This window comes from Cibotium barometz, chromosome 59 (genome assembly GCF_041138505.1).
Source record: "Cibotium barometz isolate CiBa-2024 chromosome 59, ASM4113850v1, whole genome shotgun sequence".
Lineage (NCBI taxonomy): Eukaryota > Viridiplantae > Streptophyta > Polypodiopsida > Cyatheales > Cibotiaceae > Cibotium > Cibotium barometz.
The window spans coordinates 8,202,427-8,274,515 of NC_141104.1; the positions used below are offsets into that span (position 1 = coordinate 8,202,427).

General features: G+C 43.0%; 1 protein-coding gene across 4 annotated transcripts; it reads left to right on the forward strand.

Moving 5' to 3' along the window:
• The first annotated feature begins 2,080 nt into the window (after positions 1–2,080).
• LOC147605448 (DNA-3-methyladenine glycosylase (MAG)) lies at positions 2,081–29,856 on the forward strand. 4 transcript variants are annotated; one of them, XM_086793159.1, is made up of 8 exons: positions 2,081–2,459; positions 2,674–2,867; positions 3,040–3,111; positions 3,245–3,368; positions 3,444–3,514; positions 8,705–8,762; positions 29,092–29,287; positions 29,378–29,856. In XM_086793159.1, exons 1-7 carry the CDS (start codon positions 2,114–2,116, stop codon positions 29,265–29,267), a joined length of 1,041 nt encoding a protein of 346 aa, XP_086649285.1. In that variant the 5' UTR covers positions 2,081–2,113; the 3' UTR covers positions 29,268–29,287; positions 29,378–29,856. The 4 variants fall into 4 exon arrangements, with proteins under 4 accessions (XP_086649285.1, XP_086649286.1, XP_086649288.1 ...); XM_086793160.1 differs by lacking the exon at positions 29,092–29,287; XM_086793162.1 differs by lacking the exons at positions 8,705–8,762; positions 29,378–29,856 and having other exon boundaries at positions 29,092–29,230.
• The last annotated feature ends 42,233 nt before the right edge of the window (positions 29,857–72,089 follow it).

Below are 72,089 nucleotides of genomic sequence, written 5' to 3' on the forward strand. Positions count from 1 at the left end.
ATGTAATAGATACATAGATACTCTTCTTTCACAGATTTGCATTGAGCCTCATCATCACTGACAGCCGTTCAGGTACATTATCTAAGAGTACATTTCTTCTTTCACAGATTTGCATTGAGCCTCATCATCACTGACAGCCATTCAGGTACATTATCTAAGAGTACATTTCTAGATGGAGGGACCATGGTAAGCGCAAGCTTGGTACATCTTTGGATGGAGTGACCATGGTAAGCGCAAGCTTGGCCCATGGTACGACCCATCACTTGGAGAACCCTCCTTATAACCCTGTAGGTACCTCCAAAGAGCTTTAATGCATGTCTCCCCTACTTCGACTCAATTCATCACCAATCCACCCTTGCCTTGGTGGCTGACGTTTTTGCAATGAAGATGCCTTATCTCTCTACTAGCATTATGCTAAACTCCTTAAAAGTACGAGGTGGGTTGTGCACCTACATGCTCAACGAGGTCACTAAATTATCATAATTTGGGTGTAAAACTATAATACATCTACGTGGTGTAAGTTCTCTCATTGGTCTTTGTGATCCCCACCAATCACCATATGATATTGTATATTCTTCATTTTATGAATTGTTAGATTGCTTCTCCTTTAGAATGCTTTTCTATTGCAAGATGATTCTCAAGGTTTAATATCCTTATCTGATTCCTCCTCTCGTATTGGTTCATAAGAACTTGCCATGCTTCATAAGCTATAGTAAAAGTATGCTGAATTAGGGTCATCATCACTGATTATATTGAATCAGCGAGACGATGACCTTGATTCATCATACTAAATTATGGTCATCACTAAAGCATTGATGCTGGTGATGATGGCACATAATTCCTTTGCCTCCATGCAAAAGCGAGAGAAGGATCTAGCATTATGGTTTACTAGGTCCGGAGTAGAACCCCGCTTTTGATGCTGGTGATGATGGTACATAATTCCTTCTCTCGCTTTTGCCTCTATGCAAAAGCGAGAGAAGGATCTAGCATTATGGTTTGCCTCCATGCAAAAGTGAGAGAAGGATCTAGCATTATGGTTTGCCTCCATGCAAAAGGGAGAGATCTAGCATTATGGTTTGCTAGGTCCGGAGTAGAACCTGACCTGTAGAGTGACAACACAAGGGTGGAGCATTGAGTAAATGCTTTTCCATAGGTGGGTAGGCTATTACAATTACTAAGAGTGGTGTTAAAAGATAAGGCTATAAGCTTGTGTGCGACGTCTATAGAGGGGCTATTAATACCATTTGGTCACTAAGGCCACCGTCTAGTGTTTAACTTAAACCTAACATGTCAAGTTGCTTAACCATAGCTTCTCCTCATAATGGGGTCCTTATAAAACACGAGCTAACTAAACTCAATACAAAATAGAGTAAGGGTGGGCATTCATAGCTAACATGGCGTGGTGTGTTTGGGCCCTTGAACCAAGGTCACACACCCATGCAGAGGTGCCAACAAGGGTTGAGCCCTATTCATAGAGCTTGATTTTGGGTGTGTTGTGGCCATGGTCATCATACATGAATCTTACGTTGAATTCACAAACACACATGGATAAGCAAAATTCTTTCATTTGGCATGATTTGATAAGGGGAAAAACGAGTTGTTTGGCACTTTTTCATTTCACAATGGTCTGCACACACACAATTTTGGACCCACCATAAAGACGAGTCACGGTCAACTTTCCAAAAAAACTTGACGGACATCCCACATACATGGCAAAAAAAGACAAATTAATTGAGCTCATCAAGATTTGAACGAAGGACAACCTAGGATTACCTTTTGATGATGAGTAATCAAATTTGACACAGGAAGGAGATGCGACTTGCAAGTTTTTCACTGTTGATATGTAATTTTTGACAGTCGACAATCATTTCTACAAGTATCTTACATCCAAAATACCCTTCTACAAGTATTTTTACATCCAAAATACCCAAAAACGTACATGACGCCTGTGAATGTCAAAAATCAAGCTTGAATCAACCCACTAACCGCATGGCCAACATCAACTTGATAGCATAACCTTGTCCGAGGGATGGTGGGCTCCATTTGTGAATCCGGCCTAAATCCATTTTGAAACTCCCTTACAATAAATACATTTGCATTGACTTTTGATGCGATGGATTGGGAAGCGTCTTTCTCTCTTTCGGAGACCACCAGGCAGCGAGCGCTGCGGAGCTCCAGGCTCCGCAATCGCCCACCTCCCCTCCGACGCCCCACGGCTTCTCTCAACACAAGAGCGAAAACCCCAAGTGCCACGATCAATGTATCTTCTATGGAAAGTAGTATTTCCTCACAGCCCTCCATCTCTCAGAGAAGAAAACTAAGCAGGAGGAACCCAAAACCTTCAAAACCTCATGATGATAATGATAGTAATAATGCGGAACGCTTAACAGCCTCTTCCTCGCCAAAGCAGAAGCTGCTCAAGAGAAGCCCTCATCCCACAAATTCTCATCCTAGGGACGGTAATGATGCCAATTATGATGTATGTGTGTCAACCTCCATCATAAGCTGCGAACATGACAGAGCCCTCATATTCAAGTGTCAAATTGTATGATTGATGGTTGATGATGATGATGGTGATGATGAATGTCGATGTCAATGAGGGGGATGATGGTTGGGATGTTGATGGTGGTGTTGATGATAATTCTGATGATGTTGTGATTTTTTTTATGACAGACATCCTAGTCCCTTGTCAAAGATCCCAACAGAGGATCGAGGTTCAAATGGAGACCATTGATGCAATGCTAGATCATGGGAAGCTACCTGCCCTTCTAGGTGCAGAATTCTTCCAATGCGAGGCATTGGAGCTTGCTCCCAAACTCCTTGGGAAGTTTCTTCGAAGGGATGATGTGGTGTTGCAGATAACCGAGGTGAGAAAACATCTTTTCTTTATACTTGGTCCTACTACTTGTCATAAGGAAGCAGACTTTCATGTATATATTAAAATGCCCATGGATTAGGTAGCCATTAAGGCGATGCTTTCTGATATATTTTTGAGGATGTAAGTATTTTCCAGCACCTTAGACAAGTTTGTGATTCTAGGTGGAGGCTTACCGACCCAATGACTCCGCATGCCATGGACGGTTTGGTGTTACTCCACGCACTGCTCCTGTGGTCCGTCGCAATCCTTAAACATTTTTCACAGCATATGGCCATGCCTAGTATGTGTAGCTTCTTAGTATGGACTGGAACTATGTGTAACATTGGCTTACCAAATATGATATTAACTAGTGCATTGCTGTAGCAGTTTGGGCCGGGTGGTCATGCATATGTTTATCTCTGCTACGGTTTGCACGTCATGCTGAATATTGTAGCAGATGTCAAGGGAGTTGGAGCAGCTGTATTGATCCGGTCGTGTGCGCCTATAGCAGGTTGCTTTTGACTTTAATAAGTTTTCATCCTTGCATTTTGTGGATATTTTTGCTTCTGATGTGATACTTGTGTAGGAATGCAAACCATCCAGTCTCGAAGAGGCATCATGTCAAATAAGCCAGTTCTTCTTACAGGACCGGGAAAGGTACGTAGCTAGTTATGTAGTCAGTATTTTGGACCTAAAGCAGTTTTCAAACAAGATGTATGTAGGCACTATGATAGTCCGTTTTAGAGACTTCACCTTCTTGGGTACTCGTGTATATTCGTCATAATTTCGTTTCTTTACAAGTAAAGCTGAGCAAAGGTAGAAAAGATAAGAAGTTGTTGGAACTCTTCACTCACACTCAACACAAGCTGGAGGCTGGAGCAATCGTGCTGGCTGGGCAGCTCTGAAATTCATCTCACCTCTTTCAGCCTGGGTGTGACCGAGTGCCATGTATTCTATTCATGGCTTCTTTCTCAGCCATTCTTGTTGTTGCCTTTGGAAGTTCAATGTAGCAGTAGGCCTCGCCACTTCCCTTAGCTTTTGTTGTGAGATTGTGGTAGTGCTCTCATGCTCCATGTCTATTCATAAACTCTTTGGGGTTAGAGGGTAAGTGAGACACAAGTACCTTGGCTTCTTATCAATTCTGGCTCTCCCAACTCAATATAAAGGCCTTGTTGGTCAGAGAGATTTGAAGACAAGCTGCATGTTAAAAAGTTCAGTACAACAAAATTGTGAGAAAAGTTCCATGTTTCGATACAGTCTTTTAGGTAGATGTAATGGATGGCAAAGATTTAAGGTTTTGTTCTAGGAAAATAAATGGCCCTTGCTAGCCTCGCCTTAGGTCTACTAATGAATGACAAAGATTTGAGGCTTTTTTAAGGAAAATAAATGGCCCTTGCTAGTCTCACCTTAAGTTGGTGTAAAATAAATGGCCTTTTTAGCCAAAGGTTGGCTCTTGCTAGCCTAGCCTAATGGATGCCAAAGATTTCGTTTAACAAAGTGAATATCCTCCATATGTCTTTTTTGGTCAGTTTTGCGTGTCTCGTGACTTGTGCGAATGCCGGTTTATTGTTTGTAAGCTTGGGAATGGCTGTTTCCCATGACGATAGCTCGACAATGATAGAAAAACATGGTTAGTTGCTTTAGTCAGCATACTGTGTCTTGAAAGTTGTAAGGGATTCACGTGATGGAAACCGAGTTTCTCGCGTGACAGAATCCTCCCAAGATCTCCTAAACACGAGACACACAAGTTAGTAATCCAAATTTAGGTTTGTAGGCTTAGGCTTACCACCCAACCGTAGATCCCTCTACATCAAGGTGTTGGGCTGAGTACTAGCATAGATCTGAATTCAGGTTTGCAGGCTTAGGCTCACCACCCAACCATAGATCCCTGTGCATCAGGGTGTTGGGCTGAGCACTAGCATCTAACGACAGCGTATCAAGATCTATATTTTCACTTTCATTTTGTACATGGAGAGTATTGTTGTATCTCATTTTCTTGTACATAAGTATACAATAGTCTACGTTGTTATGTGTTGTGGATGTGTGTCTATTCCGTTGTTCTTTATCGTCTTACCACATTTGGTATCAGAGCCTAGGGAACTTGCAAATTTTTTCTTCTCTAGCACTTGTGTGGTTGAGTGCGTGGATAGGGTAGAGTCCCTAATATCGATAGGGTTGTGGTGGGGTTGGTGTTCCTGGTGTGGAGGGGCTGTTGATGTGTACAGAGGATTTGCATGGTGTTTCATCACTCTTGGCCCTCCATGCGAGAGAGTGGCGCATTGATCTTCTCCTTCCCCTTGAGTGTAACACCGGGGATGGAATGGGATACAGAGTCGGTGTCTTCCGCCATCCAGGGGAAGGCAGTCGAGCTCTCTCATCATTTACATGATGTGTGCATCACCGATGTGCTTACCCATCTTTGGCCCTTGGCTCGGATGGAGTTGGGAGGCTCGAGCCACAGAGATTAGGATGGGGAGGTGGTGTCCTCAAGCTTAGAGGTGCTGCTTTTTGTGTTCCTTTATATCTCAGTAGCAGTACCCCTTCCCCCCTCCTACAGATACCTGCATTGCGATAGGTGGAGCCCAGATTATGCTTACTTTGGGGCTTGGATAGAGTGGCGTCACATGCAGGGCAGGATCCACGCCCACTTGGTGCGTCTTTGCCCCAAGACCGACTATTACTACTCCTTGTTGAAACCCACGCTCAAGACTCTTTGAGTGGAGGGTAGTTCTGATAGTTCCACTTCCCATAGAGATTAGATATGCGCCTTGTCTCATGGAACATTCAGGGTTTTGGGGGGCCACTGTGCTTTCAGAGGTGTTGCGTCCTTAGAGGAGAGCTTCATAGAGCAGCAATTGGGGGACCCATTGATATCCTCTTCCTCTAGGAGCACCATCTTTTAGAGGCGCGTACCTGCCGTTGTGGGAAGAGCCTACTGGCGGGTAGGAGTCTCACTTTCAGGTCCCTCTATTTTGGCCCCTCCGGGACGCAAGGAGGAGTTTGTATTTCTGTGAGTGAGCAGTTATTGCTGGCAGTAGTAGGCTCATGCACCATTGACATTGGTTGGGCTCAGTGGGGACCATCAGGAGAGGACTGTGTGGGCTTTTTAAATGTATATGCGCCAAACATTGTAGCAGGCAGAGCCACCTTCTAGAGTACAGTTTGTCAATCCCTTCCTCAGGCCAACGTTTGGTGTATGGGTGGGGACTTTACATGATAGAGTCAGCAGAGTATAGACTTGGAGGAGGCATGGCTATAGTTTTTGGCACAGAGTACTCTGCTTGGGAGGAGCTGAATCTTGGCTCTTAGGGGGCAGGACCCTTGGCATTTACCAGAGTTTGGATGCAGCCCTGGGAGTCTGTGCTTCTCAAAGTTTGACAGGAGGAGCACCGGCCCCAACCTATCCAGACTTGATAGGTTCTATGTGGATGAGTGGGCTTGTGGTCGTGGGGGCATGATTGGTATTTTGGCAAGCACTACTTTCTCCGATCACACACCGGTTATTCTTTCTCTGGAGGATACCTGGAGGGGGGCTCACCCTCACATATCCTTGGGAACTTTGAGCACGGGCCCTACTAGGTGCCTTGGAGATTGGCTTACATTCAGACAACTGCCCCCCGTGGCCCAGGAGAGGGGCATGACTGGGATCCGGGGCAGGGACAGACTCAGCCTTGACATCGACTCTGCCATTCCTCCGGAGTGGCTAACCTTGATCCCTTACCCTATTCCCCTGCAGTGGCTGGGAGTGTTCACTAGGCATGCTATTCTCTCGAGTCTTGGCAGCTCATGGTGCGGATAAGAGCTCCACCTTGCTCACCTTTTCAATTGGATCTCCATAGTTTTTAGAGAGCTTCGCAAGCATAAGTTCTTTATAAACGGTAAAAAGAGTGAATTCTTTCTTTTGTATTGGGGCACATTGTTGTTGGAAGGTTGGCGATTTCGAGCGTGTAATCTATGGCTAGAAGTTGCCTTGGATTATCCCATAAGTGGAAGCATGGGAAGTTGAAGAGCCATATATAGGCTAGAGTGGCACCTTGTCATAGTCATCTCCTCCGGCCGGTGTTTTGGGAGGCAGCTTACCGGGAGATGGGAGCCCGGTGGAGGGATGCTCCAGTGCCCGTTGGGGGTGTTCGTGGAGCTCGATGGTGATGGTGGAGCTCGATGGTGATGCGTCTCCTACGTGCATTAGTCTTCCGCTGCGCATTCTGACAATTGTATCCAAAGGATGGCGTGAGGATGGATACTACATAAGTGGGTGGAAACCCCATGTGTGGGTGGCCCAAGTACTTGGCCACCTACCCCTTGCATGGTTGTTTGATCTTCTCTCTCTTAGGAAAACGATTGATCGCCATCTCTCCTGCATGCTCATCGTTTTTGCTCACTATAGGTGCTGTCCTCATCCAATCTTGATTCCGAGCACATCTTGGTGATCTGCAGGCAGAGGGGACCATCTCTAGTACACAGCATGTGAGTAATCAGCCGGTGCGGACTCTACTGTATGACCAACCACGTCAGCAGGCCGTACAGTGTACAGACCTGTACGGGCAGTCTTCTGTGAATGCTGTTCGCCTGTTGGTCATCCTGTTTTGCTGCTGGCTGCCTGTCATCCAGGTGCTGAATATTGTTTTGGTGCTGTCCAGGCTGCCTATGTGCCTGTTTTGAGCCTGTGGGGAGTGCCTGTGACCAGCTGATTGCTCTTGTCGTGCTCGGACATCATTGACGACATTCCCATTGCTTGAAATCGTGCCCGGGAGTGTCCCTGGTGCAAGTTCTCCATTTTTCAGCCTTCCCGCACTGTGAGAGAGAAAGCTAGGCACTAGAACAGACACACTAGTGTCGTGTGGACCCAGAACACCAAGGGTGCATTTGCATCTCTCGAGTGATCGACGAATTCTTCTCCGACAACTTTTGTATTCAGTTCTTTGTCTATGGCAAATCTGGCTTTCATAGCTTGTGGACTTGGTATTGAGGGGGTGCGGGGGGGGAGGGCGGGTCGGCCCGGTTTCCGGCCGCAGTTGTGCAAATTTTCAGTTTTCAGCTTTGTTATGTTTTGTGTTGTTTCCATTTAAGTGTTTTAAGTGATTTACGAGACGGTACTTCCCAACACGTGCTCACACCCAATGGGGTGAATTATATGTAAGAACTTCAAGCTCTTTTGGCGTTTTGCTTCCTTCAAAGAGGAGGCACAAGCTGCAAAAACAGGTGTTTCAACCAATGTTGCTGAGACAACCACATGGGCTACATGTTATGCTTCTTTCAGGAAGCAATTCACATGGTTTTCATCGAACACTGTCACATGCATGACTTGTGGGACCTTCGACACCACGTGTGATCTAGGGTGCTATAGCACCCATTGTTGCAACTTTGGGATCTTCTTAAGGATCATGGGATTCATTGATAGTATCTGGAAAAATATGCATGAGCTCCAAGTCACATTGACTTGGAAAAAAACGACGACACAAAAGGATCCTCCTCGGCATCGAGGGGAGACTCTTCTTCCTCAACTTCTAGTCCTTTTTTAATTTGAGTCAAGGGTTCTCTACCATCTTTGTTGTTATAATTTTGAGTACCATTGCCTTGGTCAATTTTAGGGCTAGTCTCTAAAGATGCAAACACAAGTCGAAAGTAATCTCTATCCGAAGATTTTTAAAAAAAAAACTCCACATGTACTTTACATTTTGAAGCTTATGTAAAGCTGGTATTAGCCTTTAGTCATTGCGGATTCATTATTTTGTATATTAGTAGATATTTTTGTTCTATGAAATATCTACAAGTTGGAAATTATGTTACACTTTTCATTCATAAGAAGACACTAGGAAACCTTAATTAGAGCTATGATGGTGGCAGGTTGGCCAAGCACTTGGTTTGACGACAGAGTGGTCCAACCATCCTCTTTATATGGCAGGTTTGTGCTCATTTCACTTGGTTTGCTTGAGGACTTTAACAATTGCTTCAAATGTCCCTTCCATGTACCATTGTCTTGTGCTTTTAAAAATGTGCATGCAAAATTACAATGATATCATACAAAAAGTCTAGTAAAGCTTTATGTGAGGCACGTGTGTACTTCCAATAGGATTGCACTAGTCCAAACATCCTTGAAAATGTATCTGTGTAGTCCTTATCAAGATTACAATAGTGCAAGAGAGAGGCAGATAGGTGTTACATCTTGAATTGGGCTGTTAACCTCAGGTTAGATGACATAGGGTTAAGGGGATGGACTAACCCAAGATCAACTAAGGCTCAGGGTTGAAGGTTAAAAGCTAATCCAAGATTAGGGTTAGGGCTTAGCGGGGCTTAGGGTCTGATAAATCCTTGAGTGAGAAGCTAGGGCTAGGAAGGATGACTTGCAGTTGTAGAGGTTCTTTTAACAGGGTTAGATTCAAGGCTTTTACAGAGGCTTTTATGTTGCTTGAGTTACACTAAGGTTATGGGATTTTCATCTTTGGCTCTTTAGACTCCTCCTAAGGTGGATATGTTACTTGACTGTTTTCATCTCTGCCTATGTTCACGGATTCATATTGGTTTGTTCATACTAAATAGAAGTCTGTTTTTTGCATAGCAAGAAAGAGATTGTTTCCAATGGAGGTGATTACCAGGCTTCTCTCTAAACTGAAAATAATACGAGATAGTCTTGGAGCAAGGGCTTAGGCCACATTGCTTTGTTGAGACTGTTGTCTTGCCATCTTCTTTGTACCGCTTTGTTGCGATTAGTGTCTTATCTTCTTTGTACTGTGATTGGACCTGTGGGAAACAATTTGATCTTCAATAAGGATTTCACCAAGAGCTTCGAGTTCCAGCTGTTCTTCATCTTGATTTGTAGCTATGCTTTCTAAGCAAGGAAACACAAAATCTATTGATATAATGTCACATGGCTCATCATCATCAGCGCAACATTCTTGAAGAGATTCATTCATGCATGTAGAGTCAGTAGAAACCTTAGGGTTTGCATTAGAAAGCACTCTGCATATTGCATATCATTCATACATTGCATAGAGACCATTGCAGAAGCCTTGAAATACCATCTAGTATTTTTAGGATATTTATTAGCATTTATTTGGCATTTTTCCCATAATTTCCAGAATTTAATACCATTTATCCATGATAAACAAGGCGTGTAGCATTTAGTGTCCAGTTGGCCAGCCCTTCAGCCAACCGACCATATAAATAGTCTTGCTTTGCACCATTCATTCCGTCATCTCATAAATAAGCCATCAAGCAATTGTTAGAAGTCATCTCCTGTCTATTTTTATACACCAGGGCCCTTGTTGTGGGTGTGCCCGCCCTTATGAGGTGTTTTCTCATGTTTCCCCACTCTCCGTATTTTTCCCCATTTTTTCCCTATTTTTTTGTGGCATGGGAGGTAGTCTAGTAGTGGCAGGAGGACCCTGAACCTGGCCGACTGCATCTGTGGAGATTCTGGAAGTGGCCGACTGCACTGCATGAGTCGTGGGACTTTTCTGATGCTGGCCGACCCACTTTGCTGCTGGCCGATTGTGATTATTCAGCAGCCCCCATACCATTTTTGTATCATACTCCGGGATCTTCTTGTGTATATAGAGCAGAGTTACACGCCTATATCTCTCTCTCTCTTGTGCTGTATTTTTTTCTGCATGCGTTTTTGCTCTTGTGTTCCCAGATCTGGTCATCATCTCCGCTGCGTATTCTGACATGGTATCAGAGCCTAGGCTCTAGATAGTTCTTGGGATTTGTGTGAGCAAGAGGGGGACTGTTGTGTTGTTGATTGGTGGACCGTACGGGACTGTTCGGGAAGAGGAGAAGCAAGAGGACGGCGGGCTGATTTGCTGGATAGCCACTTGTAGGTGTTAGTTCTTCTTTGTTCCCACCCACCCACCCTTTTCAGAGTACATCCCTGCAATGGCAGATCTGTTTGAGATGGCCGAGAGGCATGTGAAGATCCCGACACTCCCCACGTTCCCGGTGGACCGTCAGTTGGACGGAAGCAACTACGGCATATGGAAGGTTATGATGGAATCCGTTCTGGAGTCTTACAACCTCGCTGATTTCGTCGTTGTTGGGGTTTCACGGCCGGAAGTAGAGGAAGGGGAGTTACCGTCGATCCGAAAGGACCGGGAGGCTCAGACACAGATGTGGGATCGTGTCAACGCCAGGGTCCGTTCGTTTATCTTTCTCAACTGCACACCGCAGGTAATGAATCATGTAAAGCATATGACGCTGGCCAGAGGTATATGGCAGCATTTGGCCTCTCTTTACCAGAGGATATCGCCCATGAAGAGGATCTCCTTGGAAGTGCAGATGCGGGTTATGAACCCTGCAAAGGCGTCGACGATGCGGGAGCATATTAACAAGCTGCAGGCTCTTCAGCAGGAAGTTCTTTAGGCTGGGAAGGAGATATCGTCAGAGGACATGGCCATAACGTTGCTGTCACATTTGCCCTCTTTGTACTCAGCATTTTACTCGTCTTTGATTACCAGTGGCAGGCTCAGCACCATCACATGGGAGGAGCTTATGCCCATGGTTTTGGACTAGGAGGAACGATTCACGAACCCTCCTCGGAGGCCTTAACTGGCCAACGGTCGAAAGGCCATAACACGGGCAAAGGGAAGGCTTCGTCGGAGAAGTCTTCTGAGAAGAAGTCCGTTAGTGATCGCGAGAAACTAAAGGCAGAGAGGACCCGTAATGATTGTGGCGAGAAAGGCCACTATTGGAGGCAGTGTCCCAAGCGGAAGATCGAGAAGGATGAAGATTCCTCAGTAGCAATCATGAAGACTCCGGCTTTTGTGCACCTGGAGGTGGTGGACATCGATGTTTCATTTTCTTCAGGCAGGGAGGAGATTAGAGGACTCTCCGCAACGGATACTCGGGAGTGGATTCTCGATAGTGGTGCTTCCAGGCACATGACTCCTTCCCGTTCCGGTTTACAGGATCTCTGCAGGTGTTCTGGTCACATTCTTACTGGGGATACATCCACTATCCGAGTTCACAGTGAGGGCAGGATGGAGATAGTTCCCGATGGCAGAGGGGGGAAGCATTCCTCCCAGGTGTTGTATGTTCCGGCACTTGGTTTTCATCTGTTGTCAGTGCATCAGGTTTGCAAGACTGGCGTACGGGTGGAGTTTGATAAGCATTTTGTTGCTCTCCGGGACAAAGCAACAGGCCAAGTGGTTTGGGAAGGCGGAGTGGAGAATGGAGTTTACAAGCTTTCAGCACTCTCTCTCCCAGGTCCTCAGGTTTGTGATGAGTGGCAGTCTGGTAATGGCCACTTAAGTGTGGATACGCTGCAGGTACAGGCTTTCCGGGACCAGATGGTGGATAGCTTGCCAGTAGATGGCTGAAGCTCCCGCCCCTCCCTGCTCGCGCTACCTGCACACCTGCGCCCCCCCGCCTACCTGCCTGCTCGCCCCCTCGCGCCCCCCCTTGCCCCCCCCGCATGCCCTCGCTACTGCGCCCCCCCTCCCTCGCTGTACTGCTCGCCGCCCCACCTCGCCTTCGCGCCCCCCCTTCTTTTCGCGCCCACCTCCCCTCTGCAGCGCCCCGACCCCCCCCCCTCCGCCAGCTCTTTCTCCCCCCCACCCCTCTTGCGCGCAGCTCCCCCCCCCCCCCCCCCTAGGGCTACTCCTTCGCCGCTTCGTCCCCCCTCCCTTTTCTTGCTAATTTCCGCCCCCAGGGGGGTTTTTCCTTTTTCTCCGGCCTTCGTCTTCCGCCTCTCTGTGTGCAGCTCGGTTCTTGCAGGATCTCCGCTTTCGCCTCGCCTTCGCCATAGCTTCAGACTCTGATGGAGGCTCCTCCCGCCCCGCCTCAGAGGGACTCCCCCGCAGCCCCCTCGCCCGCCCCTGAGGACACCCCCATCAGGCTTTCTCTTTCGCCAGAAGAGGAAGCGAGCCTCACCGCAGAGGTGGAACGCCTCCAGGCTCATTCCACCATCTGCCGTATAGTCGGCACTCGCCCCAGCAGAGGGGAGATCCGGGATCTTCTCCAGGCCCGCCTTCTTGCAGATGTGGGCAAGATCCTGGACGTACAGCTACTGGGCCGTGGACATTACCAGATCGAGTTCGAGACCGCCCAGAGCGTGGCCAAGGTCCTAGCCATGAGTCCCCTTGACATCAGGGGTGCTCGGGCTTTCTTCAGACCTTGGCAGCATGACTTTGACCTAGCAGCGGCTGAGCAGGGAGAGCGCCTTTTCCATGTTACAGTTTGCTTCCCTGGACTCCGCCGGGAGTATCTTCCGCTCCTCTCTAGGCTAGGAGCATTGGTGGGCTCGGTACTAGAGACTGGCCCCCCAGCAGCTTCAGTGGTGGCTAGAGCAGCTGGGCTACCTTCGGTCAGAGTTTTGGTGTCTGACATCTCCTCCCTTCCTAAGGTCATTCAGCTGTTAGAAGTCATCTCCTGTCTATTTGTATACACCAGGGCCTCTGTTGTGGGTGTGCCCGCCCGTATATCATTTTTCCACACTCCCCGTATTTTTTCCCTATTTTTCCCATTTTTTCCTAGTGGCTGGAGGGCTGCCAGGTGATGCCAGGAGCACCCTAATGCTGGCCGACTGGACTTTCTTCAGTCGTGTGCATCTGGGTTGCTGGCCGACTTGTTCTGACTAGGCGTAGGCATCTGTAGCTGGCCGACTGCTATTTTCAGCAGTCGTGGGCATTTTTCCCAGTCGTGGGCACCATCTGAAGCTGGCCAACTGCTCACATGGAGATGTATATATAGCCCCTCAGCCCCCACCACTTTCTCATTCAGTTTTTCGGGATCTTGTGTATAGAGAAGAGTTTACACACCTATCTCTCTGTGTTTCTTGTGCTGATTATTTTCTGCAGTCTACTTGCTCTTGTCTACCCAAGTTTGGTTATCATTTCCGCTGCATATTCTGACATGGTATCAGAGCCCTAGGCTCTAGGAGATCTTGGGCGTTTTTCTGAGCAAGAGGGGGAGCAACAGGTTGCTGATCGGTGGACTGTTTCGGGCTGAACGGGAAGAGAAGGTGCAAGAGGAAGGCGGGCTAAGGGGCTGGACAGCCACTTGCATATTTTCAGATTTTCAGATTTTTCCCACCCACCCACCCTTTCAGGTTACTCTCCGAGATGGCAGATTTACTCGAGATGGCTGAGAAGCACGTGAAGATTCCGACTCTCCCCTCGTTCCCAGTGGATCGTCAATTGGACGGGTCCAATTACGGCATCTGGAAGGTCATGATGGAGTCAGTTCAGGAGTCATATGATCTTGCTGATTTTATTATCATAGGGGTGCCACGGCCGGAAGCTGAGGAAGGGGAGTTATTATCGACGAGGAAGGACCGAGAGGCACAGGCACACGTGGGACCGTGTCAACGCCAGGGTCCGGTCGTTTATATTCCTCAATTGCACACCACAGGTGATCAACCATGTGAAGCACATGACGCTGGCGAGAGGCATATGGGAGCACTTGGCTTCTTTGTACAACAGGGTGTCACCCATGAAGCGGATATCCTTGGAAGTGCAGATGCAGGTTATGAACCCTGCAAAGTCTTCGATGATGCGGGAACACATTAACAAGCTGCAGGCCCTTCAGCAGGAAGTCCTTCAAGCTGGGAAAGAGATATCATCCGAAGATATGGCCATCACGTTACTTTCCCATTTGCCTGGTCAGTATTCCACTTTCTATTCCTCGTTGATCACGAGTGGCAGGTTCAGCACCATTACTTGGGAGGAGCTTGTGCCAATGGTCTTGGACCAGGAGGAACGTTTCACGAACCCTCCTCACGGTGGAGGTTCGGAGGCCTTAACTGGCCAACAGTCGAAAGGCCGTAACACCAACAAGGGCAAAGGGAAGGCTTCATTGGAGAAGTCTTCCGAGAAGAAGCCTGATCCAGAACGAGAGAAGCTGAAGGCCGAAAGATCGTGTAATGATTGTGGCGAGAAAGGCCACTACTGGAGGAAGTGCCCCAAGCGGACAGGGAAGAGTGCTGATACCTCAGCCTCAGCTGCGAAGACTCCGGCATTTGTGCACTTGGAGATGGTGGACTCCGATGCTTCATCATCTTCGAGCGAGGAGGCAGTTGGCTTCACCGCGAAGGATACCCGGGAATGGATTCTCGACAGTGGTGCTTCTAGGCACATGACTCCATCCCGTGACTTCTTTCTGGATCTGAAACGGCAGTCAGGTCGTATCTTTATTGGTGATAACTCCACTATTCCGATTCATAGTGAGGGCCGGATGGAGATTATTCCCGACGGCAAGGGGGGCAAGCATGCTTCCCGTGTTCTTTATGTCCCTGCTCTGGGCTTTCATCTTTTGTCAGTGCATGAGGTATGCAAGACTGGCTTTCGGGTGGAATTTGAGGAGCATTCAGTTGCTCTAAGGGACCGTGAGACAGGCAAAGTTGTTTGGGAAGGCGGTGTGGAGAACGGCATCATCTAGCTCTCTGCACTCTCCTCACTGACAGGCTCTCAGGTCGGAGATTTGTGGCACTTTCGTTTTGGCCACTTAAATGTGGATGCTTTGTGGCGCGCCTTCCGGGACCAGATGGTGGTTGGCTTGCCAGATGTTGGTAATAGGCAAGGACGCTGCAGTTCTTGCATACGTGGTAAGCAGCACAGGGAATCCTTTCCGAAGCAGGCTTCCAGGCAGGCTTCGAAACCATTGGAGTTGATTCACACTGACTTGTGTGGACCACAGCAGATACCATCCTTGGGAGGATCTCTCTACTTCATGCTGCTTGTTGATGATTGTACCAGATTCACGTGGGTCTACTTTCTTTCACAGAAGGACCAGGCTTTTGCTCGGTTCAAGGATTGGCACGTGATGGTGGAGAAAGAGTCTGGATTTCAGGTCAAGACTCTCAGGGCTGACAAAGGAGGTGAATTCTCTTCGATTGTATTTTTCCGGTTTTGTGCAGATCATGGCATCAAGAGGGAATTGGCCAATACAGGATCGCCTTCGGAGAATGGAGTTGTAGAACGTAAGAACAGGACTGTGGTGGAGATGGCGAGGACCATGCTGGAGCATCGTGATCTTCCTCGTCCACTTTGGGGTGAGGTTGTGGCAACAGCTGTCCATACCATTAACCGCTCTCCGACGACTTCTGTACCCCATATGACTCCATTTGAGGCATATTTTGGCAGGAAACCCGATGTCTCGCACTTCCGTGTCTTTGGGAGTGACGCATATGTACATATTCCGAAGAAGCAGAGGGGGAAGCTTGACTCCAAGTCCCGCAAGCTGGTATTTGTGGGGTATAACTCTCTTTCCAAGGGATACAGGTTGTATGATCCAGAGAGGAACGAGATTGTTGTCAGCCGGGATGTGGTCTTTGACGAGCATGTTCCAGCATCCACTGTCGAGGAGCCGCCACTTCTTGGAGATCCAGAGGAGTCTGATGATGATTCCCAGTCTATCACTCCAGTTGATCCACCTCAGTCATCACAGGAGGTTGAGCCCGCAGCTGGAGTTGAGTCCCCGCGAACACAGGAGGCTCCACAATCTGTTCGAGTACCTAGGTGGTTGTTAGACACCCTTCGGGAGTCAGGTGTCACGGAGCTACCCTCCGAGTGGACCACAGAGGACGGCCCTCGCAGATCACATCGAGTCCGAGATAAAAGCAACACGGCGGAGCTTCTTCAGGTGAACTATGCTCTGATGTCTCGTATCATGCGGGATAAAGAGCCCACTTCCGTAAAGGAAGCCCTTTCACAAGATACTTGGAGGGAAGCCATGCAGGTGGAACTTGATGCCCTCGAGAAGAACAACACTTGGGAGTTAGTACCGAGGCCGTCGAAGCGGTTAGTCATTGGTGTCAAATGGGTCTTTAAGACCAAGTACGCGGCTGATGGGTCGGTGGACAAACACAAAGCCAGGCTCGTGGCTAAGGGTTATGCTCAGCGGCCAGGCATCGACTACGAGGATACCTTTGCACCGACAGCGCGGATGACCACGATTCGGACCGTTCTTGCCCTTGCTTCTTCTCAGAGGTGGCCCGTGTACCAGATGGATGTAAAATCGGCGTTCCTTAATGGTGACCTGCAGGAGGAGGTGTACGTTGAGCAGCCTCCAGGCTTTATTGTTCCAGGATCGGAAGGGATGGTTTACAGGTTACGTAAGGCCTTGTATGGTCTTAAACAGGCTCCCAGGGCTTGGAATCAGAAGATTGATTCCTTCTTTATTCGGACTGGATTCCAGAGATCGGTTGCAGATCCGAACCTGTATCTCTTTCGGGAACGCGGCATGGTCACACTTATCATCCTTTATGTGGATGATCTCATTCTCACCGACGGTCATGTGGAGCACATTGGAGTGACGAAGGCTGCCTTGTCAAAGGAGTTTGAGATGACCGACTTAGGCTTACTCCACTTCTTCTTGGGATTGGAGATCTGGCAGACCCAGAGGGGGTTTTTCGTCTCTCAGCAGCGGTATGTTCATGAGTTGCTTGAGGCCTTTGGGATGGAGAACTGCAAGCCTATTACTTCGCCGATGGACCCGAACACAAAGTTAACCGTTACAGATCCTTGTGAGCCAGTTGATGCCTCGCAGTACCGGAAGTTGGTTGGTTCATTGATCTGGTTGCTGAACACCAGATTGGACTTGAGCTTCTCCGTGGGGCTGTTGAGCTCTTTTATGCAGACGCCATTGAAGACTCATTGGGACGCAGGATTGCGGATCTTGCGGTATCTGCAGAGTACGAAGGATCTGGGACTCTTTTACACAGGAGGGAATGGAGTCAAGCTCCAAGGTTGGAGTGACTCAGATTGGGGAGGAGATCCAGACACGAGGAGATCTACTTCAGGATACACTTTTACCCTCGGCTCAGGAGCAGTTTCTTGGAGCAGCAAGAAGCAGCCAACTATTGCCCTTTCTTCGACAGAGGCAGAGTATCGGGCTGCTTGTGGTGCTGCGTGTGAGGTTGTATGGCTGCGGAGGCTGCTAGGTGAGATGGGGTTTCCACAGAGGGAGCCCACAGTCATCCAGTGTGATAACCAGAGTTGTATAGCTATTGCTCGGAACTCGGTTTTCCATGCCCGGACCAAGCATATAGAGATACAGTATCACTTTGTTCGTGAGAAGATCTTGGCGGGTGACATCTTGCTACTTTATTGTTTGACGGAGGACAATGCGGCGGACCTCTTCACGAAGTCTCTACCTCAGGCTACGCTCAGGCGGCACTCCAGCTCCCTGGGGTTGGTTACACAGCCAGGAGCTGAGAGGGGGTGTTAGAAGTCATCTCCTGTCTATTTGTATACACCAGGGCCTCTGTTGTGGGTGTGCCCGCCCGTATATCATTTTTCCACACTCCCCGTATTTTTTCCCTATTTTTCCCATTTTTTCCTAGTGGCTGGAGGGCTGCCAGGTGATGCCAGGAGCACCCTAATGCTGGCCGACTGGACTTTCTTCAGTCGTGTGCATCTGGGCTGCTGGCCAACTTGTTCTGACTAGGCGTAGGCATCTGTAGCTGGCCGACTGCTATTTTCAGCAGTCGTGGGCATTTTTCCCAGTCGTGGGCACCATCTGAAGCTGGCCGATTGCTCACATGGAGATGTATATATTGCCCCTCAGCCCCCACCACTTTCTCATTCAGTTTTTCGGGATCTTGTGTATAGAGAAGAGTTTACACACCTATCTCTCTGTGTTTCTTGTGCTGATTATTTTCTGCAGTCTACTTGCTCTTGTCTACCCAAGTTTGGTTATCATTTCCGTTGCATATTCTGACATCAGCTACCTAGGATAGGGGGGGGATGGATTGATCAGAGAGTGGAGTTCTCGGGGCTCCCGAACCAGTGTTTCATTTGCAGGCAGGTCGGTCATCTGGCCAAGGCCTGCCCTCGCAGGAGACCCCGACCCTCACCACAACAGCAAGCCCCTGATGGCCCGCCGCCCACAGATGCGGCTTGGCAGGGAACCTCCGGGACACCTGCTCAGGCCACAGAGACTTCGGAGTGGTAGCCTGGACAGGGGCGCTGTTGAGGGAGACAGCCACAGCAGCACGTCCAGAGACCGCTGCAGGAGCAGCCACAGTCTCAGCATCACTAGGTTCCCGTGAGGAACAGCTTTGCTCCCCTCCAGGAGGAGACCCCTGCGACGACTGAGGACCAGGAGATGCCAGCATCCCCTCTTTCACCCCCCCCACCCCCGTCCCCTCCCACCGCCTCGCTTCCACCTTCGCCTCCTCCCGTCCCCGCTCTGGTTTCGGCAGCGGCTCCCTCTCCACCCCCCTCGCCCCCCCCTCCTCCCCCCTCCTCCCCCCCCCCGCCCGCCTCACCTCCCCGGGAGGCCCTGGCAGTCCCCTGGCGTTCACCTGCAGTCCGGAGGGCGCTGAGCACCGACCTCGCTCGAGCACCACAGAGGAGACTTACCATGCCGATTCGGGCTTCACGGATATCATCTATCCGCAGTCGGCTGAGTCGCCTCGGCATTAGACAGCGCTCGGAGGCTTTTGATTACGCCTTCACACGGCTTTTTGGAGCAGAGGGCCCCCATGAGCCAGCACCCATCCGAGTTCATGTAGTGATACCTCCGGCCCGCGGGGAGGAGGCACTTGATTCAGCGGTGGCCTTCTCATTCCCTCTATGTGGCCCATGCGACCGGGAGTGGACTCTAGAGCTCGCTCTTAGCACTTGGAAGACTCAGGCAGTTGAGTTTTCTCATCATGTGAGCGATCTGGAGGTGATTGATGTGATAGGCCGACTATGGGAGTGGCTCATTTTTTCTTGGATCCCGGGAGTGTGGATGCCTCAGGGATTCGTCATTTGGTCGTTCGCATAGTGGCAGACTTAGCACGCGACCCTGGATATGTATGTATACACGAGGTTGCTCTGTCAGAGCGGGAGGCAGTCGCCATGGGCCACAGCCACTGGCGCCTGATCCGTGATTCTTACACCGGGTGGGCAGATTCGCAGCCGCTCGGATGGGGACTACTCTCCATCCAAGCCGCTTGCGAAGGCCCGCCGTACGGCTGAGACAGCATCCACCTCAGCAGGTCATCCATGAGGATCATCTCATGGCATGTACAGGGCCTTGGCGGAGCACATTTTATACGCTATCGTGGTTGCTTGAGGTAGGAGCTTTAGAGATGCCTGGTTGGTGGCAGCATTGATATTTTGATGATGCACGAGCACCACTTGGGTGAGAGCAGGATCCGGAGATATGGTTCGGTGATGCTTGGTAGATGGGACACCTTTTGGTCTGCAAGGTTTGGTCCTTTGGGTGGACAGGGAGGAGTATGCATGGTCATTGCAGATGTATGGCGGCAGGCCATTGTGGATCGAGGGATCATTGTGCCTGGTAGAGCACAATATGTCATTCTGAGGATGCATGATGAGCTATTGGGCGTGCTCAACGTCTATGCGCCCAACCATGCTAGTGCCAGAGCAAAGTTCTGGACCCAGGTTACGGATGCATTGCCAGAGGCCGCACATTGGTGTGTCGGGGGAGACTTCAACATGCTTGAGGACCTAGCCGATAGGGTGGGAGGCAGTCATGTTACAGTGCACGGCACGGAGCTTGCAGCTTGGGACCGGTTTTGCATGTCACTGAGGATCACTGATGCATGGCAGCATGGGGCCTTCTCCCGCTCTCAGGACAGTCTTAGTTTCTCTCGGTCGGATCGCCGGCAGGGAGGGACTAATCTCTCACGGATTGATCGCTTTTATGTGGGCGACTGGTTAGGGGAGCGAGGGGGCTCCGTCGGGATTCTCGCTGGCACCTCATTTTCAGATCATGTGCCAGTTATCTTGACATTGGAGGAGAGGACATAGGAGCCCAGCTTACAGTTGAGGATCCCAGAGAGGGAACTTACAGATCCCAGTCTCGCTGAGGACATTGAGAGGATCTGGCATGATAGTCAGTGCTCTGACCAGGATGCAGCAGGCCAGTGTGCCCAGGGACTCATTGAGCTTAGCTCTTTTTTGCACGCTGCAGCTTTGACACGGCTGGGAGAGATTCGCGAGCGGGAGCATCGGCTGAGACGCAGCCTTGCTTCGCTTCAGCGCCTTCAGGAGCAGCAGCCTGCATGTGAGTGGGTGGCGTCCCAGCTGAGCCAGGCACGCCAGGAGGTTAGAGAGGCAGAGGAGCAGAGACATGAGTTTTACTATCGTCGTCAGGCCTCTCAGTGGACGCAGTTTGGTGATAGAGTGACTGGGGAGTTTTTTGAGATCACCGGACCCCGCCATGCTCGAGCAGGAGTCCGTCAGCTTGGTAGGCCGGATGGATCGGTAGCTACTGAGCCCGGGGAGATCAGAGCCATTGCCACTGCATTCTATAGAGACCTGCTTTCAGCGGAGCTAGCCACTGAGGATCGGGATGCTTGCAGACAGACTGCGTGGGCCCATGTGCAGAGGAGGGTCACAGATCGTATGCGTACAGTTCTTGGTGCGCCTCTTTCAGAGATTGAGCTTGCCGAGGCCTTGAGGGTCCTGCCGCGACATAGTTGCCCAGGGGAGGACGGACTGACGCCGGCCTTTTTTATGCGCTATTGGGACCTTTTGGGGCCAGGCCTCCGCAGGGGCTTTCAGTATGTTTTGGACACTGGGGTGATGCCACAGAGCTTTTCAGAGGGCTTGATCTTTCTTATCCCCAAGGGGGAGGGAGTATCAGATGATATTCGGCATTGGAGACCTATTACGATCCTCAATACTGTCTACAAGGTCTTAGCAAAGGCCTTGAGTTTGAGGATCCAGCCCTTCTTGGGGGAGTTGATCCATGCTACCCAGACAGGATTCGTCAAGGAGTGCAGTATCCTTGACAACATCTTTACTTTCTGGGAGGCGACGACCCGAGCTAGATTTCTTGGTGAGGACTTGGTCGTGATGCTTCTCGATTTTGAGAAGGCATACGATAGAGTTGATTGGGGTTTCTTAGAGGGCACTATGCTTCGCCTGGGCTTTGAGCCAAGCTGGATTAGAGGGGTGGCGGCTCTGTATTCCACAGCTCGTAGCCAGGTGTTGATTGCAGGAGGATGGGAGCCGAGTTTTGAGCTGACCAGATCAGTCCGTCAGGGGTGTCCCCTCGCCCCTTTTCTTTTTCTCTTCTTTGCAGAGGCTATGAGCATGTATTTGACGGTAGAGGAGGTTGGTTTGAGAGGACTCCAGCTCCCAGTCCGGGGGGAGAACCTGCTCGATGCTGAGTTTGCTGACGACACGGGTTTATTTTTGCATGGCCAAGAGGCCAATCTTCTTCGGGCAGAGCAGTCGCTCCAGGTTTTTAGTGCAGCTTCGGGAGCATTGATCAATTGGCGCAAGACAGTGGCCTTTTGGATCAGCAGCGCTCCCACTCCGGCATGGAGCCCGGACCCCGGTTTTAGATGGATTCCTCCTGGCACAGCAGTGCGGTATTTGGGATGCCAAATTGGACTAGATTTGTCACCTGAGTAGCAGATTGTCCCGCTTCTTCTGAGTAGAGGATGGGAGGACAGATTTGCTTTGAGCATCCTGAGAGCTTGGGAGTTGCTGAAGTCTGAGACCGGGGCTCTCTCAGCGACCTCCTTCTTGTGTTGAGGAGCGGGCCAGACAGCCGCTCATCTGGAGCCCAGCGGTTCGCACAAAGTAGGGTCATATGCTGGGTTCTCAACCTCGTCTAGCCTGGGGACCTCTAGCGGCAGGCCCAGCACGTAGTTTTGGAGACTGGCAGGCCTTCTGCAGTCTCCCATAGGAGATACAGGTGGAGAGGCTGAGTCACTTCAGAGGAGGGTTGATTATGAGGGATGATATTCAGGAGGCACTCACAGAGGAGTGGTTCACGCCTTTCGAGCTAGTGGCCCCACGGTGGATGGGAGCCTTTACACAGTTGGAGATCCTGATTGCTGTCAGAGCTTGCACTGAGGATGGCAAATGCCTCTACTATGAGATTCAGGATGAGGGCAGACTTCAGAGAGTGGAGGTGGAGTCGCCTTTGGTTGCGGAGTGCACCTTTCAGAGGATACAGGTAGTGGCCGCCGCTTCTCGGAAGTGGCATATTGACCCCGACCCTGCAGATGTGCTCCCGGATTGGCGCATATGGGCATATGCAGCGCGCCCCTTGGCCCGGCTACAGTTGGACCCTGGGGAGTACGAGTGGCATGATCCTTATGCATCCCTTGAGGCCACAGAGATCACCTTTTTCCAGTATACTGTTCGGCTGGGGCGGCATATTTTGACGGCGAGGAGGATGGTCTCTCCAGCTGTAGCGGGGCACTGGCGGCTACAGGGACTCTCACAGGAGTTCCTGGAGGATTTTTGGGCTCGGCTCTGGGCTAGTCAACAGGCCCGCAGGATCTCGACTTTCCAGTGGCTGGTCGCCCACAGGGGCTCAGCAGTTGGCACCTGGCTTGTTTACAGCGGTCTTCCGGCGGCCTGCGTCCGATGCGGTCACCCTATGGAGACACAGAGACATTGCCTATGGGATTGCCCTCAGGCGCAACAGATTTGGCTGCGGATGCTGCGTATTCTGGCCCCCCTCTCTCCAGAGGGTATGTTTACGTGGGGTGCCGCTGCTTGGTCGACTTCGTCAGGGCTTGCTATGGGTTACAGGCCACCTGTTTGGCTTTTCCCCCCTCCTATTGTATGATTTAGCCCCTCAGTCCTTTGTACTGATGCTTGTATTTTGCAGCACCTAGGGAGAGTCTCCCGGGCTGCCTTGCTGTATTCATTGCTCTGTTTTTTCTTATGAGCAGGAGAGATCTTTTGTAGCCCTACGGGCTTTTTTATATAACTAATGAAAGGATCTTTTCTCGGGGGGGAAAAAAAAAAGCTTGCCAGTAGATGGCAGCAGTTGGCAGGAACTCTCCAGTACTGATGTTGGTAGTTCTTGTGTTCATCAGTCAGAGGAAACTGAACAATGCTCTGCTGTCTCGTCGTATTCGGGACAAAGAACCTCCAGTAGATGAGGATGTTCTTTCCACGGGGACCTTTCGGAAAGCCAGGCAGGTGGCAGTTGATTACTTGCAGAAGGAGGTGCATACTCCAGGCTTTGTGGCTCCGGATTCAGAAGGGGTGGTTGACAGGTTTCAGAAGGCCTTGCGTGGTCTTCATCAGGTTTCTAGGACTTGTTTTTGCACTGTAACAGGTGTTGATCCTTATGAGCAGTGTGATGCCTCTTTGACTCAGAAGCAGAATGGTTCATTGATCTGGTTGATGGACACCAGATTGGACGGGAGCTTCCTGATGAGGCAGTTGAGCTCATGTTTGCGGATGACTCTTTGGGAGGCAGGATTGCGTTTCCTGTGGTTTCTGCGGCATGCAAAGTATCATGGACTCTTTTACACAGGAGGGGGATTGTTGGATGGAGTCCGACTCCACGGTTGGAGTGACTCAGTTTGGGGAGGAGATCTGGACACGAGGAGATCTACTTCAGGCCCAGGAGCAGTTTTACGTAGCAGTAAGAGGCAGTCATCTTTTACCTTGTCGCGGACAGAGGCAGAGTACCGGGCTGCTTGTGCCGTTGCTTGTGAGGTGGTGAGGATGCAGAGGTTGCATTGCAGATTTGGGCTTCCACTGAAGGAACCCATGGTCATCCAGAGGCATCGTTGCTGATGACATCTTGCTAGAGTTCTGTTCGACGGAGGACAGTACGGTGGACCTCTTCACGAAGTCGCTATCTTAGGATTTGCTCAGGAGGCACCCAAGCTCCCTGTGGTTGGTTTCACAGCCAAGAGCTGAGAGGGGGTGTTAGAAGTCATCTCCTGTCTATTTTTATACACCAGGGCCCTTGTTGTGGGTGTGCCCGCCCTTATGAGGTGTTTTCTCATGTTTCCCCACTCTCCGTATATTTCCCCATTTTTTCCCTATTTTTCTGTGGCATGGGAGGCAGTCTAGTAGTGGCAGGAGGACCCTGAACCTGGCCGATTGCATCTGTGGAGATTCTGGAAGTGGCTGACTGCACTGCATGAGTCGTGGGACTTTTCTGATGCTGGCCGACCCACTTTGCTGCTGGCCGTCTGTGATTATTCAGTCGTGGAGGTTTCTTGTGTCCAGTCAGCTGCCCTACAGCAGGCCGACTGCTGATGGGGGGGCATATAAATAGGCCCCCAGCCCCCATACCATTTTGTATCATACTCCGGGATCTTCTTGTGTATATAGAGCAGAGTTACACGCCTATATCTCTCTCTCTCTTGTGCTGTATTTTTTTCTGCATGCGTTTTTGCTCTTGTGTTCCCAGATCTGGTCATCATCTCCGCTGCGTATTCTGACAGCAATTGCAGCATTCATCACTTTAGCCTTTAGCACAAGGAGCATAAGCGATTGAAGCCTTCATCACATCAGTCCTGAGTGTTTTCAGCCAGCGTTTAATCCTTCAGCAGCTAGGAGCATCAACGCATGTGCATTCAGCCTTCATCAACCAAAACGCATCAGCATATAGCATTTAGCCATCAGAATACCTTGCGATTTTTGCATAGGAGCAGTTTTCAGCATACAATCTTCATCGTTTTGCTACAGCACTTTGGCGAAGGTAAAACTCAGCAGTCATATTCATTTTAGCATTCATTCACAACCTAGAAACAGTCCCAATCAGCCCCTACCTCAGTCTCAGATTTACAGCCTTCCCTCATTCCGTTGGGAAGAGTGCATACGCTCGAGATTAGTCATCATTGGTGCTTCTACAGCCGTGTACAGTTCAACCCGACTCTTGGTCCTCCGAGATCTTGCGTTTGGCTTATTGTCAGTCCACAGTCAGTCTCTTCAAAGTAATAAAGCAAATACTATTCCGGTAACGGGATAGGGGGCCCTTCAGTGGGTAATTCGGGACCCATACGGTGTACAGTTTCTCTCTCTCTCTCTCTCTCTAAATCTCTTAAAGTTTGAAGTCATAAAAGTGGATTTCTAAACTCATGAAACTCAGGATACAGAAGGCGGTGTGAGACTTGTGTGACAGGATCCTTAATTATGAATGCTTCTGCTGCATGTTACATATTAATGGTTGCACATGTATTTTTTTTTGTTATCTCATTGCCTTGGCATGAATCTACATGACAAATTTGGTAAGCCTCTTGTTTGTGAATGTGTTGGTGTTGGTCCCATACATAGAGAGAGAGAGAGAGAGAGAGAGAGAGAGAGAGAGAGAGAGATATTAATGTCTACGAGAGGCCAAAGTCGGCCTATGAGACAAAAAATAATACAACCGTGTTCTTCCGGTCATCGGAAGAAAAGAAACAAAAGAAAAAGTGTGCATGTGTCTGGATACAACTGTGAATCATCATGGATCGGTGGAGCCCATATACAAACAATATAAGGGGGGTGGGGATGTGGATGGAGTGCTAAGGCAAGATGCATCTCTATATGCTGAAGGGGTAGTACAAGCATGCTATGCAGATCTATGTCTAACTCCATCCAGTGCCATAAGAGGGATATAAGATATCATACATCGCCGATGCTGAGGCTGTGAATGGCATGAACATGTACCCTGAGTCTGAATGAAAGCGAGCTAGCCTGTCCTGTGTCTCCATCTGGTGTCTCATTCGGATAGCTGCTATCTCTCGGTGACGGAGTCGGGGTGCTCTATGTCCAGTCTGTCTAGGTCTCCTCCTGGCTCTCAATTCCTTTGCTCTCTGTGCGGTCACCCCACGTGGTACATCAGCTGGCACTGGCATAGCTCTCTGGAAGAAATCTGTGAGCTGGGACTGTCTCCCACCCCTAGTGGGAGCGGGTGTCTGGAGGAGTCTCTCTCGAGAACTATGAAGCTCTATTAGTAGTCTGCCAAGCTGTCGCTGGTCCGAGGCCTCCATCAACTGATGTAGTGAAGAGTGCTCCTCAAACAATCCTGCATATCTATCTCTGACCCCCTGGTGGGCTCTACATCTACATACAAAGTGATCCTCAGTCTCCACCTCCTCGCGGCACAATCTGCATATCCGCTCAGCTCTAGGAACCCGTGCCGCTCTCCCAGCCTCTATCTCTAGCTGATGTGATGAGACTCGTAGCTGTCCAATAGCAACGCGAGAGCTGTGTGGCATGTATACATCCATGTACCGTGGTCAATGTATAAACCCATCCCCTGAGATGTTCATAAAGTGGTCTCTGTAGTACAGCATCTTCGGTATATTAACGTCTACGAGAGGCCAAAGTCGGCCTATGAGACAAAAAATAATACAACTGTGTTCTTCCGGTCATCGGAAGAAAAGAAACAAAAGAAAAAGTGTGCATGTGTCTGGATACAACTGTGAATCATCGTGGATCGGTGGAGCCCATATACAAACAATATAAGGGGGGTGGGGATGTGGATGGAGTGCTAAGGCAAGATGCATCTCTATATGCTGAAGGGGTAGTACAAGCATGCTATGCAGATCTATGTCTAACTCCATCTAGTGCCATAAGAGGGATATAAGATATCATACATCGCCGATGCTGAGGCTGTGAATGGCATGAACATGTACCCTGAGTTTGAATGAAAGCGAGCTAGCCTCTCCTGTCTCTCCATCTGGTGTCTCATTCGGATAGCTGCTATCTCTCGGTGACGGAGTCGGGGTGCTCTATGTCCAGTCTGTCTAGGTCTCCTCCTGGCTCTCAATTCCTCTGCTCTCTGTGCGGTCACCCCACGGGGTACATCAGCTGGCACTGGCATAGCTCTCTGGAAGAAATCTGTGAGCTGGGACTGTCTCCCACCCCTAGTGGGAGCGGGTGTCTGGAGGAGTCTCTCTCGAGAACTATGAAGCTCTAGTAGTAGTCTGCCAAGCTGTCGCTGGTCCGAGGCCTCCATCAACTGATGTAGTGAAGAGTGCTCCTCAAACAATCCTGCATATCTATCTCTGACCCCCTGGTGGGCTCTACATCTACATACAAAGTGATCCTCAGTCTCCACCTCCTCGCGGCACAATCTGCATATCCGCTCAGCTCTAGGAACTCGTGCCGCTCTCCTAGCCTCTATCTCTAGCTGATGTGATGAGACTCGTAGATGTCCAATAGCAACGCGAGAGCTGTGTGGCATGTATACATCCATGTACCGCGGTCGATGTATAAACCCATCCCCTGAGATGCTCATAAAGTGGTCTCTGTAATACAGCATCTTCGGTGGTAGTGGGCTCTTTGGTGCTGTCCATGTCTCCTGTATGTAGTGCTGCCATATGTCCTGTCTCATCACTCTGTTCCTCTCAATGAGAGAGAGAGAGGTAACCCCGTGGAGCAGACTGATCATACTGAAAAGGTGGCAACCGCTCAATGTCTATACCATGATGTGAGAACCACTGTAGCATCTGTGCATGCCAAGATCCAGTGTGTCCAGCCTCGGCCAGCTGTCTGGATGCCTCAAAAGCTCGGCGGGATAATCTCTCCATGGGCATCTCCCTCATCCTGTATATAAAGGAGATCGTCTGGAACCATGCCTCCACTGCCATAGGTGGTGCAGCAAACTCAGCTCGAACAATGTCGTGCGGGACGGATGGTTTGCTGCGTATCATCCTCGAGAGCATCAAGATCTGTGGTCTCTCCAGCTGTACCCATGTGGAGGCTGCAAGCCCTGGTGCCCAAACCGCTGCTGCATACATCAAGGCTGGTGTCACTAATGTATCAAAGAGCCACCCCTTCGTGCGGGGTTCCTGAAAATGTGCCTGATGACACTGACGCTCAAGGCCAGCAAGAGCTGCATACCCCTGGGTCACTCTGTCTCGGACTGCCTGAGCCATGGAGAAGCGTCAAGCTGAGCTAGTAAATGTGATGCCAAGGTAAACATAAGAGCTCACCACCTCGACCCGCCCTCCTGCTAATGTGAGAGTAGTGTGGCTCCTGACCGCGGGTGAAGTGTGGAAGATCATAACCTTGGGAAAAATGATGACCAGCACGAAGGGGATTACGGGAAGATAACACAGGGGTCGTGAATCTTTGGGAAAGCATGAGTTCTATTGTTGTTTATGCCTTTATTACAAGTGATGGCCTTATGCTCATATAGTAACAATGACATATACAAAGGATATAGCAAGTGAATGCTCTCATGCCATGTGTGTATCTAGGTGTACACTTATGTGTACCTATACTTATATAAGTGCTATGTGCTAGACTAAGGTCTACAACCATTCATTTAATCCTAACACCTAATGTGCTCCTAGCACTTATTTATGTGCATGTGTGCACTATCCCTAACAACATTTTATGTGACGTTATGTGCACATTACACCACTACATTTTTCCTAACAGGATGGGCACTGTGTATATTGGGCATTCTGGAGCTTACCATGCCATGGAGAACACAACACACACCCTTAGTACACCAAAATATACAAGAGAAATTTGCAATGGAGGAGTGTGCTCATAAAACTACTCTATTGAAAGAAAAATAGAAACATTTCTGGTTTGTTACATGACAATACTTCTTTCTGGACCTTTTTGTAGGTGGTTTAGAGGTTTTGAATGGCCCAGCTCCAAAAAATATTCTGGTAGGACCTAGAGTGGGTATAGACTATGCAAATCCCAAAGATATTGCAGCATTGTGGCGATTTGCTATTTCTGGAACTCCATGGATAAGTGCACCAAGGAATACATTAACACCACCTCGGAATTCTGTTTAGTGGCTGTTAACAGACATTGGGTTAGTGGAATTTTTTTGTACATTTTTTAAAGCAGCATCATGTTTTACTTGTTGATTTGCTTTAGCATCCGTAGTTTTTTTTTGATGCAGGACCAACGCTGGCTCAATAAAGGGCAGTGCCAGAGTTCATAGTGAAGGGAACCGTTAGAAACACACAGTTTTTGGCCATTTTGTCTGTACTGAGACCAGGTCCGCAACACGTTTTAGCCATTTCAACCATTTCCATTTTTTGAAATGTTGCACTTCAGACAAAATGGAAAATCCCTGCATTCAGCCTCAAATCAGTGATGTTTTTGTTTTTTCCTCTTTTCCATCTCTTTCCACTCTCCCTTTCCTCTCGTATGTTCGTATATCTCCATACCTCTTCCTCTCCCTTTTTCTCATTTGCTTGCATCTGCTGTGCTGCATGGTGTTTCCCTGTTTTGGCCCCTCCAAAAACCTCCAGTGGATAGGGGAGATCATGCCTTTTCCTTGGGTGCCCATAACACATTTTTTTTTCAGTGGCATTGTGTAAGGAGCCTCACTATGACAGTAGGCTTAATTTAAACCAGTGAAAATTTATGAATCATTATAAGCTGACTCATGGCAGTGTGTCAAAATAACACAAACAACGATGGGATGCCACTGTGTACGTCCAGAGGAATTTACTTCAGGTTAATTATGGAAAGGGCTAGGTAATAACATATTATCATCTTAAGAAACATGCTAAAAGGTTAAAACATTCATAGGGTTAGCATGTCTCAAAATTTTTGTAGAACCTTGCTTTTTGGAAATCTCACTCCCGTCTGAAAAAGATCTTTACACTTGCTGTTAAAAATCAACCATCCAAAGATTTGGTAGCTGCAAACAGTGCAAGGATGCTCTCTAGGTATGTGCTACCATTGTGAGGATCAAATCTTTTGTTTGCAAAACTGGCACTAGTGTTCTTCCCTTGTTCTAAACCTGACCCTCCTTGTTTGCTATCGCGTGTGCATGTACATGTGCATTGGCAATGCAATGCCTTGCATGCAATGCTCTAGTGTACTTGTTGCATGTCAATGTGGCCTCTTGGGTGCAGCTTGCCACATGATGCTTGGTCAATCAATGCTATCATTCCTCGCTCTCAAGGGCTGTGTCTTGAGGACTCCCTCAATTGCATTTTTTCTTGCAGATGTTGCAATGCTAGAATCCATCACCTTTGTTGGCATGACTGTGGGAAGCATGGTATGTGCGACAGCTGGGCCCAAAAGGCCTTCTTTTAAAGACCTCATTAAAAGGCCTAAAATGTTTTTTATCTAGTCGGCCAGGCTGGCCGACAGGGCCAGCCGACCTGGTCGGCAGGGAGAGGGGGGGGGGGCGGGGGCGGGGTCAGCGCCATATAAAGCTCGTGCGTAGCCCCCTCCTATGATGCATATGATCAGCGCTCCACCACCTGCGTTCAGCAGCAGCCATCACATCAGTTATCATCATCAAGCAGCCTCTACCCCCTGCACACAGCAGCAGCCCGTCTACCAACGTAATTATCATTCTGCTCATCATCGGCTATACCACGTGTGCAGCACACAACAGCAGCAGCCCGGTGGTCAACGCATACAACATCGGCGCTCTGTTTCACCAGTTCAGCATGGCCCTGTTCCCAGCCTGCCCTGTGTGCAGCACCTTGCTTCACCATCGACAGCAGCACCCTGCCCTCACGCATATCTGTGTTTTGGCAGCCTTCTTTGGGATCCCTGCTCATCACACTGCTCTTGTGCAGTCCTGCGTTCGCAGCCCTTGACATCACTCGGAGTGCCACTGCTGTCTTGGAAGTGAGCCTTTGTCACCGACCGAGCCTCTTGCTTAGACTTTGTCTTTACTTCATTGCCGGTCTACTACTCAGAGTCATTTCATCTGTGCCTCACTCTTGTACTGAATTACATTCACCATTATACATATACTCATTCATCCATTTCATACTGTGTTGATTTGCTCTGATCTCTCGCACATCTGGTCCTTTCATTCTTTTGCCCTCACATGGTATCAGAGCTATCGTGAGCAAAGGGATTGAAGACCTTGAGAGCACAAAGCATGGATCGACTACCCAAGATTCCGGAGGACCAACCTTTGTCACCAGAAGTTGATTTTTCTTACTCAGATCGAGACCACATGGAGGATGGGACTTCTTACTCGTTGGAGAGCCCCATTCGAGGTCCTACACTGGGAGTCGACCAACCTATCTTCACCTACTCACCCTCTACACCTTTGGCATCACAATTTCCTCTCCGAGCTTATCAGACGTCGCTTCTAGAGGGGGATACATGCCTACAGCCACTGTGCCAGTATTGGACCCTGGTATCCAGCCTTATTTGGAGAGCCCTGCTGCGCAGTTTAGCGGACAGCTTGGACTTTGGTTTGGATCATTCTCTCAGGGAAGATGTAACATGTAGCGGAATTATGCGTAGATGTAGAATACTGTCTCACACAGTCTCACACCACCTTTATCTTGAGTTTCGCGAGTCTTTAGCAATTCGCTTTATCACTTCACAATTTAAGAGATGAGAGAGAGAGAGATGTGTACACCTTATTGGGTCTCAAATTACCCACTGAAGGGCTCCCTCCTATTGCTAGGAGTATTTGCTTTATTACTTTGAAGAGAATGACTGACTTGGGACTGATAGATAAGCCAAACACAAGACCTTCAAAAGACCAAGAGTCCGGCTGAACCGTACACGGCTATAGAAGCACCAATGATGTCCAATCTTAAGGCCAATGCACTCTTCCAAGGGGCTGTATGAAGGCTGCAAACTGTGGCTGAGAGATGGGCTGTTTTGGGACCCTAGGGACCCTTTACCCCGCTAGTACCAACAGATCATACGGGATTCAGGCATGCTTCCCAGCGATACCTCCTTGAACGGTCCTCGTCAGTCCACTAGGCTCAATCCTTGTGCCTCATTTACCTCTCTATTTCAGCAGACTATGTGGTGCATGATGAACCAACATCGTGGAAAGAGGCAATCAAACAACCTGCCTGGAAATAGGCTATGGAACAAGAACTTGAAAGTATTGATCGTAATGGCACGTGGTCCCTTGTGGATTGCCCTCGTCATAAGGTGGTCATTGAAACCAATTCCACACCAAATTTAAGGTCAATGGTACCTTGGACAAGTACAAAGCCTAGCTTGTAGTGCAAGGCTTTCGCAAGGCATTGACTTCGATGAGACCTTTGCACTTGCAGCTCGAATGACTATCATCCGTCTCTTACTCAATCTGGCAACATACCACAGTTGGCCAATCTATCAGATGGATGTCAAGAGTGCCTTCCTAAATGGAATTCTCAAGGAGGAAGTCTATGCTGACCAACCTCCAGGCTTCCCGCTCCCCGAGCATGACGATAAAGTCTTCTGCTTTGCATAAAGCTCTTTGCGGGCTTAAGCAAGCCCCTCGAGCGTGGTATCATCGCATTAGCAAATTTCTTCGTAGCCAAGGTTTTCAACCATCCTATGAGCTTTTCTTTATCATCGGTCATTAAGATAGTTGGGACAACCTTGAAACTTATGGGAGGGATTACATCTCTTAGCCTTATAGTTTTCTCCATCAAGAAGCTCTCATAGTACGGCTTTGTCCCTTTATTGGTTGATTTCACTTGCATACCTAGCACATCTGAGTTCCACGTGCCTAAGTTTGTGTTGCCTTACATAAAAAGCATATAGCAGAGAGCTTGAGCTCTTCAAGGTATCCATAAGAGTCAAGAGGTGAGCTTGTTCTTCCTCCCTTGCACTCATTATCTTGTGGTGGTTATGCGAGAAGCGAAGGTGGGAGATTTGACTTTGAGCACGTTAACACATTGAATCCCCACCATGATGGTGAGTTGAAGTTGATGATCATGGTTGGCAACAACAGTTGTAATAGAGATCTAAGGCGACAATATTAGACTTGCACATTAATAGAACCCCTATGATAATTTACACCAATAGAATCCCTATGATAATTCACACCAAGGGTAGTCACAACATGACTTGGTGGTAGTTACAAGGGTAGTTATAACAGGATTTGGTGGCCCCCCCTCCCAAAAAAAGAAACAAATGCACTTGGCGTAGCGTGCTCACCCCTTTTCTCATTTCATGGGGTGCAAGGATCTTCTCTGATTGTATTGAGTTGCATATTCAACGACTGTTGAATGGAAGGCAACATAGGGGTAGTTTTGTGTATAGCTTAATGATTGAAGGGAATCATTTCATTGGTAGGTGCACTAATAGACAAGATACTATTGGGTGTAGCAAAAATTTTGATCGTTGGAATTGACCTACATGTAAGTGGGGAGGGTGGGCTTTAATACCCTCGCAATTTGTTGAGGGCTTCTTGAGGTGATAAGGCTCTTGTATGCTAACCTTAGGCATGGGCAATGGCCTATTCTTTAGCATTGGATTGATGCATATGATTCTTCAACATCTATAGACATGATCTCTTTCTTGGTATAGTTGTGATAGAGATATGCTTTAATGGCATCTTGGACTACAAACCTTGTTTTTTATGGGTTAATAAAAGAACTTTTGAAGTCTTTTTTGAACTAAGGACAAATGTGTTTTCCTTGTTGTCTTCTCCTTTCACAAGAACAAAAATTTGATTTGTGGTTCTTCTTTAATTTCTTTAATGCATTGACATAAACAAAATAATGTGGTTTCATCAAAGGAACCCTTCTTCTTTGCCACCTGAAGGAACAGGGTAGTGTTTTTCACAATCCATCAATTTTGAGCAAGTGTCCCCATTCTAAAAATCTAGTCTCTCCTTTGCATGAGCATTACTCCAAGCCCCTTTCACAAACTTTTCCTTTTAGATGAAATCTCCCTACTTTCTTGTGCCTCTCTTCTCGTAGGATCTCTTGGAAATTGGTGAGCTACAAGTAATTGTCTCATTGGTTCTTAATGACCTATTATCACTTTTATTCTTGGACTTTGAAAGTGCAAACTCACAGGAGCCCCTAAAGAACGTGAGAGATGCCCCCATGTACACTTTCTTGCACTCCCAAAGAACTGGGTCACTTGGAGGTTTTTTCTTCTTGCTAAGGTGGGTAGCACTTGTGGGAGTAGACACTGTTTCTGAAGGCTGCAAAAGAAACACAAAAAATATTTAAGCAAGATGAAAAACATCACTCAGTTTAGAGAGAAAAAAAGTATCTTAAAGAAAGATTTATATTTGATTGTCCAAAAAGGTGACTTTTAAAGAAAAATTGAATGTTTCCAACAATTCTAACCATTTAAAAATCACTCTAAATATTCCATGCGAAAAACAAAGAAACATACCAATAACTTTTAAAAACTTGAATAATATAAATTTTTTTTCGTAAAAACTCATAGAAACTCCAGATGTTTCAACGAGAGGAGAAGCTAGATCAACACCATCCCTAACATGCATACACAACAACAATCAAGCATGCAAGCATCAACAGTACTAATAAGCATCTACAAGCTCAAGAGAGTGAGAGAGAGAGAGAGAGAGAAACTCAATTGAGACTAATGGGATGGTCCCTTTTCATATTCTATAAAATGTCTTATATACAAGAGCTCTCATTTTACAATGGCCGGCTACCCATTTACACTTGGGGGCCCAAAACTAGCTTTCTAGCTCTATGTACATCTCTTACCTATGACCGGCATTCCCATATCTCTTTTATCATTCAGTTTGCGCCGTTACAAAAAGATAAGTTACAAGAAGTATATCCACACTTGGAAAATAATGTTAACCGGAGTGGTTAACACTGGCGACTCAAAAGTAATCTTCCATTGCTTCAATTTATACCTCAGCATCCTTCTCAATTTTTGAACCTTCCCCTTTAAAGGAGGGAGATTGCATTTGTTAAGTAGAAGCTTCTTCTCCTGGGTGTAGACATGTATAGCGCATTGGGGGGAGAAGATTGATCGTCCTGGCCATCATTGTTGCAAGATTAAATTTAGGATCATGAGACTTATACTTTACACTATACTCATGATATAAAAGTAAAACCTTGAAATAATTTTATTACTCAATTCAAATATTTACAAGGACAAGGTTGATTACAAGGATTTGAGGCTAATATATTTAGTCTAATTTATCATAAAGGAGACTTCTAGGCTTAACTAGGGCATAAGACTCGAGTGGTCCACATAGGTGAAATATGGGGGTTCCGTTGTAGTTTCTAGGTTATGGAAATTGATAGCACGAGAGGTAGAATATGGATTGTATTGCATTCCAGAATAGCTACTCGGTTGGCAGGTAAGACTTGCATTACTTGGTCATACACCAAATGGTTATGTGGTATATGTTCCCTTCTATGGTCATGAAACTGTCAAGCCTAGGGGCACCCACCATGAGCCAGAATTAGCAGACTATCTTCAGCTTCTCGATCCAACAAACCCGCTTCAAATCAATGGTGAGATTCCCAATTTGGTTTACTCGGGCGATGAAGTACCTTAGTCCACGATTCCAAAAGTGGTCTCTGCCCCAGCCTCTTTGGATACGAGAGGGATGAGGGAGGGACAACTTCTCAAGTATTTTCATCATTGTATCGTGGAATTCAAAATTCAAGGAACAACTAGCTTTATCAAAGATGCATTGGAAGACTAGGAATCTGGAGTAAGACTCTTCCTCCTCCAACAATCATTCATTCACACCTAATCAAGCTATACTAGTAAGGTATTTTATCCAGCAACATGTAATTGAGGTAAAACATATACTTCAAAACAATCCTAAATAACAAATCCTAGGAACTAAAACTATGCTCTGATACGAATTGTAAGGTCCCCAACCTAAAAAGGGCAATCCTTAAGATAGTCTACTAAGCCTTTAAAAGAATTTCCTAGTCATCGACACCCTGACCGTGTAGAGATATGAGGATACGACTACTAGGTAAGACCTAGCTCTATCTTGTAGGGGGAGTGTGGTCTTCTAAATGGTTCTAAAAATCAAATCACCCATACAATGATCCACCTAGCTTGGGTAACCTCTATGCCTGATTCCTAGAAGCAACGCCTTTTTCCCCATCTATGCGAGGCACGATCGCTGACCTAGTCCTCTAGTATAGAGTTTCCCAGAGACTTATTTACCTAGCATAGTGTGATTGATTAGATTTTTTTGGAAAGCTACCTGACTAATCGAGTCCACCCGTCCATAAGATGGTGTCGTCCAGGTCAATCCACCCTCCCACTTTTCACCCAACTCACCAGTCATTTGGTTTTCTAATTAATCCTACCATAGTGCGTGACATATATAAACAAGTTCATTAATTAGGGATCTTACATGGTGTTCATTAAAACAACCACTTAACTTTTAAAAAGGATACACCAATACTAGAAAACAAAGGAATTAATAAAAAAGTAATAATTACAAAGGTTCAAATCCAACTATAGCTAGATTTAGGCTCTCTTATTCCATGTTTTATTCTACCAATAATCTAGAATTTGGCCTTCTAGTCTCCATAGACTAGGCAATCCCTACAGACCATACACCTTGTCGTTGGTAGACAGTGAGAACTCAAGCTAGTGTGTCGCCCTCTAACGCTCCGTCGCTTGATCCTCCTGCTCCTCGGAGGGATGTCTACGTGCTAGGGTGGGCTTATTCACCACACTAGCTTGGGCTCGCAAAACTAGGCAACATCCATAACTCTCGCCAAACGGGTGAGTTTCAACTTTCCAATGGTAGGAAGGATACCTTGGGCCGACTTCGAGCCTCGTTAACGTTGCCACCTAGCTGGTCATTGCCTCTGTTTACCAACTTAATTGGACATCCAAATCTTATCATGATGACCTCATACAAGAACTTGGTAATTAAATCTACCTTTGCCTTTTCCTCCACCCGTTTGGTGCAATAATCTGTTGCTACAAATATGTATTTATTCATGTTTTCTAGGCTACAAGTTTGAATGTTTCTGCAAAGTCTAAGCCCCACTTCTGGAATGGTTCTAGAGGTAATATGGGGGGTTGATGAGGCATCTTGTCTTGCTGCATTGGGCTATCCTATTCTCTAGCACATATCACATTCCTTTGCAAATGTGTGGGCATCCTTAAGGACAGTGGGCATAGTTCAAATTGGAATAATTTCTTTCCTATTATGTCTTTGGAGAATTAACCTCCACTTATATCCTAATGTGCTTCTGCCAAGACTGCTTGTTGTGTTCATGGTTTGGGACACATCTTCCCAATATTTTATCTATGCCCATTTTGTATAGTTTCCATGCTTCTATACTCATGAATGACTTGCTTCTTAAGATCAGCTTTTTCATGTGATCTCTATCTATGCTTTTTAGAAAAGAGAGATCTCTGAGGAATTATATCATCCCATCATACCAGTTACTCTTTTCTTGATCTATCAAAAATAGATGTGCATTGAAAAATCATCTTCTACTCCCCCACAAAGGGGCTTCTCCATATTCTAATCCAGATAGGAAGTCGGCCACCACCACATCATCTTTGCCTGGCATGTGCTTGATGATGAATGTGAATTCCTACAACAATAGCATCCACCTAGCCAATTTCCTTGTCAATTCTAGCTTGTTTTACACTAGGTACAAAAGTGTTGTGTGATCCGCATGAAGTTCAAATAGCATACCCATAACAGGTAATGCTTGAACTTCTTAATGGAGTAAATGATCCCCAATGCTTCTTTCTCCGTGGTGGAGTAGTTCCTCTCTACTTTTGCCAATCTTATGCTTGCATAATACACTAGCTAGAACTAACCTTTTTGTACTTCCTACACCAATGCACTTCTAATGGTGGCCACATCAGATGTATCCATAAATACATGAAAGGTTAAGGGTTGTTGCAGGATGGGTGTAGATGTCAGCATGGTCTTCAAGTTTTGGAATGGTCTTCAGGGGGTTGTTATAGGATGGGTGTAGATGCTAGCATGGTCTTCAGGTTTTGGAATCCTTCTTTGGCATCCTCCCACTTGATTTGGCCCAAACATTCTAGATAGTCTAGTGCTTGTAGCTTCATGATTAGCTCCACTTTGGCCGAGTCTACTACCACACCATTTACTGACACCACATGGCCCAACAAGGTGCAAATGCACATTTGTTAGATTCAGGCTCAATCTTTCTCTCTTACACTTTTTCAAACACAACATTAGGTGATGCAAATGCTTAGTCTTTTTTCCAAACACACTAAAATCATCAACAAACACCCTCATGAATGTGGTGAGGTATTCATCAAAGATTTTTTGCACCATCCGTTGGAAAGTTTCTCCACGTGCATTCTTGAGGCCAAAAGTCATCACATTTATTTGTGAATTCCCATCGGGGACTGGATCAATGTGATATCGCCTTGATGTTGGCAGTCCGGCTTATGGAGATGAGACCAAGGCCTTCTTCAACCAAGAGTCACACCTTCATGAAAATATTGCACCGCACTTGTGCCCCCATTTTGAATGCAGTTTTTTCCTTGGTATCCTTTGGAGCCATCCAAACCTGATTATACCCACTAAACTTGTCTAGGAAGGAGTACATCTCATGCCCTACTATCTAGGAGTGAGTCTATAAATGGAGGGATCTGCATTTGTTGGTGTAATTAGTTTTTAGTAATCAATATAGACTCTCGACTTCCCACTTATCAATGGGGTAATTAAACCCTACCTTTAGCAATTTATCCATTTCTTCCCACTTATCAATGGGGTAATTAAACCCTACCTTTAGCAATTTATCCATTTCTTCCTTCACTTATCTTGCATAGTTTGGGTTCATTTATCCATTTCTTCCTTCACTTATCTTGCATAGTTTGGGTTCATTTGCACCTATTTTTCTTAATAGGAACTATGTCTTCTTTGAGGTATAGAATCTTGGATCAATGCCCTTCATATGTGTGTAGTCCTATGCAAATACATCCTTGTATGTTGTAATTAGTTGTGTTGGTTCATATTCTTTCAGTTCCTATCTGAGCTTTTCACTTACCCTTACAGTCAAGCCAATCTTGGGCCTATACTCATCACCTAGATTGATTTCAATAATCACTTCATCTTCCTAAACTCTCAATTGGTGCTTCTTACCTTCCTTTTCTTCTTTCAAGACTACCATCCTAGCTTCTACTTCCTATGGTATTAGTAGTAGATCATTAGGCCTTTCTTCTTGAAATTATATTCTCATGCTACTTTCCTTTTCTTGATCCACATCCTAGAATGTCAACACCTCCGAACCATATCTTTCAATAATCCTTTCCACCTTTATCTCAAATTGTGATAAGTCTAGATTTTCTCTCAGCATCTACTCTTCTTTATCATCCTCCACATCTTCCATGTAGTTTAATCCTTCAGCATGGTGAGGTCTAGTTGTTGGGTCCATTCTATCATTGGCTTTGACATAGACCCTTATCTTCTTTTTTCCTTTTCAGATGGTGATCTAGTATGTTTCCTAGGTATGCTTAATTTTTCCACTCCTCAGCTAGGGTCTTCCTAATACTATTGGGTAAGCTCTTGATATTTCTGTCATTTGAGCACCATGAATACCACAGGGAACGCACATAATGCTATTTCTATTTCTTCTTCTCTCACTATTCCCACCATTGGTGGTTGGACTCTCCTTTGATGATCTATCATCTTTACTTGGAATGGGGTTAGCTATATTGTAGTTATGCCCATTCTTATGGCTAAGCTTTTTGACAGTATATTCACTCCGGATCCTCCATCCAGAATGACATGTTGTATGGTTTATCCTCTCAACTTGACCATAACTTTTGAAATTGATGTGTCACAATCTACCACCCTTTCCACACTAGTGTAGTTTGTTATTGTGGTTTTTAGCTCCATTATTGGCATTGTTGCCAACTTGTCCTGAGGCACCAATTTTTCTGGAGTAGCATTCTACTTGCAGTTTGGTACAAGTGACAGGAATTGGTCTAGTATGATGTTTAGTCTAGATAATCTTTTGCCTATAGTTTGGTACAAGTGATAGAAATTAGTCTAATGTAATGTTTAGTTTCATCTTGTTGAGGTCCCCTCCCATAGATCATATCCTATTAGACTCTTCTTGCTTCCTTCGTGCTCTTGTCCAGGCTTGTTGATTCCATCATGCTCTGTGATTGGTGTGGTGCTTCTCTATCTTTCTTGCTGGTTATGTTCTAGCATATCTAATTTGATGGGTTCATTGCCCCTCTCACTTTTTAGCACTCCAACATTTGTTCTTTATCAAGAGTTTCCTCCATGCTAACGATTTTCTTATTGGAAATTATTTCCTTTCTTACTTCATCTAAGAAATCTTGCTTCAAATTGTTTCTAGTTGGGTCCGAGTGGCACGATCTTTCTTACATAGTTCGGATCACTCCATGGGTTTCTTTTACCAGCTTGGTGACCTGGTCCCATATTCTATGTTGCCCCATCCAATCTTCAAGCTTCAACATTCCTATTTTAGTTCGTCTCTTCGCACTTCAGGTATTCAATCATGTGACCTAGTCATGGCTATGGTGTGACATGGTCACGGCCATCACCTCCCCATGCAATTTCCTAGGTAAGGTCTCAATTCTTACCATGTTTACTATTGCAAGTGCTTGTCCTCCTTGGGTTGCATCACCTTGTTGTCTTGTGGCTTAAAGTTCATGTTGGTATCTCTACCAAACTAGATAGCCAACCCTTCTGTGTCTAAGTGCATTAGAGTAATGACAGGTTAATCTTGCTCCTCTTGGTCTGACTCTACCATTTCCTCCTTGTTGGTGTTGTCGTGCATTCTAAGGTGTTTCTGTCACTTGTCGCATCCAATAATGGTCACCTTTTAGCTTGGATTCTTGTTTCATGTGATGTAGTAGCATTTATCCATGGTGTGATTTGTCCTATCACAAATGGCACATTGCTAAAAGGGAAACTTGCATTCTTCCTTGGTAGGACCTTAGTTATTACACTTTGTGCACCAGACATGCATTCTTAATCCAAAACTATTGATTCCTGTGTGTGTCCTTCAATCATCTTGGCTAGGGTGGCTCTTGAACATCCATTGCCTTTCTTCTTCCAAGGTTTCCATTCTTCATAGGTCGATTTCTAAATCCAAGCTAGTGTCTCCACTTGAAGGATCCTCTCCTGATCGACTCTAAGGAAGATTTCTCCTTTCCTTTGTGTTTTCAGACTCTCTTCTTCTTCTTCTTAGATTCTTTCTTCAATATTATCTTTGCCCTGATAGTTGCTACTGCACTTGTTCAAATGTAAGTGTTTCTAGATGTGTGGATGCCATTGTTGATCAGAGTGTTGACCTTAGTCCTCTCACAAACCATTGATTCAAAGTGGCTCTGCTAGACGGTTAGGTTCATCTAACCTTATTATAGTAGCAAGGCCCTGAATTTTGAGACATAGTCCTCTCTTATTGGTAGCTTTTTTTGACTTACCCTCTTCAATTTATCCATCATGTGGATGATTGTCCTGTCCTTTCAGAATCTCTTCAGAGGCAGGCATCCTTTAGTATTCAAAAGTCTTGAAATAATCTATACCATACTGTGCAAAAAACCAGCTTGTTGCATTTCCTCCTAGTGTTGTGGCAAAGAACTCTATCTTTTTGTGGTAATAGAGCTCTGATAGCTAAGAAAGTGGTTTCAAAGGAGAACACATGTGTATCTAGATCTTCATCGCTCTAACCTCTAAATTTTGGGTACTTCAAAGCCATGGTATATCTTCTAGCTCCTCTCAAAGTACTGATTTCAACCCTTTCTTCTCTTTGTTGTTGTCCTTCTAGTTCTTCTCCACCAGCTTCTTGCTCAAGATTCAAATTTTTTTGGCCCTGAGGTTGAGATACCACTACGACCTCTCTTTATGAGCTAATATAACTTTTTTTGTATTCTAGAAGACACTTAAGAGAACACGTTGATGTAGTTTTTTTTTGAAACCCTTTTTGTTCATTAGATGGTTTCTAGGACCTCGTACCAATGTGAAGCTTTACACCTTTGTGTGGACCGGGAAAGCGAGCATAGACAAATGGGAAAGCATCAAAAGGCCATGTGCCTTCTTTAAGAGAAATTGTTCTTAATGATGAACACGGAAGAACTAGACTGTGTCAGGATTAAGTTAGATAGGAGTTAGCAAGTAATCAGAAGGGTGCTGACATGATCAATAAAAGAAGCTGTTCTTGATGACACACGTGGAATAACCAAACTGTGTTAGGATTAAGTCAGATAGGAGTTAGCCAAGTAGTCAGAAGGGTGCTAACATGATTAGTAAGGCTCATGAGAAAGGGTCTTGAGGATTGTAATCTCCAAAGAAAAATTTGAGATTTTGAAGGACAGGAATCCAACAGAGGTCAGATGTAGTTAGTTGAATCAGATACAGTCAGCTATCCTTGCAGGCCGGGCTGAGAGTTAGCTATGGTTAGTTTAGATCAGCACAGGTGATTAGAGGAGATCAGTTGTGGAGTTAGGACAAAAGATCATACTTATTTAGAGTCAAGGGGCTGACCTAGGAGGACACTTTGGTGGGCCAACTGATTCAAGCTGACAGGGTTTAAGTATCCGAATCAAGAGATGATAGGATCAAGAGTTGTCTAGAGTTACATTTAAGAAAATTCCACTGAGCTGAAGAGAGGAAAGCTAAGACCTTCAATTTTTATGTTTGTTTGTTTGGTGTTTTGGGATGGTGCCTTCTATACCTGATCTCATCTTGCCTTCTTGTAGTACTAGTTAGTTGAAGCTAGTGTGAGAGAGCTGAAAAAGCCCTCAATGTCAACACTCACACAACTACATGTTTAGGTTGTTTTCATGGCTACTCTTGCAATCTCTTTCTTAGTTGTCTTGGTGGTTTTCTTTTACTAGATTACCTTAATGCCTTCTTCTTGTTTATGTTTACAGAGCAACATGTTAAACCTTGACAAAACCTCAGAGGATGATGAGGAGTACCAAGAAGCACAAAGCTCTTTATAGGAAAGTGATTTTGAAAGTCAAATTCAGGACAAAGAAGCCAAGTGGTGTAGGAAGAAAGCACCCAAGAAGCGGTAAGGGAACACAAAATGTTGAGCATTCTGAGGTAGATATGGGTGGTTGCAGGATCAAGGTGCCCAGTTTTGTCCACTCAGGCACCATGTAAATAGTAAAAAAGTAGGCATTTGTTTATCTTTAATGGCCAATCTCTCCTTACTAAAACGAAGGAATTTTCGTTCAAGTTTTTTTGTTGGAACATCACATGCAAAGTTGGGAATATAGTTACATAATTTGATTAAGCATTTGATAGTCTAAAGTCCTCATTTCTTTAGGTACAAAGTCAATCCATACACCTTGTCCCAACTATACACCTTAGCAAAATGGTGTAGCTAAATGCAAAAATAGGTCTCTCATGGAGATGGCACGTTGTGTGGTTAAAAGTTAAGAATTACCTCATGGTTTCTGGCTAGAAACAGTCATGTGTGCAACATATGTTTTAAACAGGTGTCCTACAAAGGCTTTGCATACAATTATGTCTTTTGAAGCTTGGAATGGCAGATAGCCCTTTGTGGCTCACTTACGCATTTTGGTTGTCTTGCTTACAAACTTGTTCCTGAGTAAATTTGAAGCAAGCTTGACGATAAGGTTGTTAAATGTATTTTGTGGGATACAACTCGGAGAGTAAGGGTTATCCTCTCTATCATCCTACTACCAAAGCGGAACTCATGTGCTATACTTACATATTTTTAGGTGAACACCCCGAGCTCTTTTTTGTATAACCACTTGATTAAGGTATTAAGCCCATTTTCGGCTTAACAAAAACTTTCCCTAGTGTAAATGGGAGTAGCACAATAAGTGTCACATAAAGGCACTATAAACATTGTAAATATTATGAGAAAAACTAGCAAATTACCAAGCTTAGTAAGTTTACGGTTTAAGTTTGTGTGCCCAAGTGTGAATAGGGGCCAATTTTATATAAGTGAATGTCTCATAATATAATAACAAAATCCCCCTTAGTAAGTTTACGGTTTAAGTTTGTGTGCCCAAGTGTGAATAAGGGCCAATTGTATATAAGTGAATGTCACATAATATAATAACACAAGTTATCTTCTTGCTCTTTGCTCTTATGTATGTGTGGAGAGAGAGAGAGAGAGAGAGAGAGAGAGAGAGAGAGAGAGAGAGAGAGAGAATTTAGAGGATATGTTTGTAACTTCTAGCACATAGCTTCTTACACATGTGCCTCTTATGCTCTGTGTGAGAGAGTGTGGAGAGTGAGAGAGGTGAGTCCTTGTAAGGAAGTGCAACTAGCTTCCTTCTTGGTGGTGACAATAAGTGAGGGATTTAGGAGATTGGAGCTAGAAACCCATTGGTGGTGTTTAGAGGTTAAAGAGATCATGGGTCAAAATTAAGGTAAGAATTCTATGAAAATTATCGCTTGTTTCATTGCTTGCTTGAATGGAAGAGTTCTTGGAAGAGAGTAAAGATAGGTCATAACATTCTTGGTGCCAGTGTCAAGGAACTAATCTTACTTCTTCCATATCCTTCGAGTACTCTATTTATTTCTTGCATATTAACAATCTTTATTTTCATCTCTGTTGAGGTTTTGAGTTCAGTTGTGAATGGATAAGGTTGTTGTAAAGTGAAGAAAAGTGTGGTAGATGTCTAGGTTTTTGCTGGTTTTGGTGGAAACATTGGTGTGATCACTTGGGGAACCTAGAGGGAAGCATTCAAATCACTTTTTGTTTGATTTTTTTGAGTTTTGCAACATTCTGCATAAAAGCATAAAAATATTGTTGTTTGAGCTTTGCTAAAAATTTCATTGCTTAGCTATAGTAAGTAGGCTTAAGCTATACCTTGTGAGAGCAGGTAAAAACAAGATTTGGACCTTCAAAATTAAGTTAAAATTCAGTTACTTGTTTTTCACACCTACGAGTTGTTCATGATTATGAAAAGCTTGAGAAATTTACATCCACAAAAATCCCCAAAACCATGCCTTAATTTGTGAGACTGCATTGCCTAAAATGTAAAACCTTATCCTCTTATCCTTAAGAAATATTGACGTGAAAAACAAAAGTTTTTTTGCCTAATCTCAAAAGGGGGAGATGAAGAAGGAGAGGGCATATACATATAAAATATAAAACCTTATTCTCTTATCCTTAAAAATACTGACGTGAAAAAGAAAAGTTGTTCTGCCTAATCTCAAAAGGGGGATATGAAGAAGGAGAGGGCATATACATATAAAATATAAAACCTTATCCTCTTATCCTTAAAAAATATTGACGTGAAAAACCATAATTTTTTTTCCTAATCTTAAAAGGGGTAGAGGAAGAGGGAGAGGGAGAGAGCATGTCTCCACAAAACCAACCTATGAGCCAAATCCATTCTTAATCATAGCTATCTCAGTTGATTTGTTAAAGATGACAACTAGAATAGTCGCTGAAATAGGTAGGAGGTGGCAAGGGAATTGGGGGCTTCTCAAGTTCATACCCCAAGGAAAAATCCCATGAAGTTGTACCACATATCAAAACTAATGCAAATCTTCAATGAAGATGGGGATCCCATCAAACACGTGGAAACCTTTATTGAGTCCATTTGAAAAACTTGTTGACGCATCAATGAGATCATAAAGATCTATTCAATTTTCCTCACACTAGGTAGAAATGGTATTGGATGCTTAAGTTGGAGGATAAGGTCAATTTTACTTAGCATAAGAATGTTATTCTACTAAGCTTTACTAGAAAGCCGTTAGACAAGTGGAGCCCAGTGCCACAACTCTACAACATTAAGTAACAAGAAGCATGCATTGACAATGATGAGAGGTTATGTCTCTCATATTAAACATTTGAAATCTCAATGTAAGTTTTGGGAGAGCTTTGCACCAATAAACATTTATTTTACTGTGTTTTTGAAAGGGAGTACGAGACCCTAGAATGCATGACTATCTGTTTTTGTCAAAACTAGCCACATTGGTTGCATGTTGTAGATTGGCTATTAAATTTGAGGATAACATGTTAGAATTATCCCAACTTGAGGAAAGAAAGACTCCATTTGGTTGGCATGACTCAGACACTAGAAAACAAGACTTCATTTTTTTGAAGGACTACCAAAACTAGTTTGACTATTTGAGAAGAATTCAGGTGAGCTTGAGCTCCTTGTTATTGCAAGAAAACACACACACACACACACACACACACACACACACACACACACACCCCACTACTGGCAGCATAGCCTATGGACCACTACTGGCAACATGTCAAAAAAATTTAAACCATGACTTTTAGATCAGAAAGGTATCAGAAAAACAAAGCCTTGGTGTACAAGTAGAGTGGGAGGCTAAGAGGATTTTGGCCCAAATCGAGGCAAAACAAGATGATGTAATGGATTTAAGACCACTTCTTGAGCATTACAAATCATATAAAAGAAGATGATGGAAAGGATTTAAGACTTATTCCTGGCATTATAAATCATATACAATGGGTGAATGAACATTTTTTCCTTAGAGCCCAAACACGATGAGGAAGGGCAGGAAGGTATGTCATATGATAGACCTGCTGAAGTTAAGGAGGTAGACTTAATCAAACCTGGGGAGGAGCCCAAACCAACGTTCATTACTAAGGATTTAACACCTAATGTAGAAAAGGAATTAGTAGACCTGCTAAGAGAATTTAAGGATTGCTTTGCCTAATTTGTATCATGGATATAAAGGGACTATTGCCTAAAGTGGTATAGCACACAATCCCTATCATAGAAGGATACAGACTAATAAGGCAAAAACCTTATCAGCATGAATCATAAATATTCCACCATTATGTAAGAAGAGATTGTCAAGATTATTGTTGTGGGATGTACTTATGAAACCAAGCACACTGATTGGGTATCACCCATTGACATTTTGTGACAATGAAAAATGGAAAGCTACATGTGTGTGTGGACTTGGAAAAAGTCAACATGGTCATGTGAAAAGATCATTACCTCATACCATATACTGATCATGTTTTAGAGAGGGTCATCGGTGAAGAAGCCTACAACTTCTTGGATGGTTTCTATGGCTATAACCAAGTGTCCATCATTCCCAAGGATTAGCAAAAGGCCGCATTGCTATCGGGTTCTTCCCTTTGGACTACCAATTCTCTCACAACATTGAGTGGCACATGTGTATAGCTTTCAGAGTCTATTTACAAAAATGGTTGGAAGTTTTGATTGACAAAGACCAACTAGCTTTCTTAAGAAAGATATTTCAAAGGTATTGATTATATCAAACATCTTTAAATCTATTAAAGTGCTAATTTTGGGTAAGTCATGGTGTTATACTGGGACACATTATGTTTAAAAATGGTATCTCCACCATGGATGAAAGCAAAGTCAAATTGATTTTGGAATTACCTGCACATGCTAATTTCAAGGAAGTGCAAAGATTGATGGGACATGTCAAGTTTTATAAAAGATTTATTTTATTTTATATAGAGATTACATGATCATTATATACACTATAAATAGTCTTTGAATGGACTAAGAAATTTCAGCAAGCATATGATGGACTAAAGAAGGCCTTGGGTGGCAAATGCACCTATCCTAAGACCGCGAATTGGGATTGCAGTCTTTGAAGAGAGCAAGGAATTTCAACAAGCATATGATGAGCTAAAGAAGGCCTTGGCAAATGTACCTATCCTAAGACCCCAAATTGGGACAAAATCTTCCATGTGCATATTGATGCATTAAAATTTCTATTGGGTGTGTAATCGCATAGCCAAGGGAGCACAAGTTGGACTACCATTTTTATTTTGCCACAATAGGTAACTCAATGAAGCTAAAATGAACTACACAACCATAGAAAGAGAAGAGTTGGCCATGGTATATAGGGTCAAAAAGTACATATAATAACTTTTGGGCAATAAAGTTATCTTCTTTGTGGACCATTAGGCATGGTTATATATTGTCAACAATAAGGCTTGCACTCATGGGACAGTTAACATGATGGTTGCTCCTACTCTTAGAGTTTGACTTTATAGTCACTATGAGCTTGCCAACTAAAATCAATGATGATCTCCTATGGATACGGGCTTGTTCAAAATAGACATAGTGCCTAATTGGGGTGTGATGAAATATCTCGATACCTTGCATATGGTTTTCCACAGGGCTAACCACCACCATTGAACAAAGATAAGATGTGACGACTTCTCAAGCTAGTAGCACCATATTAATTAATAGGTGAGATAACTATATAAGCTAGCAGCACCATATCAATTAATAGTGAGACAACTATATAAGCTAGCAGCACCATATCAATTAATAGTGAGACAACTATATAAGCTAGCAGCACCATATCAATTAATAGTGAGACAACTATATAAGCTAGTAGCACACCATATCAATTAATAGTGAGACAACTATATAAGCTAGCAGCACCATATCAATTAATAGTGAGACAACTATATAAGCTAGTAGCACCATATCAATTAATAGTGAGACAACTATATAAGCTACGTAAGGATGATATTTTACCAAGGTGTGTCCTTGAGGACAAATTTATATAAGTATAAGAGGATGCACACTTTGGGATCACAAGAGGACACTTCGATGGAGAAGTGTTGGCATTGAAGGTTCTCCAAGTAGGATCAACAAGTACGACTATCAACCAAGACTATGGTGTGGCCAACATTATGGTGATGTGGTATAAATTTGTCAAAGGTTACGATGATAAGTGTTAATGATTAGAAATACCACATAGCAGAAGGACCGGATGTCCCTCACCCCAATTATAGTCTAAAAGCCTTTCAAAAAATGGGGAATTAAATTTTTATAGGACTCATTATTCCTGCCACACATAAAACCAGGCCTACTAAATTATATTGCAACAGATTATTTCATAAAATGGGTAGAAGCTAGGGCTTACCAGCAGGAAGGCTGCTAAATTGCTATATAAGCATGCCATTTCTAGATTTGGATTCCCTTTAGAGATAGTGAGTGGCCACAGGTCACATTTTTTCAATGAGCTAATTGATAGTCTTATGAAAGGCTTCTTAATAGTTCACAAGAAGTCATCACTTTACTATCCACAAGCCAACATGGTGAGGCAAAGAGCATGAACAAAAATTTATGTGGAAATTTAACAAAGACAATTCAAGCTAGTAGAATGGATTGGGAAGATAAGCTTATAGATGTGTTGTTCAAGGAAGTTGTAGCTTCACAATAAGCATTGTCTTCACCAAGGAGTACAACCCATCTAGACTTGCTGTCTAGAGCATGAAAGCACATTGAACGTGGGAATGAAACCTCAAGGGATGTCAAACTCTCAAGCTCTACCAATTCAATAAGTACATCACTTAGGACTTCATCCTATCTTGCTGCCACTTAGGACTTCATCCTATCTTGCTACCACACACACTTGAAGTGGGAATCGCCATAAATACTTTGTCACACCATTATGGGCGCCCGTCCAAGTTGTAGCTTTGGACACTATTACTTCATATCATGAATGTATGACCCTTTGGTGTATCTACCATGGCTCCTTGATGTAAGATAATGGTGGTAGCTCTTGTTAATCCTAGAATTGGATTAACATTCCCCCCCTTCCTAATGACGATCACGTCTGCATGATCGCGTGTGTTGAAGACCTTTGTGTGGGGAGAATGAACAAGCTTTGTCGATGGCTTTGATGTTGAATGACGTTCAATGGTCTTTGTTCCTCCGGAAGGAATAAGAAAAGCTAGTTAATTAATGAATGAAGAGAATAGTGGTGTATTGGGAATTCCTAACGGGGTGGGGGTTTTTGTGAACGATTGCATTTTTATATTTGTGTGAGCCCCTTTTATTATTATTTTTTTAATTTTTGGGTCACTTTGTTTTTGACAATCATCGGCAAGGTTACATGTGTTTTTTTTTCTAAGTGGGGACACTAAGAGATGTTAATAATGGGAGAGAAGAGAGAGAAGGATCCGGAGGAACATAGACTTAATCATTAGAATGAGATGGTGATTCTCAGTTCCTCATTTGATTCATTGAAACGACATTCATCATTTGAAGTAATTGGCTTGTGATGATGTCCCTTTGTGTGGCAGGATTCTTGTCAAATGTTGTTGAGTAGTAGGACCTGGTCCTGTCTTCTTCTGTCCATGTGATTTTTATGTTTTTATGCATATTTAAGTGCTCTTATGAAGCAAATTTATATGAAGTACAAGAGTTGAGTCATATAGACTCTTATTGAACTGCTATGTGTTGAACTAGCCACTTGTTGGTGAGGATTGAAAGAATTACGTCGACTTGTGAGGCAAATATAGCTATCTTCACCAAGGATTGAAGATTATTGAGTTGTGAAGATTGTGGCGTCATTTGGAGAGGTTTGTAATTTGAAGGAAAATTCCAGGCGATGGGTTGTACCATTGACGAGGCTTTTGCCCACCATGGCCCCCCATCTAGAGATGTACCTGGAAGTTATCGATGGTGAGGCATTGGTGTAAATGTTCTCGAGTGCATGAGTATGGATATATACTCATGGAGAAGCTACTACATTAATTTAGCCAAAAGAATAGTAAGCAATAAGCTTAACAAATATGTATGGCTATTGTGGGATATGGCTTAATCCTCGTGATGGGGCTTAAACGTGAAAGTGCAGGTTCTTAGGTTGTGAGATGGAACTCCATGAATTGTAATTCCATGAGATGGAATTCTGTGAATTTGCAGGTTTTGACCTCGAAGTTTTTATTTATTTATTTAATGGGTCATCTAGGTCATGATTTGCAAGCAACAACCGTGCGCTCACTGTAAGATTCCTCCCCAGCCTCTCAGGATGTCCAGTATCTTCCCCTGTAGTCAAATCCCTCTTCAGAAATATAAAAGATCTTATTTCTACCAGTTTTGGCCTAGAGAGAGAAAATCTTCTAGAGAGTGGTAATTCAATTTTTAAATATTTTTGGATGAAAAAATATCTCTTCTTATTAAAATAAGTTTCCTCGAAATAGAAGTTCAAAAAGATTTTCAGAAGGTGCATTAGAAATCAAGTATAATCTGTTCAAGAGGCCTTATCCTGAGGGTCAAGATTTTTTCGAAATTTTAAATTAAGGTTCCTATGGGCCAATAAGATCAATCCATGTGTGGGGAGGAGATAAATCCAATTTGTAAAAGAAAAATACCCAAAAATGAGTAAATGCTCACATAAGATGAAGAGTTGACTATGTACAAGGGTTATTAGTAAAAAAACTATGAGTATCACTAAAAAAATGAGATATTTTGGGTATAATGATTCCATTTTGACACATGTGTAAGGAAGGGGGGTCCCTTCAAGGAGGCACCTACTTCACATGCTTAAATGAGTTTTAAACTCAAAAATAATGTGATATTTTTATCTCTCCTCTCTCTTGGATCAAAGCGAATCAAAACGAATAAAAAAGAAACCAAACTAGGTCTAAATCTAATACAAATTCAACCAAACTGAATCTGAAAAATTCTAAAAATCAGTTGGTCTTGGTTAGAGCCTCCCTCTCCTATAAATAGAACCTGAGTCCTTTGTAACAAAATAGGAGAATCATACTATGCCAGAATTAATGATAATTTTTACTATTCTCTAAAATTCTCTCCAAATTGAAGAAATTGGAGCTTCCCTCCTTCTTCAATCTCCATTGGTGGCTCCATCAACACACCAACCCAATTGATTGGTTGGGGGCCTCTACCATGATTAAAGAATCAAGCAATTTGTAAGATAAAGTGTGAATTTTGACCTCTTTCCATAATTTCTCAATGTTTCTCTCTTCTCAACCCCTCTCAAGCTTGAGGAGCTTAATTGTAATGGCTTTTTAATGCTATTGAAGTTAATTGATGAATGGTAGTAAGGAAATACATAAATTTCCATTTATGCTTAATTTTAATGGTTTTTTATGATTTTTGTCTTCTCTAAAATGATTATGATGTTATGCCTCATTGAAAAAAGGCATTCCCCTCTCTTCTTTAGTAAATCCAACCATTCTTTATCCTAGATGAATGATTAATGGATAGAATCAAGTTTTTCATAATGTTTTTCTTAAAAAAGTAGAAATCGTTTACATTAGAATGATTTAAATACTCTTGGTGAAATTCTAGTTGATTTTAGAGAGTTAAAAATTGAAAAATGGTCAGCCATACAAAGGAGGTTACAGTAAAATTTTCTAAAATTGTGTGAAATAAGTTTATTTTATGATGTGGATTGATGTAGATGGATGAATAGATGATGTGGTTTGATGTATGAATGTGAATGTGGATGTGGATGTATGAATGTGGATGTGGATGTGAAAATGGATGTATGAATGTGAATGTGGATGTGGATTGATGTAGATGGATGAATAGATGATGTGGTTTGATGTATGAATGTGAATGTGGATGTGGATGTATGAATGTGAATGGGGATGTGGATGTGGATGTGTGAATGTGGATGTGGATATGGATGTATGAATGTGAATGTGGATGTGGATGTGGAAATGGATGTATGAATGTGGAATGTGGATATGGATGTATGAATGTGAATGTGGATGTGTGGATGTATGAATGTGAATGTGGATGTGGAAATGGATGTATGGATGTGGATGTATGAATGTGGATGTGAAAATGGATGTATGGATGTGGATGTGGATGTGGATGTATGGATGTGGATGTGGATATGGAAGTGAAAATGGATGTATGGATGTGGATGTATGAATGCGGAAGTGGATGTATGGATGTGGATATGGATATGTATGTATGAATGTGGATGTGGAAGTGGATGTATGGATGTGGATGTACGAATGTGGATGTGTATGTGGAATAATGAATGCGAATGTGGATGTGTGGATGTATGAATGTGGATGTGAAAATGGATGTATGGATGTGGATGTGGATGTGGAAGTGGAAATGGATGTATGGATGTGGATGTATGAATTCGGAAGTGGATGTATGGATGTGGATATGGATATGTATATATGAATGTGGATGTGGAAGTGGATGTATGGATATGGATGTACGAATGTGGATGTGTATGTGGAATAATGAATGCGAATGTGTATGTGAAATGATGTGACGTCGATATGAGTGAATGGATGAGATGTGATGGCATGTGAATTAGGATGTGAATAAATGATATGTCATGTGAATGAATATGATGTGATGAGATGAAAAATGATGTGATTGAGAATGAGCACACATATGAATGGAATGTGGAATAAGTAATGTGGACTGATGAGGGATAATGTGGAAAGACGAGAATTCATTATAGAAACTGTATTTGTGACCTTTTTGTAAATGACTGTTTTATGTCAAGAATGTTGAGGAAGCATTTTGACCGTCTTGTGAATGAGGTCGTGGAGATCTATCTGTTAAAGTTGCAACTGTTGTGACGGAGAGTCAATGGAGGACGTCTCGCGTAGCAAGGTTGCGGCCGAGGTCTTGACCAGCCTTGATTTGATTAAAATGGTGAGCTTCCGGTATAGTGGATGAGGGACCAAGAAAGCGGCCTATGAGTGAAGCGCTAGGTGACCTGCGAAGGATCCTAGAGGGTGCTGACCATACGGTGCTCAAGCTCTGGGTCACCAAAGATACCCACAAGTACGTCGGGGAAGATATTGGAACAAGGAGTAAGAGTTGTTTTCTGAATTCGGGTGTGGATCTGGTTGATTGACCTTGCTGGTCCTCAACGGATGAATCCATGACCCTTTTATATGGATGAGTTGGTTGATCTTGCTGATCTTCCTTAGAGATTCCATTTTGTTATGTGAATATATTGCTGGTTACTATGAGCTAGGAACTATAGAAAAGGCCCCTGAGTGAACAGGTGGTGAGCGTTCTGGTCAAAAAACTTGCAAGTGAGGAGGTTAGTTTCAATCAAAGTACCCCATACACATGGCATGTTCAAGTCTTGTGTAAAGGTAATCCTTTCAGGATGTGCCGTGAGTGTTGGTTGACCTAACAAATCACATAGCTCGAGGGTCATGAGATTGTGTTCTCGTGTTGGATAAAGTTGTGCTTGAGCTGTGGTGATTTTATTTGAAATTTCCAATCCCACCAAAATTCTAGGGATCTTTTCAATAAGATATGTTGGAAGTTCCAGCTCTTGTAAGGTTTCTTATGGGTGTTGAGATTTGTGTGGTGGTCTTTGATGTTGATGCTTCTCCATCTTGTATAGCTTTTGGCTCTTTGGTGTTTATGTTCCCTTTTGGGTTTATGTCCTATATAGACTCCTTTTCCCTATCTTTTAATTCGACCTTGGTTTTGATAGTTTTTAGTCCCTTGTCTTTCTTTGGTTTAGAAGGTTTTGTTTTCTCTTTTAGGTTCTGTTTTAAAGCATGTTCTTCTACCCATGTTGAGGTATTATCTTTTGCTTTCCTTTTGAATTTTTCTTATGCCTTGGCTTATAAAGCGTGTAAGCACATTCAAGGGTACTGTGGACAATTTTCCATTTTGTACACTTAAGATGTTAAGAGTTATATTTTGTGAGACAAGTTGCATTGAAGCAACTCATCTTGGGAAATCTTGGAACATGTGATCAATGCCACATCGTTCACACAGGTCGCTCGCAAGGTGTCAGTGACTATGGGCATGGAAGTATTCCAAACTGTGCAGTCTGCCACCTTATGAGGTCCACGACAATAGAAACACTGAAGTGTCCGATTAACTGCTTCCTGAGCAGTTTCTACCCTTTGGACTGTTTCTGTTTGGTGCATGTGAGATGGAGGTTTTGAGTCCATTTTGGATGAAGTGGGACACTTTTTAGTATCATGGTCAAAGGTTTTACAATATATGCAGTATAGAAAAATAGGTGCCTTGTATGCACTACACAATGAGGATTGGGATGGTTGTAGTGATTGCATTCAACACAAGGCATTTCACTCCTCACTTTTAGAGGCATTGAGGATGTATGATTTTGAAGGTTTTCATCCTGTCTTAGGGATGTTTGTTGTAATGTTTTAAGCAAGGCTACATAAAATTTGAGGAATGTTAATTCCAAAATCGATCTTTCTTTTGCCATTGTTTCACTTGGTTTAGATGAGAAACACCTCGTAGTATGCTCATCTTCTAGCATGTTGTCATCTAAACGTATTGCTTCTTTGCAACATTAATCGAATGTTTTTGGATTGGATACAATGATCAAGTTGTGTAAGCTGTTATTCTTTAAGTCCATCATGAAATATCTCCTCAACATCGTTTAATTTTTCCCATGACTCACAACGTGAGTCCAAGGGTTTTATCCAAAGGATAAAATCTCTAATGGATTTATTTAGTTGACACTTAATTGAATAGAGTTCTAATGCTGCACTCCACCGATCACCTTGTCTGGAAAAGCCATGTATAAAGGCTGATTTCAAGGTTTTGAAGTTGGTCTTGATCGCCGGGCATCAATGCAATGAACCATCGACTAGTTTTTCCCTCTAAGCATAAGTTCCAACGCATGTACCTTAGTGGGGCAATTGGGATTTCCAAAGGCTTCACATCTCTGTTTAAATATTTGAACGAATTGAATAGGGTTTGTTGTTTCGTCATATTTACCCATAATTTTAGAAATTTGTACGGTAGTATGAATCATTGAGGCTGTATGTGAGTGCTCTTGTTGGAAGAGCCTTAGTGAGTCCTTGGGTCACCCCCCTTCCTAGACTAGTTAGTATGTCCAAGGTGTGGGAATCTAGGAAAGGGTTGGTACTTATAAGACTTGTGGGAATGTTAGACAAAGGACCAAAGCCCGGTGGGATTGAAGTCATAGGGGGTGTAAAACCCGATGACATGCTGTTATAGGCATGGCAAATGGCATGGGGAGGTGAATTGGTGGCATAGATCTCAATGGCTCGAAGATGACAGCCATTGGGTTTAGTCCTTGTGTGATCACTAGCACTCCCTCTATCGTGGCCATGTCCGAGTGCCTAAATGCTCCTTAATGAGTAATTATATTTTTTTTGTTTTTATTTTTTTGTTTGTTTTTATTTTTTGCTTTTTATACTTTCCCACAACCCATTACAGCCTCAAGAGGCTTGGTGTACTCTTCGTTGGATCAAACCGGTGTCCGTTTGCCCTAATTAGCTTAGGCGCTAATATGCATATGAATGACCTCTGAGTAGTATTTTTTTTGGAAAAAGCGTATGCTAGGAACTTCCCACATGGAAGAGGAGGTCCTAAAACCTATTTTCCATCACTGTCTCAAGATAAAAAGTTTTCTCGAGATTTTTTTTCTTGTTTTTGTAGATGTTTTTGAGGGTGTTCTAAAAAGAATTTTGAAGAACTCTGTATATGAGGGAGTTGTAGTATTTTTGGAGTACTACAACTTTGCTTCCCTGAGTCGTCCGTGATTTTGTCGTCTAGACCCTCAAAAAGTAGCGTATGGCTCGTCGTCGTTTTCACGCTATTTTTTAAACGATTTTTCGTGGTTTTTGGGCTGTTTTTTGCCTCGATTTCCGGGTCGAATTTCGAGGCTGCTGGTTGGAGGCCAAAATGATCGATTTTGACTTCAGCTGATTGAATCCAAAGTCAAAGGACTTGATGTTAGCTTTTCGATGAGCCATAGAGCGCCTTCATCGGATATACGGTTTAGGAGATATGGGCCTCCAAACAGGGGTGGTTTTCATAGTTCTTTTTTTCATTTTTTTGGACCTTTTCATGGGCTAAGCCGTTCATGTGCCCCAAGCCGTTCACGTCCCAGCCGTTCACGTGCCCAGCCATTCACGTCCAAGCCGTTCACGTCTCCCAGCCATTCATGTCTAAGCTGTTCGCCTGCCCAGCCGTTCACGTGCCCAGCTGTTCACGTCCAAGCTATTCACGTGCGAAGCCATTCACGTCCAAGCCATTCATGTCCCAAGCCGTTCACATGCCAAGCCGTTCACGTCCGAGCTATTCACGTCGGACCTTTTCACGGCCTGGTCTTTCATGTTTTTTTTTTGGAGTCTAGTGGGGAATACAAATTTTTCTTTTTGGGGGAGAATATTTTTGAATTTAAAATGAAAAGGGTATGGGTATTTTCCAAAAAAAGTAAGTGGGAATAAAAAAATACCCATACCCTTCATAAATGACCCCCAAAAAAATGGACAATTTTGACATCTACTCATTGAATGCTCATTAGCCTTAATGAGTTATGTAAAAAAGTGATTAAAGATTAATCTAAGATTAATCCTTTCACTATTCTTTCCCTCTTTTACACTAAGCAAGGACTCTAATTAACCATTAATCCTAATTAATTCACACAATTGAGCACATCATTGGATAGAGCAAAGAAAAAATAATCTTTGTGCATCAGCAATTGTGTAAATTAATCTAACTTAGGAGATTAATTAGATTCTTAATTATAGTCTCCTCTTTAAGATAAAATTAAGCAAAGAGAGTCAAATTTCTCCAATTGATCAAAAAATTGATGTGATTAGGTGTTTTGATGTATCTAGATACTCTCAAAACACTCAAAAACCTCAATTTCGACTACTCATATGATCAATGTAGACCCCAATTAACACATTTTCTAAATTTTTGGTCTCTTGAACAAGATTAATCACCCTTAATGACAAAACTAGTCCATTAAAAAAAACTAGTCAAATTCAAGGATTTTTTGATGGTTTTAAGAAATTTTTTGAAAGATTAAGCTACTCTTAATGATCCAAACAATTTCAACAAAAAACACACAATTAAACTAGAATTAATGATCTTAGATCAAAAGAGAGCTAACATTCACTAAGAAATGCATTCTCTTACATTGTTTGATGCAATGGATGCAAACTAAGCCTAATACAAACTATGTGCAAGCCCTAAGAACATGAAAAACCACAAAAACAACAACAAAAACATAAATTAATCTAAAAATTAAGCAAAAAGCATTCTTAAAAAAAAAGAGAGCTATTCTACACCAAATCTCACACAAATCACTATCAATGCCACATCTTTTTCATGGAAAACCATTAATCAAGATAATGGGCAATAGGTTATGCGTAGATTAGAGGCAAAACAATGGAAAAATCCAAGGGATAGCTCCCCGGAGCGGCACCAAAATGTTATGGCTCACCCTAACCCTCCTTGAAACACATCCAAAAAGAGATTACCTGGTGAACCGCAACTGTCTTTGTGAATCTTTCCAATGGCCAAGCTCGTAACCCTTGAGGTCTCCAAGCTCTATAACTCCTTGAGAAGCAATTCCACCGTGTCTCCCTACGAGTGTTCTCACACTGCCACATTGCACTACGGGTCCTCATCCCTCCTTTCACCTCACTTCACTCACACACATGCATTAGGGAGAGAGATTAGCAAGGATTAGCAAGATCAAGACTCAATTGCACAATGGGAGAGTATGTTGTATTATGAGAGAAATTCACTTATATACATGGCCATAAGTGTTCACACTCACTTAAACTATGGTCGGTCGGGCACTTTAGGCTCATAATGCTATTACAATGACTACTCTCATACTATATCGATGAAGTACATCACTTAGGACTTCATCCTATCTTGCTACCATACACTCTTGAAGTGGGAATCGCCATAAATACTCCGTCACAACATTACGGGTGCCCATCCAAGTTGTAGCTTTGGACACTATTGCTTCATATCATGAATGTATGACCCTTTGGTGTATCTATCGTGACTCCTTGATGTAAGATAATGGTAGTAGATCTTGTTAATCCTAGAATTGGATTAACAGCTGGCCTCCTGATTCCTTATTGAAGATGTCATATCTAGATGGAGGTCATACAAGCCACGGGGGCAACATGCAATTTGATAACTCACATGTGGCGTATCCAATGGAGTTTACCCCCTAGGATGCTGTGGAGGCCAAGGTCTTCTTCTAAGCACACGGCCGAGAATACTCAGATGATGACAACCACAAAGACCACAATGGATGGCGGAGATGGAGCCCCAGGAGCCCAATTCCCTTAACCACCACCACCCTCATCTTCCCACCCCCCATCCCCCATCCCCTCTCACCCAAGCACAAGCACACAAACACCCCCACCCCCTCGTGGCACCTCAACCCTCCTACTTGTCCCCTCACAATCCTCTACACCCATCCATCTCCCCACTCCACCTCCCTCACCAACACCCCCCTCACCTCCCACCTTAACACTGAACTTGGGCTTGCCCACCGCCCTTATAGATTTACCCCCCTCAATATCGGCCACCGCCCTTATAGATTTACCCCCCTCAATATCGGCCATGCCTCCCCCATTCCTTAATGCCAACCTTGCTACTATATCCTCATCATCATCCACCCCTCCTCCGTTGACTCTCCATTAGCTGTTGCAACTTTATCAGTTAGGTCTTCACGACCTTAATCACAAGACGGTCAAAATGCTTCCCCAGCATTCTTGACATAAAACAATCATTTACAACAAAGAGGTCACAAATACAGTTTCTATAATGAACTCTCGTCTTTCCACATTATCCCTCATCAGTCCACATTACTTATTCCACATTCCATTCATATGTGTACTCATTCTCATCCAATCACATCATTTTCCATCTCATCACGTCAGATTCATTTTCCATCTCATCACATCAGATTCATTCACATCACATATCATTTATTCACATCCCAATTCACATGTCATCACATATCTCATCCATTCACTCATATCGATGTCACATCATTTCACATATACATTCGCATTCATTATTCCACATACACATCATATCGATGTCACATCATTTCACATACACATTCGCATTCATTATTCCACATACACATCCACATTCGTACATCCACATCCATACATCCACTTCCACATCCGCATTCATACATATATATCCATATCCACATCCATACATCCACATCCACATTCATACATCCACATCCACATCCATATATCCATTTCCACATCCACATTCACATCCATATATCATTTTCACATCCACATTCATACATCCATATCCACATCCACATTCATACATCCACATCCACATTCACATTCATACATCCACATCCACATCTACATTCATACATCCACATCCACAACTACATTCATACATCCACATATACATTTTCACATCCACATTCATACATCCACATCCACATCCGCATCCACATCCACATTCATACATCCACATCCACATCCACATCCACATCCACATCCACATCCGCATTCATACATACATATCCATATCCACATCCATACATCCACATCCACATTCGTACATCCACATCCACATCCACATCCATACATCCATTTTCACATCCACATCCACATCCACATCCATACATCCATTTTCACATCCATATTCATACATCCATATCCACATCTACATTCATACATCCACATCCCCATTCACATTCATACATCCACATCCACATCCCCATTCACATTCATACATCCACATCCACATCCACATCCACATTCACATTCACATTCATACATCCACATCCACATCTACATTCATACATCCACACATCCATTTCCACATCTACATTCATACATCCACATCCACATCTATTTATAGAATGTAAGAGGATTCTAATTTTTTTGATATAAAGGTTCTTTACGCATCTAATTAGGCATAAAGATAACTTTAGTAAGAATAACACTTTAATAAAAATCCTTTTATGCATCTATTTAGGCATAAATTCAATTTTAAGAAAAATAACACTTTCGAATTAAAAATAAATCTTTTATGCATCTTCCTATGCATAAATTCAATTTAAATGAGAATGACACTTTTGAATTAAAAATCAATCTTTTATGCATCTTCCTATGCATAAAATCAAAACTGGTGAAAATAACTCTTTTGAACTAAAAATAGATTTCTTTATGCATCATTCTATGTATAAAATCAAAATTGATGAAAATAACTCTTTTGAAATAAAAATAGATTTCTTTATGCATCATTCTATGTATAAAATCAAAATTGATGAAAATAACTCTTTTGAAATAAAAATAGACTTCTTTATGCATCATTCTATGTATAAAATCAAAATTGATGAAAATAACTCTTTTGAAATAAAATAGATTTCTTTATGCATCATTCTATGTATAAAATCAAAATTGATGAAAATAACTCTTTTGAAATAAAAATAGATTTCTTTATGCATCTTTCTATGCATAAAATCAAAATTGATGAGAATAACACTTTTGGATTAAAATAAATTCTTTATGCATCTTTCCATGCACACTTTAAGAATACATATACGATGGGAATTACTCTTTTTGAATTAAAAAAAAGTAAAACTTATTTTATACAATTTTAGAAAATTTTGCCATAACCTCCTTTGTATGACTGACCATTTTTCAAATTTTAACTCTCTAAAATTGATTAGGATTTCACCAAGAGTATTTAAATCATTCTAATGTAAACATTTTCTACTTATTTAAGAGAAACATTATAAAAAACTTGATTTTATCCAATAATCATTCATCTAGGATAAAGAATGGTTGGATTTACTAAAGAAGAGAGGGGATTGCCTTTTTTCAATGAGGCATAACATCATAATCATTTTAGAGAAATCATAAAAACCATAAAATGAAATAGAAAAGAGAAGAATCTCCAACTTACAAGGAGAATTTGAGAGCTTTCCTTTGGCTTGATGGTTTGAGGGATCTACTCTTGTTTGAAACAAGAGTGGCCACCAATCTTTAGAAGAGGGAAAGGTAAAAAACTAATGAATTATGAGTAAATTCACAATTTTTGGCTCTGGGGAGAAGTAGAGTAGCAGTGCAAAAAACATTATTAAGCTTCAACAAAGGGGAAGGCTTCTATTTATAGGAAAAAGTGAGCCTCTAACCAAGCAAGCTGATTCTAGAATTTTCTAGATCAGTTTGGTCAAATTTTGACCATTTTTAGATCAGTTTAGCTCACTTTTTGGATCTAGTTGAAACAAGAGGAGAGAGGAGAGATAAAAATATCTCATTATTTGGGAGTTTAAAACTCTCCCACACATGTGAAATAGGTGCCTTCTTCATGGGGGAAATTCCCCCATACTGAGGTGTCAAAAATGCATCATTTCTTCTAAATATCTCTCTTTTTTAACTATTAACCTTGTCCTTAGTCAACTCTTCATCTTATGTGAGTATTTACTCATTTTTGGGGGATTTTCCTTTTATTCTTCCATTTATCTCCTCCCTAAATTTGGATGAATCTTATTGGTCCATAGAAACCTTAATTTAAAATTTTAAAGAAATTTGGATCCCTAGGATAAGGCCTTTTGAACAGATTATAATTTATTTCGAATGCACCTTGTGAAAATCTTTTTGAACTTCTGTTTCGAGGGAACTTATTTAAATATGAAGAGATATTTTTCCATCCAAAAATATTTAATAATTGAATCACCTCTCTCTAGAAGATTTTCTCTCTCTAGGCCAAAACAGGTATAAACAAGATCTTTTGTATTTTTGAAGAGGGATTTGATTATAGGGGGAGAATTTGGACATCATGAGGGGTTGGGGGAGGAATCTTACAATAACTTTTCCATATTTTCTATGAAATGAGAATGCTTAAAATTCCACTTTTAGCATAAAAATTAATTATAAATAAACCTTCATTTTCTAATGATACATTTTGCCATAGTTTCCCCGCGTTTTTTATGAAATGAGAATGGTTAAAATTACACTTTTGGAATAAAATTTATTATGCATAAACCTTCATTTTCTAATAATAAAATTTTGCCATAACTTTCCCACATTTTCTATGAAATGATAATGTTCAAAATTACACTTTTAACATAAAAATTAGTTTATGCATAAACCTAAGCTTAAACATAAACTTTAATTCATCATAAATCAAGAAAAGCATGGTTTTAAGAGGAAAACCACAAAATAAAGTGCTTCCCAAGCATGAGGGAGGTTAGGAAGAAGATTAACAAAAAAAAGAGAGCATAAACTTGATTGTTTAGCCTTACCCTTGGTTTGCTTGATTGGTTACCTTGCAAAATATGTGTAGCCTTCAAGGAAGAGGCTTGGACACCAAGGGGAAAGGGTAATCTTCAAGAGAAGAAGAAGTTTAGTGAAGCACCAAGCTTCACAATGGAGAGGCAAGGTAGAGGGATAATAGAAATACATTAAACTAAAAATTACACTAGCATAGAGTTACTCTAAGATGAAAATACAAAGGAATGGGGGTCTATTTATAGGTGAGGGAGGCCACAAACCAAGTCCAACTAAAATCTAGAGGCTTCTAGCTTCAGTTTGATCCAATTTGGACAAGTTTTGGACTAGTCAGGCCCACTTTTTTGATCTAGTTTGAAAGAGGTGAGAGGAGAGATGAAATATCTCATTTTTATTTAAAATTTTGGGGTAATCACGAGGATTCTAGGTGCCTCCTTCATGAGCTCCACTCACTCGTGTGAGGTGTCAAAATTCCATTTTGTTTTCTAATAAATCCTCATTTTTTTACTATTAAGTGCCTGTACTAGTCAACTCTTCATCTTAAGTGAAAATTTACTCCTTTTTGGGGAATTTTCTTTTATTCTTGCATTTTTCTTATTCAAATACTTGGATTAACCCCATTGGCCCTTTTGAACACTCTTTGGACCTTAATCCATAATTTCCTGAAAATGGGTACCCTTAGGCTAAGGTGTCTAATACACATATTCAATTAATTTTTAATGTATATTAGAAAACTCTTTTTAAACTTCTGTTTCAGGGGAATTCATCATAAATAAAAGGGATAACTTTATATCCAAAAATATATCAAAACTATATTATCTCTCTCTAGAATATTTTCTCTCTCTAGGCCCAAAACAAAGGAAAACAATGTTTTCTTGCATGCTGAAATAGGGGATGATTATAGGGGACTGAGAGGAGAACTTATACATCTTTTAGAGACTGAGGAGGAATCTTACATTCATTCAGAAGGGGGGGAATGATTACAAGAGACTGAAGGGAAGGTTCTTATATCTTTACATCTCAAAAGCTGGAGAGATGAATCTTACATCCTACCCCACTTAAAAAATGAGAGATGTCCTATGTATTTCATGTAAGTCTTTTTAAAGCCTATGTACCTAGACCCGACCATAAATTAGACGATCATCAAATTGTTATGCCATCTCAGGGGAGGAACTGAGAAATCAAACGTAAGAAGATCCTTAGTACTCGCTGTGAGAGAAACTTAAGGAACATAATTTTTAGGGAGCACCTTGTATAGTGGCAAAGCTTCCCTAGTTGCGATGCCACATGGGAAGATGAACAAATTTTGTATCAAGATTTTTTGCAACTATTTTCAAGATGAGGACATCTCAATTTCTTTAAGGAGGGAAGGATGGGAGAATTCCGCTCACACTATAAATTGAAGGGGAACTTATAAATAAGTGCTGTAAAAATTTGTTCTAGTTTTGACCAAACTTGCCATTTGACTCTACCATAAACAATCACCTAAGCTCATCAAAATAACTGTAACTATGTCCACTTGAACACGTCTCCTTTCATAGTACTAGGCAAGTACAAGGCAAGTACACCTCACAATTCCATTGGCAAAATAGCCTAGCAAAGTACGTACACCTTATAACCCTTCGCCCAAAAGGCCTTTGCGCATGAACCCCCCTCTAATTTGAGAGGGGAAGTTTTTTTTAAAAAGGAATGGGGAGGTGGTCAAAGCCACCGTGACAACCCCCTCCTAAGGCGCTGGCCCAAGTGGCAGCCCCCCCCTTATCCATCCATCTCCCCCCCCTCTTTCCTCCTCGCATGGATGAGCAGCCCACAAGGCTTTTCTCTCTCTCTCTCTCTGTCACTCTCCCTCTTGCCTATAGCCTACGGGCCTTCTTTCCCTCTCTCCTTGTGTTTCTGAAGCCTCTCCACCTCCCTTGTGTTTCTGAAGCCTCTCCACCTCCCTTGGTCAGTGGGCTGCTGGCCCACACGCAGAGTCTCTCTCTCTCTCTCTCTCTCTCTCTCTCTCTCTCTCTCTCTCTCTCGCTCTCTCTCTCTCAATTCCCTCCTTCCCCTATTTAAACATCCCCTCCCCTCTGGTACACAATACCCCTTCCCTACTCTCCCTCCCTCCATGCTGCATAACACACACACAATAACACACACACACACTCTCTCACTCCCTCCCCTACTCTCCCTCCTTGCTGTGAGCTACATAATACACACACATATACCTGTTGTCACTCCCTTTCCTATACCATTCCTCCTGTCGTGCTGCTTATATACACTCACATTCTCTATCTCTCTCCCTCTCCCTCTCTATCTCTTTCTCTCTCTCTATCTCTTTCTCTCTCTATCCCTTCTCTATCTCTCAATCTATCTCTCTCAATCTCTCTCTATCTCTGACTCTCTCTCAACCTCTCTCTATAACTAACTCTCTCTATCCCTTCTCTATCTCTCTCAATCTCTCTATCTCTCTCTCTCTATCCCTTCTCTATCTCTTTCTATCTCTGTCACCGTATCTGTAAGATCCCGGTCTCCAAACGCGCAACGGATTCGGGGTACTAGCAGCAGAAGTAGCACATCGTGCGCGCGGGGCAGGGGTCTCACACTCGGGCCTCGCCCACGGATATCCGGACAAGAGACTAATTCGTCGGTTTATCCAAAACCGAAATCGGAAAGACTTCCTTTACCCGGAAAGCACGGGCGATTTCACCAGGATAACTCTTTACTCTAACGTAGTCAAAATCATTATTGATCAAACTGATCCGACTGCACCTCTAACGGTACTTGGTCAGATCAAGGAAGAAACTTGCACTTGGATCATTGGGATCAACGCTTTTTTCCCCATCAAGAGGCACAGCCGTTGATTCCTATCCATAGAACAATTACTATCTGGGATTTACTTCATCTATCGTCAGAATAGAAATTAAATCTCGATTTACGAATCCATCAGTCCAGCCTAACCCCATCCAGTCCCATGGGTTAGCCAACCTCCCAACCACTGTAGTGATGGAATCCAATTAGGAATTTGGTTAGGTTTTGTCCCGGGTACTAAGGAAAAGAGTTCTTTGGCTCCCTAGCCGGAAGTTCATGCAAACATAAAACTAGTCACACCACTTACACACGCAATATGAAATTGCCTTTTTCTTAGCATCAGCTAACTTTAAAACAATCCTTTAATGAAACCATTATATCATTGATGACAATACTCATAGTTTCTGGTTGAATCCTTATTTCTAGTCATTGATTCATCGGTATACTTATGGCATCATTGGTAACCAGAACGCTCACCACCTGTTCACTCAGGGGCCTTTTCCATAGTTCCTAGCTCATAGTAACCGGCAATATATTCATATAATAGAATGGAATCCCCGTGGAAGATCAGCAAGATCAACCCACAGATCCATATAAAAGAGCCATGGACTCATCCGTTGAGGACCAGCAAGGTCAATCAACCAGATCCATGCCCGGTTTCAGAAAACAACTCTTATTCCTTATTCCAATATCTTCCACGACGCACGTGTGGGTATCTTCGACGACCCAGAGCCCGAGCACCGTATGGTCAGCACCCTCTAGGATCCTTCGCAGCAGGTGACCTAGCGCTTCATTCATAGGCCGCTTCCTTGGTCCCTAATCCACCGTACCCGAAGCTCACCATTTAAATCGAACCGAGGCTGGTCAAGACCTCGGGCCGACCTTGCTACGCGAGACGTCCTCCATTGACTCTCCGTCAGCAGTTGCAACTTTATCAGTTAGGTCTCCATGACCTTAATCCACAAGACGGTCAAAATGCTTCCCCAGCATTCTTGACATAAAACAGTCATTTACAAACAGTCATAAAATACAGTTTCTATATCGAATTCTCGTCTTTCTACATTATCCCTCCTCAATCCACTTTACTTAATCCACATTCCATTCAATGTGTATTCATTTTCATCCATTTACTCATATCGACGACACATTATTTTCCATACACATTCACGTTCATTATTCTACATACACATCCATGCATACATCCATTTTCACATCCTCATTCATACATCCACATCCACATACATAACCATACATCCATATCTCCATGCATACATCCACATCCATAATCACATTCACATCCATACATCTACATCTACATGTATACATCCGTTTTCACATTCTTACATCTACATACATTCATCCATTTCCAGATTTCCATTCATATAGCCTCATACGCCTTCACATCTATTCTTTTACATCACATCTATTTTCACCCTATCACAACCCATATACATCTTATCTCATCTCATATACTTCTTATCTCATCCAATACACATCTTATCACATCTTAACTCATCTTATCACATCCTAACTCATTTCATATGCATCTTATCACATCTTATCACATCTCATACACCTCTTATCACATCTCATACACCTCTTATCACATCCTAACTCATCTTATCTCATCCTAACTCATCTCATATACATCTTATCTTATCACATACACTTCTTACCTCATCCCATACACATCTTATCACATCTTAACTCATCTTATCACATCCTAACTCATCCCATAGGTCTCTTATCACATCTTAACTCATCTTATCACATCCTAACTCATCCCATAGGTCTCTTATCACATCTTAACTCATCTTATCACATCCTAACTCATCTTATCACATCCTAACTCTTCTCATATACATCTTATCACATCTCATACATCTCTTATCACATCCTATCCCTTCCCATATCTATTTATAGAATATAAGGGAATTCTTATATTTGATATAAAATTTCTTTACGCATCTAATTATGCATAGATTCCATTTAAGGAGACTAACACTTTTGAAATAAAAATCAATCTTTTATGCATCTTCCTATGCATAAATTCATTTTAAATGAGAATGATACTTTGAATTAAAATTCAATCTTTTATGCATCTTCCTATGCATAAATTCATTTTAGATGAGAATGACACTTTTGAATTAAAATCAATCTTTTATGCATCTTCTTATGCATAAATTCAATTTAGATGATAATGACACTTTTGAATTAAAATCAATCTTTTATGCATCTTCTTATGCATAAATTCAATTTAGTAGGAATTACACTTTTAGAATAAAAGAATTTCTCTTATGCATCTAATTTATGCATAAAATCTATTTATGATGAAAATCACACTTTTAGTATAAAAATATCTTTTATGCATAACTCTATGCATGAAATCCAATTATGATAAAAGTAACATTTTTACAATATAATAATCTTCTTTTATGCATACCTCTATGCAAGAAATTCAAATGTGATAAAAGTAACACTTTTATAATAAAATAATCATTAAAAAAACATTTTTATAATAAAATAATATATATTTTTTTCACCTCTATGCACAAAATTCAATATGATAAAAATAACATTTTTATAATAAAATAATTATTTTTTCTTTACAGTTTTATAATAAAATAATCATTTTTTTTCATACCCCTATGCATGAAATTCAATATGCTAAAAGTAACACTTTTGATATAAAAATTTATCCAATATGCATACTTCTATGCATGAAAATAAAAATAATAAAAGTAACACTTTTGATATAAAAATTTATCCATTATGCATACTTCTATGCATGAAAATAAAAATGATAAAAGTAACACTTTTGATATAAAAATTTATCCATTATGCATACTTCTATACATGAAAATAAAAATGATAAAAGTAACACTTTTGATATTAAGAAAAAGCTTTATGAAAAGCTTCATTTGGATTGAGAATGGGTCATGAGTATGACCATTTCTTGAGTGAGAGAGAGCATTTACATAAAAACCATTTGAATTAAGCATAAATGAAAATTTATGTAATTCTTAACTATCATTAATCAATTAACTTCAATAGCATTCATCAATTTTATGTAATTCTTAACTATCATTAATCAATTAACCTCAATAGCATTCAAAAACCATTCAAATTAAGCTTCTCAAGCTTGAGAGGGGTTGAGAAGAGAGAAGCATTGAGAAAATATAGAAAAGATCTCAAAATTCACCATTTACCTTACAATTTGCTTGATTCTTTGTTCACGGTAGAGGTCCCCAACCAATCAATTGGTTTAGTATGTTGATGGAGCCACCAATGGGGATTGAAGAAAGAGGGAAGTGCCAAAAACTAGTGAATTATTAATGAATTCACAGTTCTTGGCTTAGGTGGAGTAGAGTAACAATGCATAAACACTATTTTTTTTTCAACAAGGGGGAGGCTTCTATTTATAGGAAAAATTGAGCTCCTAACCAAACAAACTGATTCTAGAATTTTCCAAATCAGTTTGGTTAATTTTTGACCATTTTTAGGTCAGTTAAGCTAACTTGTTGTTGAAAGGGTGGACGATAGAATTGTCCCATCTATTTTAGTGCAAGATCAACTATCTCTTCAGGGATAGTAGTTTTCATGGATGTCACATCTCAGACTCACAAGTCTTTCTTGTGGCTTTTCTATCCTCTCGCTGACTCCCTTTACTTGACACACTGGACATGTTAGAGTTATCATCGTAATCCATAGCATCCAGACAGCACTCACGTGTTTTTTTTCATACAAATGAGCATGTAAAGTCTTGTTGGATGATCTACCGTCTTTACAAGATACATGCCCATAGGATCTCAAAAAATGTGTGCTCTATAAGGATTAGTCTTCACAAACCTTAATTTTACATCATAATCCAATTCATGTGCTGAGGTTTCAAATGGATTTATGGGTTGTTTCTATGGATTATGTGACATTGTTCGTGCATGCATATCTTGCGACATGTCTTGTTCCATAGACATTTCACTATCTGTTAGCAATATAGTATCGAAAAACAAATCGGTGGATAATTCCTCGCAAAATACTTTCTCGATTTGCAACTAATTGCGTACCACTCCCTTAAGTTGGCACTCATGAAGTGGTTTCGGATCCAAGGTCAACACCAAGATGCCTTCTGAATCTCAAATTCTTAAAGTCTTAATATATCTTTTTGCATGCAATGTGATGAGCAACCTTTGTCTTAACTTTTTAAGTTCTTTACGTATTTGTCACATATAGTTGGTTGCTTACAGATTTAGTTTGTTATTATGTTAATGGAGGTTTGAAAGGTAAAATGAAGGTATTTTTGGATGCACATTTGGGTGTGGGTGGTATGGACCATATGGAACATATCTGTCAAGTCAGCTCCCTAAAACAGTCAATATCTATCAAGTCAGCTCCCTAAAATAGTCAATATCTTGTAGATCCGACTTCTTTTGTGGAACTGGCTTCTTCTACAGGGGTCCAAATTTAGATCTGACTTCATAGGATGGTAGCTTGCACTTAGTAGAGCATGCATGTGTTTAAATAAAGATTTTGATTACCTGAGGCCTTTGGAATCAACATCTAGAAGAAGCCAGTTCCACAGCCACACAGTGATGTAGGAGCCACAAAACTTGTCCAACTGAGATGCACCTTACACACAGGCCCCAACAAGGTATCCCCCACCCAACAAGGTATCCCCCACAGGCTATGCAAGTATGAGACTCAATTGACTTGGATTCTGCAGAACCGGCTTCTCTCAGAAAGTGTTCTTGTGTTGTGCTTGAGAAGTGGTACCACAACAACAAAAATTGTCCAAATGAGATACACCTTACACACAGGCCCCAACAAGGTATCCCCAACAAGCTGTGCAAGTATGAGCCTCAGCTGACTTGGATTCTATAGAACCAGCTTCTCCCAAAAAGTGTTCTCATGCTTGGAGAAGTGGCACCACAGCAGAAAATGCAAGTTCCATAGCTTTTCCAAGTGATTTGGATAGATTTTGTTATGGAATCAACCAAAATGCATGATAATGCTTCTTCCTCAATTTTTATATTGCCCAATAGATTCCTATTCAACTTAAGCCTTGGATTTGCATCCACGAGCTACTATTCCCTTAAGCATGCATCAACCCACCATTCAATGAATGCTAAGAGAAAAAATGCTGTCCCACAAGCATTGACTACTCCTACCCACACTCATGAGAGAGTCAAGCACACTTTCAACTTCCCACATGCAGGCAAACACAAGATTAATGCAAGAAAACCATTCAATGATTCACTCATACTACCCACAATCCATATTCAAAACCAAGCATGCACAAGAAGGAGAGAAGAGCATAGAAGAAGGTTCATTGCCCACACACACAGTAGCATACAAACAATGAAGTTAATACACCTTCAACAATGCTTAAGGAAAGTGAAGACTTCAACAATAATAAGAGAAATGAGAGATTTCATTTCATTAAGGTCTTCAAACATAACGTAGCTTGAGCCAAAAGAAGTGCAATGGTGAAGGAGGAGATGGGAGAATAGCTATGGAGCTCTAGAGTGCTCTTTGCCAAGAAATATAAATAGATAATTCACATAAGCTCACAAATTAACAACTAAGCTCCAAGCTACCCCTCTCTCTTTACATAAGTTGCTTTTATAGATTTTTTACAAAGCTAGCCACACTAGTCTACCTGGACACTTGATACAAAAAGAGGGTTAATTTACAAATTGGAACTCCATTTGAGCCCACAAAAATAGAAAATGTATAGGATTTTATGTACATTGGGCTTCCGTTGAAGAGATTTAAACTTCAAAAAGTAACCCACTGATGCTCCCATAGCATATTCTCCTTCCCGTTCTGCATCCCATTGATTCTTTGCCAAACACACCAATAGCTCCCAACACTCCTAAAAGGGTTTTCATTATTGAGGTTTACTCTCTTAAGCATAGTTTTTAAGAGCGCCTTGTGAAGTTGTTGGTCTTCTTGAGCATGAAGTGCCCTTTGTGAATTGATTTGGTTCATTAGTTGCTCTTTAACAACAAAGTGTATGTCCTTGTTGTGCAATGTAAGGGTGAATTAGCAAAGAGTTCCTAATGCATAGTGTCCAAATGTGGGACATCCTAGTAAGCATTTCATAGATCAATGCATTTCAAATGATATGTTGTGTGAGATAAGTCTATGGCTACTTAAGCAATGAGTTGTATCCACATTAATACTTAAGAGCGTCAAAATAGTTGTCAACAATCACTTAAGTTGCATTTGTAGGAGAGGATACCACAATTTTCACCTCAATGGATTGTGATCTATGTAAATTCCTATCTCCATCAATTCATAAATAGACTTAAACTTTGGCTCTTATACTCACCTCATCCAACATGCAGCATGAGTGACACACACACTTAGTTCAACTCTCCAACTTAAGCACTAGTAGCTACAACTCTAATCACAAAGTTAATTAGACTT

Coding starts and splice junctions, on each gene's coding strand:
- LOC147605448 (XM_086793159.1), top strand. CDS start 2,114: ATGGATTGGGAAGCGTCTTTCTCTCTTTCGGAGACCACCAGGCAGCGA. Junction 2,868..3,039: donor TGGTGTTGCAGATAACCGAG/GTGAGAAAACAT, acceptor TTGTGATTCTAG/GTGGAGGCTTACCGACCCAA. Junction 3,112..3,244: donor CTCCACGCACTGCTCCTGTG/GTCCGTCGCAAT, acceptor TTGCTGTAGCAG/TTTGGGCCGGGTGGTCATGC.